The sequence below is a fragment of the Chiloscyllium punctatum genome, chromosome 12, assembly GCF_047496795.1.
Source record: "Chiloscyllium punctatum isolate Juve2018m chromosome 12, sChiPun1.3, whole genome shotgun sequence".
NCBI lineage: Eukaryota > Metazoa > Chordata > Chondrichthyes > Orectolobiformes > Hemiscylliidae > Chiloscyllium > Chiloscyllium punctatum.
In genome coordinates, this window is record NC_092750.1 from 107,626,382 (window position 1) to 107,697,342 (window position 70,961).

General features: G+C 44.6%; 1 long non-coding RNA gene across 1 annotated transcript; it reads right to left on the bottom strand.

Annotated features, from left to right (window-relative positions):
* Window positions 1–30,810: 30,810 nt before the first annotated feature.
* LOC140483507 (uncharacterized) lies at window positions 30,811–51,196 on the bottom strand. The gene is made up of 3 exons (XR_011961999.1): window positions 51,061–51,196; window positions 36,224–36,351; window positions 30,811–30,870 (listed from the first exon to the last, which is right to left on the bottom strand). It is a non-coding gene; the product is annotated as an uncharacterized lncRNA (long non-coding RNA).
* Between the last annotated feature and the right edge of the window lie 19,765 nt (window positions 51,197–70,961).

Genomic DNA, 70,961 nt, shown 5'->3' on the forward strand with positions numbered 1-70,961 from the left:
AGTTTAAACACCAACAAATAGGAGGGATTTGGGAAATAGACAGAGGGAGAGAGACTCTCAGTCAGTGTTATGGAAGGATGTGTTTGCAGGTTTCAGAATGCTGAAATGAAGACATTTCGATCATATCTCGCAACATAGGTTAGCATGTCCGGGAATGATGAATTAATACAATATTGGTGCAAGGTCAGATAGAGTCAGAGTCTCGGAGATGTACAGCACAGAATAAGAAGCTTCAGTCTAACTCGCCCATGCTGATGGGATATCCCAAATTAAACTAATTGCATTTGGCCAATGTTGATGTAAGCCCTTCCTCTTAATGTACCCATCCCAATATCATTTAGACGTTATAATTGCAAAAGCCTCCACCACCTCCTCTGGCAGCTCATTCCACACATGCAACATCCTCTGTGGGAAAAAGTTGATCCTTAAGTCATTTTTAAATCTTTTCCCTCTCATCGGAAATCCATGGCCTCTAGTTTTGGGGAAAAAAGCCCTTGGCTATGCACACTATATATGCCCCTCACGCTACAAGAATAAAATAACCCAATCATCAAAGTTTGTGAGAACGCAATCTACTCGCACTCTCCCTATCGCTCCAATCCTGGCAAAATCCTTGTAAATCTTTACTGACTCCCTTCATGTTTCACAATATATTTCCAAAAGGAAGGAGACGAGAATTGAATGCAGTACACCAAAAATAGCCAAAGTAATGTGCTGTACAGCAACAACATGACCACCCAATTCATATATTCAAAGCACTGGCCAATAAAGGCAAGCATACCAAATGCCTTCTTCACTATACTACCTAACTGTGACTCTACTTTCAAGAAACTATGAACCTGCATTCCAAGGTCTCTTTGTTCAGCAACACTCCCCAGGACGTTAGCATGAAGTGTACATGTCCTGCCCTGATTTGCATTTCCAAACTGCAGCACCTCCCATTTATCTAGATTAAAAACCACCTGCCAATTATCAGCCCATCTGCCCATCTGATCAAGATTCCATTGTACTCTGAGGTAAACCTTCTTTGCTGTCCACTCCACCATCATTTTGGGTTCCATCTATAAACGTAGCAACTATTGTTGCAATGATCACATCCGAATGATTTCTGTGAATAGTAAAAACCAGTGGAGCCAGCACCAACCGTTGCAGCACACCAATGGTCACAACCCTCCTTTTCGAAAAACAATCCTTCACCACCACCCTCTGTCTCCTGCCTTCGGGCTAATTCTGTATACATATGGCTAGTTCTCCCTGTATTCCATATGAACTAAACTTGTCAACCAATCTACCATGCAGGAAGTTGGAAACTGCCTTACTGAAGTCCATACCAACAATATACACATCTGCCTCAATGAATCCTCTTAGTCACTTCTTCAAATATACTCAGTTAATTTAGTGAGACACGACTTTCCATGCTTCGATCCATGTGGCCTATCACTTATCAGTCCTTGCTTTTCAAAATTCATGCAAACCTTGTGCCTCATAATCCTTATCAACAGCTTGCCCTCCACTGAAGTCTGGCTCACTAGATTTTCCTTACCATCCTTCTTAAGTGTTGTCAATAATCGCACCAAGTTCGCAAGCCTCCGATCTTCTGGTACCTCATCTGTGACAATTGACGATACAAATAACCTTCTACAGCCACTTATGTTCTCCAATAGTTTCTCTAATGCTTACCTTCCCCTGTTTGCATATGTTCCTCCCAATGCACTTTGCTTTTAATGTTTTCTGATAACTTACTGTGTGTGCTGATTAAACCTCCTCCTGAATATCTGACTGTACCACATTCACTGATTCACTACTCTTTACATCTACAAGAGATATCTTCTGGAGAAAAATTGCAAATTATAACTTCCCTTTCATAAATGCAGAACAACTCTCTTGACATTTGCTATTACTTGTCCAATAAGTGTCCAATAAGATCTTCCTTACAATAGGTTGCAACAGATTACCTACTGTGCATGACAACCAACTGGCCTGTAGTCCTCTACTCTCCCACTTCTTCCCTTCGTAAATCATTAGAATGCATTTAGAACCTTCCGAAGTGAATACAGAGAAATACAGTGGCCCCCTTTGGAATCAACATGTGTATTGGTGTTTTCTCTGAAATTTCAGTTTGAATTATATCCGGTCTGTCAGACTGATCAATCCTCATCCCAGTTCTGTTTCCAAATACTACCTCATAACTGTATATGATGATTTTACTCTTTAGTTACAAAGGTCCCATGGCGACTTGGTATTTCTCGGAGATTTTCTGGATCTTCCTCTTTGAAGACAGACGCAATGTCACTGTTTTGTCTCCTTGTCATTTTTATGTTCTCTACAATAAATTCTCATATCCACACATTCGCTGTGCCACATTTGATCTTGGTTTCATTTTCCTTTCAAGGATGAACAGACGCTTTTCGCTAGTATTTAGAAATAACAAAGAAAATCACAGCACAGGAACAGGCCCGTCAGACCGCTAAGACTGTCAATCTAGAGCCTCTATCTTTATCTGTTGCCTATTTTCTAAGGTTCTGTATCTCTCTGCTCCCTGCCCATTCATGTATTTGTCTTGATACGTATTAAATGACGCTTTCGTCCCCGCCTCTACCACCTCCGCTGGCAACGCATCCCAGCACCAATAACCCTCTGTGCAAAGAACTTTTGCAGCATATCCCCAGTAAGCTGTTCCCCTTTCATCGTGAATTCTTGACCCCTAGTAACTGACTCCCCCACTCTCGGAATAAGCTTCTTGCTACCCACCCTGTTTACATCTCTCATGATTTTGTAAGCCTCAATCAAGTCCTCGCTCAACCTCCGTCTTTCGAATGAAAATAATCCTAATCTATCAAATCTCTCTTTATAGATTGTTCTCTCCATCCTTGGTAACATTCTGGTGAAAATCCTCTTCCCTCTTTCCAAAGCATCCAGATCCTTTCAGTAATGTGGCAACCAGAACTGTCTGCAGTATTCTGAATGTGGCCGAACCAAAGACCTATACAACTGTAATATGGCCTGCCTACTCTTGTACGCAATGGATTCCAACCGATTCCCTCCTGTGGGTGACGAGTTAACTGGTCTGTGGTTCTCCACTTCATAAATTGTTGGAATGCAGGAAGGAAAGTATGCTGTATGCCTTCTTGATCATTCTATCGACATGCCACTTTCAGCAAACAATGAACCTGAACACCCAGATCTCTCTGTATATCAATTTTCCTTAGGGCTTTTTCCAGTTACTGTATAATTCCCTCTCGAATTGGATCTTCCAAATTCCATCACCTCACATCTGCCCTTTCTCCACCCAACTCTCCAATCTATCTACATTCAGCTGTGTTCTCTGACAGTCCCCTCAACTTTCTGCTACTCTACCAATCTTTGTGTCATCTGCAAACTTGCTAATCAGACCACCTATACCTTCCTTCAGATCATGTAAGTACATCACAACAAACATTGGTCCCAGCACGGATCCCTGTGAAACACCACAAAGAACAGTTGTCCATTTTGAGAAACTCCCTTCCATTACTACTCTCTGTCTTCTGTTGCCCAGCCAGTTCTCTAATCGACCTAGTTAGTACACCATGGAACCCTGCGACGTCGTTTTCTCCATCAGTCTATGTCATTAAACGCCTTACTGAAGTCCATGTATATGACATCTACAGCCCTTTCTCCACTATCAACTTTGTCATTCCTCAAATAATTCTATGATGTTTGCTAAGATGTGACCTTCCATGCACAAATCATGGAAGGTCTTGTGTAGAGTCGACGTGTTTTACCCTGAGTCATAACGGTTTTATTTCCAAAGCAGGAAATTATACTTCAGGGTCCTCCTCGTGTTCCTGACCACGCGATCAGCTGAGAGGGACAAACACAAGTGTTCAGTGGACAGGCACAGACCAAGTTTTAAAGGTATAAGTCAAAGATGCTGAAACTCCCTGTCCAACGTGGAGCATCACTTGGGGCACACCGGGAGGGGAACAACAACCCGAAACACAACCCCCTGTCCATGGAGCACCACATGGGATGCACCAGCAACAGTCCAATACACACACCGCTGTCCAACATGGAGCACGACGTGGGACACACTGGGAAGGGAACAACTGCCCTGCACCCACAAACACACACCGCTTCATGAAGCACGTCAAGGGATACAATAAAATGCCACAATGATTGACTGCGTACAAATTGAATGTTGTTTTGAACAAAATAAAATCTATCCACAAATATAAATCTGCAACTGCAAATTAGCCTCCCAGATTGATAGGTCTGTCTGTGCGAGAGATGGGGAGTGTGTGTGTGTGTGTGTGTGTGTGTGTGTGTGTGTGTGTGTGTATGTGTGTGTGTGTGTGTGTGAGAGTGTGCACGTGCGAGAGTGTATGTTTAAGGATGAGAGTGAGAGCCTGTGCTCACATTAAGACACAGACAGATTTGGCATATCCCTTTCCCCACACACACCCAGTCCGTGGATTCAGAGCGTCCACGCTCTGCAGCCTCTGCTCCATTTGTTGTTCATGTTACAGACACTGATGCTGTGACTGCAGTCCCCATTCTCCATCCAGAGTTGGGTCACCAAATCTTCTGGGCTCCCTGAATGGATGAGGTTGCTCACAGCACAACCTCCAGCAAACCATCCCCAGCCGCTCCACTCCACTAACTTTTCAATAACAGGGGACAATCAGACTTCACTCCACTAAAAGTGAGATATCTACTCCTTTATAATTATACTGCAGGGCCCTCCTCGTGTTTCTGACCAAGCGATCAGCTGTGAGGGACAAACACAGGTGTTCGGTGGACAGGCACAGACCAAGTTTAAAAGGCATGAGTCAAAGATGCTGAAACTCCCTGTCCAACATGGAGCACCACTTGGGACACACCGGGAAGTGAATAGCAACCCGAAACACAACCCCCTGTCCATGGACCAGCACATGGGATGCACCAGCAACAGTCCAATACACATACCGCTCTCCAACATGGAGGACGACGTGGGACACACTGGGAAGTGAACAACTGCCCTGCACAAACACACGCACACCTCTTCATGAAGCACCTCAAGGGGCACACCAAGAAGTGAACAACAGCCCATCACACACTCCCCTGTCCATGGAGTAACACATGGGACACAGCGGGAAGTGAACAATCGCCTGACACACACCATCACATTATTTCTGAACATGATAATTCCAGTATTTGATACACAACCAAAACCCAAGGCCAGAGATAGATAGAAATGGACAGAGATATTCACATTAAAGTTAGAAATGGGCAATTTATACAGAAACAGAGTATGTTGCTGAAATATGAGAAAAAAGAAACAAGGGAGTGGGTCTATCTGGAGCAGTGAGACCTTGGCAGCTCAAGTCACAAGAATGAGAACATTGAATAATGGCATTGCCAGATCAGCTGAAAAGATTTGTTCCACTAAATTCCGAATTTGCCTCACAGAACAAACGCAGAAACTATACACTGCGACAAGTAGACTACCCAGCATGGAGAGCAGCGCAGCTTATGCTAGTATATTGCTCAGTATTTAGGGCTATCTGCCCAGCATGGAGAGCTGTGAAGACTATCCCAGTGTTTTGCTCAGTTCACTGGACCATCTGGCCAGCATGGAGAGCTGTGCAGACTATGCCAGTGTATTACTCAGTAAACTGGACTCTCTGCCCAGCATGGGGATCTGAGCAGACTATCCCAGTGTTTTGCAATTACTGGGAATTGTTGTCATTTGTCTATTTCAGCTTCAGATATATGCCGGGGACGAGATGGAGTCAGAGGAAGGAAATGCAGTTTGTAACCGGAACAGAAGATAGTGACCTCAATGCTTTCAATATTTAGATAGCAAGTGCAGTGATACAAGGAATCATGGTTCACAGCTGTAACTGAGCAAGTCAACATAGCAACCCATGAGTAACACTGCCAGAAGCAAGGAGGGAGAGAGTGATTTAACAATTTAGTAGTGGTTTGTCAAGTGAATATCTGGATTCAGAGTCTTAGCAGAAACAATAACAGTGGCAAGGACGGTAGAATGAATGAAAGAACAGTATTACTGTCAAACATGATTTATAAAATTATTGACTGAACAGTGAGACTTAACAGGTACGCTAACAAAAGCCAGGATTGGTTAATAAAAATATTGAATAATGTAAAGTGCTTATTTGATCCGCCACGATAATGACCTTCGATCATAATATGTAGAAAGAAACCAAACATCACTGTTTAAACTCCTGTCCGTTCTTATAACATTCCAGTCTAATGTTCACAGATTGTGATCCATTGCTGTAACATTCCAGTCTAATGTTCTCAGATTCTGATTCATTGTTGCCGACTGATGTAACGGGTCCACAACGGATGCCAAATACCTGCCCTGCCTTCATCCATGGAACATCTGGACAACAAGGATGCCTAAACCAGACTCCTGGTCATTGACTACAGCTCTACCTTCAACATCATTATCCCCTCCAGGCTGATCTTAAAACTCCGTGACCTTGATCACGGCTCCACCCTCTGTAACAAGATCCCCGGTTTCTGACACACAGGTGACAATCTGTGAAGCTAGGTATCTGCACATTCTCCACAATAAAACACAACACTGGAACTTCTGGAGGATGTGTTCTCTACCCCCTATTGTACTCCCCGTGCACCCACAGCAGTGTCCTCAGCCCCCTACTGCACTCCATGTACACCCACGGCTGTGTCCTCAGCCCCCACTCTACTCCCTGCATACCACAGCTTTGCCTTCATCCCCAAATGTACGCCCTGTACACCCACATCTGTGCAGTCAGCTCCCTACTATACTCCTTCTACACCCACGGCTGTGCCCTCAATCCCCTACTGTACTCCCTGTACACCCACGTCTGTGTCCTCAGCCCCCTACTGTACTCCCTCTAATCCCACGGTTGTGCCCTCAGCCCTCTACTGTACTCCCTGTACTCCCATGGCTACGTCCTCAGCCCCCAACTGTGTTCCCTGTATACCCACGGCTGTGCCCTCAGCCCCATACTGTACTCCCTGTAATCCCGTGGCTATGTCCTCAGCCCCTACTGTACTCCCTGTACTCCCATGGCTGCGTCCTCAGCCCCCAACTGTATTCCCTGTACATGCACGCTGTGCCCTCAGCCCCGTACTGTAGTCCCTGTACACCCACGGCTGTGCCCTCATCCCTCTACTGTACTCCCTATACACCCACGGCTGTGTCCCTCAGCCCTCATTCTACTCCCTGTATACCACAGCCTTGCCTTCAGCATCAACTGTATGCCCTGTGCACCCATGTCTATGCACTCAGCCCGCTACTGTACTCCTTGTACTCCCACAGCTGTGTCCTCAAATCCCTACTGTACCCCCTGTACACATGCGGCTGTGCCCTCAGCCCCCTACTGTACTCCCTGTAATCCCATGGCTGTGACTTCAGCCCCCTACTGTACTCCCTATACACCCACGGCTGTGCCTTCAGCCCCCTACTGTACTCCCTGTACTCTCATGGCTGTGCCCTCAACCCCCTACTGTACTCCCTGTACACCCACGTCTGTGTCCTCAGCCCCCTATTGTACACCCTGTGCATCCATGGCTGTGTCTTCAGTCCCCTACTGTACTCCCTGTGCATCCACAGTTGTGCCCTCAATCCTCTACTGTACTCCCTATACACCCACGGCTGTGTCCTCAGACCCCTACTGTACTCCCTGTACACCCACGGTTGTGACCTCAGCCCCCTACTGTACTCCCTATACACCCACGGCTGTGTCCTCAGACCCCTACTGTACTCCCTGTACACCCACGGTTGTGTCCTCAGCCCCCTACTGTACTCCCTATACACCCACGGCTGTGTCCCTCAGACCCCTACTGTACTCCCTATACACTCACGGCTGTGTCCTCAGCCCCCTACTGTACTCCCTATACACCCACGGCTGGGTCCTCAGTCCCCTACTGTACTCCCTGTGCATCCACGGCTGTGCCCTCATCCCTCTACTGTACTCCCTATACACCAACGGCTGTGTCCTCAGTCCCCTACGGTACTCCCTGTGCATCCACGGCTGTGCCCTCAGCCCTCTACTGTACTCCCTGTACACCTACGGCTGTGCCTTCAGTCCCCTATGTACTCCCTGTACACCCACGGCTGTGCCCTCAGCCCCCAACTGTACTCCCTGTACACACACGGCTGTGTCCTCAGCCCCCTACTGTACTCCCTGTACACCCACCGCTGTGCCCTCAGCCCTCTACAGTACTCCCATGGCTGTGTCCTCAGCCTCATACTATACTCCCTGTACACTCACGGCTGCGTCCTAAGCCCCCAACTGTACTCCCTGTATTCCCACGGCTGTGAGCTCAGTCCCGCTACTGTACTCCCTGTGCATCCACGGCTGTGCCCACAGATCTCTACTGTACTCTCGGTACACCCATGGCTGTGCCCTCAGCCCCCTACTGTACTTCCTGTACACCCACGGCTGTGCCCTCAGCCCCATACTGTACTCCCTGTCTCCCACGCCTGTGCCCTCATCCCCTACTGTACTCCCTGTACTCCCATGGCTGCGTCCTCAGCCCCCAACTGTACTCCCTGTATTCCCATGGCTGTGCCCTCAGCATCATACTATACTCCCTGTACACCCACGGCTGTGCCCTCAGCCCCCTACTGTACTCCCTGTACACATGCAGCTGTGTTGCCAAATTCTAAACAACGCCAGCTACAAGTTCGCCAATGACATCACCAAATCAGGAGGGATATCAAACAACGATGAGTCCGAATACGGAAAGGAGATCGAGGACTTGGTGGCATGGTGTAATGATAATAACTCTCAAATTCGGCAATAGTAAGGAACTGATCATTGACTTCAGAAAGAATGGAGAGGAACACGCCATCATCTACAACAATGGTTGAGGAAGCGCAGAGCATCAGGTTCCTCGGAGTGATGATAACTGACAACCTACCCTGGATTTCTCACATAGGTGTGACAGTCAAGAAGGCTCAACAACGTCTCTCCTTCCTCACTTGGCTCAGGATGTTTAGCATGTACTACTTCTACAGATGCACTATTGTGAACGTACTGTCCGGGTGCGTAGTGGCCTGGTACTGTAACACTCTGCCCAGGACCATAGGAAACTACAGAAGATTGTGTTCACAGCCCAGACTATGACGGGCTCCAATCTCCCAACCATTGACTCTATTTACAAGGCTCGTTGCCATAGAAAGGCTGCTAACATCTATCCAAGATTACTGAGGAAAGGGAGAGAGGAAATAGCTGGGGCATTAACAGATATCTTTGTAGCATCCTTGAACACAACTGAGGTCCTGTAGCTTAAAAATGCTTTGCTGGAAAAGTGTAGCAGGTAAGGCAGCATCAAATGAGATGGAGAATCGATGTTTCGGACATAAGCCCTTCTTCAGGACTGGAAAGTTTTTAATCCCCTTGTTTTAAAAGGGTGGCATGAATAATCCAGTTAATTATAGACCAGTGAGCTTGTCATCAGAGATAGGGAAGTTGCTAGACAAGATACTGAGGAATAGGATTTATTCTCATTTGAATGAAAATGGTCTTATTAATGAGAGGCAACATGGTTAATGCTGGGAAGGTCATGTCTTACCAACTTAATCGAACTCTTTGAGGAAGTGACAAAGTTGATTGATGAGGGAGGGGCAGTAGATGTCATGGACATGGAATTCAGGAAGGCGTTTGATAAGTTTTCCCATGGTCGTGTTATGGAGAAAGTGAAGTCACATGGTGTCCAGGGTGTGCTGGCTACATGGATAAACAACTGGCTGGGCAATAGGGGACAGAGCATAGAAGGGGAAGGGAGTTTCTGAAAATGGAGAACTGTGACCAGTGGTGCTCCATTTAAGCTGTTTCTGGAAAGATACAAGAATGGGCAGGAGCAAAGGGACACAGACCCTTAGAAAATAGGCGATGGAATTAGATAGAGGATCTGGATCAGCGCAGGCTTGGACCGCCGAATAGCCTTTTCCTGTACTCGAATTTTCTTAGATCTAACATTACCAAAGACCCATCACATGCCTGTGAAGATCTCCCACAACCTCTTCCATCAGGCGAAAAGGTACATAAGCTTGAAAACTCAGATTAGCAGGTTCAGTAACAGCTTCTTCCCGGCTGTTATTAGACTGATGAATGGATTCTTTAATCTCAGATAATGCTGATCTTGTACATGTTGATCTCGCCTAGCGAACACCCTGTGCAGCGTAACCTGTATGCCTCCCAGACATGTTTTACAGCCATTGTTCTGTACATCATTGCTTACTATGATCTGTCTGGACATCTTGGTACAGGTCAAAATAAACCCTCACCTCCCTCTTCCCAGCTCCCACCAGTGTTCACTCCCAGATCTCTCTGGTCCTCACCCCCAGCACCTCCAATTCCCCACCCCCAGCTCCCTATGTGCTTTGTATCTCACTTCCCTGCTCCCTGCCCATGTGACTGCTTATTTCCTTGTTTTGTTTCCATTCTCTCTTTCACTGACTGTCCATCTATATCACTCCCTGCGTTCTCTCTCTCTCTCCTTCCCTTTGTTTCTGCCTCTTTCTCCTTCGTTGTGACAGTGATGGCTTCTCTATTCGTTTGAAGCAGGTGATGGCTCATTGGTTCGGTGTTGGCGATACAATTAACTCAACTAGGATTTGGTATCGTGGACAGAATTTAAATTTATTGGTTAAATTTAAATTGTTGTCAAAACAGCAACCAGAATGTGGGTATCCATTTAACAGCCAATTGTTACATCTAACTATTTTGGAACAGCCCGTCTCCCAGTGCTCTCGATACTGGCAACTCAAAGCATTATATTCGGGTGCATAATGGACTTACATGGTAACTACTCTGCCCAGGACCATACGAAACTACAGACGGTTGTGTGAACAGCCATGACCATCACAGAAGATAGCCTTCCATCCATTTATACTTGTCATTGTCGCAGAAAGGCTGGCAACATCAAAGATCTCTTCCAAAACAGTAATGATCTCCTACAACCTCTTACAACAGGGAGGAGACACAGAGGCTTGAAAACATGGACCAATATGCTCAGGAACACTTCCTTCCCTCCCAGTATTAGACTGACGAATTAACATCTCTAACTTTTCATATAATATTAATCTTGCTAAGATCGATCTTGCTTTGCCCACTTCCTGTGAAGCTGTAACCTTGTATGCCTCACTCTAAGTACCCTATGATCTCTGCTTTCTTATTTACTATCATCTGCCTGCACTCTTTGCAAAAGAACCTTTCCATTGTACATTTGATTAAATTAAATCAAATCAAATCAGATCAAACACGTGGACTGCAGTGGCTCACGGTCTTCTCAAGAGCAACTGGGAAAGTGGACTAATGCTGGCAGTCAGAGATACCCATATCCCATTAATGAATATAAGAAGATGACCACACTCAGGGAAGACAGGGGTGCCAAATCGCTTTAAACATGATCTTAGATTAATACAGGTTTCCCTCGCTATCTGTAAGTAAAGTGTTCCTACGATATGGTGTAAAGAGCAGTAGCACTAATTTGTATGGGAAAAAATTTGCCTTTCTTCGTAAAAGTGAAAATCCTCTTCGGATTTCTTTTGGTTAGCAAAACAAGGGTCTGATGGAGGTCATTCGGAAAGGGAAGTGGCGAAAAGCGAACTTTTGAAAAGCGGGGGGTATACCTGTATTTACAAGGGTATGATATTCAGGAAGATGGGATAAGCGAGAAATAAATGAGGTGAATCTCACATTTTATTTCCAGCCCAGCTGATCATCATTCTCTTTGTTTGCTCTTTTTTCTTCTATATCTCTTTCTCTATTGATTCCTTCGCCCCTTCAAAGCAGACTTCCCTGTCAATGGTATCAATCACCTTCTTTTCCAGCTGCTTTCTGTTCAGGAAAGTTTCCCATCACTTTCTGTTCATTTCTTTGCATTTCTTTCTATAATTTCAGATTTTCAGTATCTTCCTTTACTTGGTTTCACCTTCATTTTTGTTATTTCGTGGGATGTTGGCATCTCTGCCAAGGGCAGCATTTGGTGACCATCATAATTGCCCTGATTGTGAGGCCATTCCACAAGCCAATATAAAGTCAAGCACATTGTCACAGGGCCGAAGTCTCACTTAACCCACACCGGGTAATAACATTAGATTTTTTTATCGAAGGTGATCAGTAAAACAGGAAGGTTTTCAGACAAAGTGTTGGTTTTGTGGTTGTTTTCGTGAAAATCACTTTTATTCCAATTCTTATCATTTTGTATTGAAGTTCTGTCATCAGCTGTGGTCGGACGTGAAACAAATCACTTGAAACAATATCTTTCGTTTAATAGGCTTTGCTTCTGAAATGCATCCAGCGACATTCCTACATTCATACAATGTCCTAATCATGAAGTAATGTCCGAGACAAGAACAATTCTGTGACTGAAATATTTGTAATTGGAAAAGTGATCAGCAGAGAGCTTGAAACATTAAGTCTGAATTTTACCAACGTGCAGCCAATGGTTTGTTCAGCAACAGCACTGACACAGAGATGAAGATGGGGGACATTAGGAGCTGGTAGTGGACAGGCTTGGTAACAGAGATAACACGATACATAAATCAGTTCAGTGCAAAAAGGGATCTCGAGGTTGTGCACAGTCTTGTTCGCAGATGTTTGTGAGGGAGTGGTCTGCAATTCATGGGTAATGAAAGGAGACTGCAATTGAACTGAAGACAATAGTTTCTCTCACTGACAAATACAGATAACAGAATTTGTGACGAGAATAGATGGGTGACTCTAGGCAGGGAGTGCAGGAATCCCCTGTGGCTATTCTTCTCGAAAACAAGTAGACCATTTCGGATTGTTGGGGGCGATGACCGCTCAGGGGAAAGCAGCAGTAACCAGGTTGGTGGTACTACCACTGGCTATGGGGCACAGCGGGAAAGGGTAAAGGTAAACAGGAGGTTCGAGATAGGAGGGTCGATTGTTAAAGAGGGACAGATCGGAGATTATGTGGCCACAAACGGGAATCCAGGAAGGTGGGTTACCTCCCAGGTGCTAGGGTCCAGGATGTCTCCAAGTGGCTGCAGAACATTCTCAAGGGGGAGGTTGATCAGCCAGAAATCATTATGCACGTTGGCACAAATGATACCCGTAGAAATAGGGACGAGGCCCGGCAGCGTGATTGCAGAGCGCTACGAGAAACATTTTTTTAAAAACAACTTTGACAGTGGTAACCTCCTGACAGGGAGATTACCGTCTGAGACTTGCACTGAAGGGGGCACCAATATGTTGGCGGCTAGTTTTGCTGTTGTTACAAGGGATTGTTTAAAATAGATTGGCAGGAGGTGGTATGCTCAGGAGCAGGGAAGCAAGTGCGAGGCTGAAAGGAGATACAGTAATCCGAAATCAGTAAGATTAAACTGGAAAACGACAAAGAGAAAGTACAGCCTTTTGGATTAAATTGTATCTATTTCAAAGCAAAAAGGCTCCAGGTAAGGCCAATGAACTCAGGGCATGGATAAATAGGTGGGACTGGTATATTATAGCTATTACACAAACATGGCTAAGTGATGGATAGGACTGCCAGCTTAATGTGCCAGGTTACATGTGCTTTAAACAAGACAGAGATGGTGGAAGGAGGGGAGGGGAGTTGCACTTCTGATTAAGGGGAGTACAACAGCAGTAATCAGAGATAAAATAACTGATGGATCACCGAGTGAGGCTTTGTGGGTGGAGGTAAGAAATAGGAAGGGGATAGTGACGTCATTGGGGTTGTACTATCTGCCCCCAAATAGTCAACCGGAATGAGAGTAACAAATATGCAGGGAGAGAAGGGAGACCTGCAGGAGCAATAGGGTTATCCTAATTGGTAATTTCTTTTTCTAACATGGACTGGAACTGCCTGAGCGTTAAGGGATTTGATGAGATAAAATCTGTAAATGCGTCAGGAAAGTTTCCTCAAGCAGTATAAAGAGTGTCCTACTCGGGAAGGGGCAAAATTCAAAATTTTCTTAGGAAATAGGGCACGACAGGTGACTGAGTTAATAGTGGGGGAGCACTTTGGGACAGTAACCACAGTTATATTAATCTTCAAAGAGTTATGGAGAGGGACAAAACCAGTCCACAGATTCAGGTACAAGCGGCTTGGATCAAGGGAACCCCTGGATGTATATAAGAGATACAGGAATCTATGAAAGAAGGATATCAGTCGGGTGAAAAGGGGGCAATAAGGAGGCTTGGCCGAGAAGATTAGGATGAATCCAAAAACGTACTTTAAATAAATTAAAAGAAAAAGCAATAGCTCCAGAGAAAATAAAACCCCTCAAAGATCAAAGTGGACAAGTCCGTGTGAAACGATAAGAGATGGGTGAAGTCCTCAATGAATATTTCTACTCTACGGTTACCGTGGAGAAATGCATGAATACTGGGAATTTGAGGAAGTTAGCCGTGATATCTTAGGGACAATCAATATCAAAGTAGAGAAGATTTTGGACGCAATTTCTCTTTAATGCCCAATTCTTTGCAGCCCTCGACTCTCAGATGTGTCAAAATCCATTGACACCCACTCGCACCCCCCAAACATTTCAGTGATGTAGCCTCCCCTAACTGTCTGGTCCCAACCCTCACTACCATCTGAGAGAAGGAAACGCTCCCCACACATATATCTTGGCCAATTGATATGAACAAAAGATATGAACACACCATCAGTGTGATTGGCCCTGATATCATGGCAGTAATTGACTGAGCAAGGTGTCAAGGAGACTGAACAAAATTGAACTTGATGGGAATCAGTTGTAAAGTCCCCACTGGTTGGATCAGTCAGAACACAATGGGGCTGGTGGACATCAATCCTCTCAGTCCCTGGATATCTCTGTGGGCAATCGCAGGATAGCTTCTTCGGCACAAACATCATCAGATGCTTGATCAATGTCTTTCCCTCTGTCATACGATCAGAGGTGGGGATGTTCTGTGAAGATTATATAATGTTCAGAACAATGAGTAACCTCCTAAGGTACTAAAGTATCAAATCTGGACAACATTCAAGCTTGTGCTGTTAATGTATAGGTAACATTAATCAAAAGTACTGCTGGGCACTAAGCATCTCCATGGTTAAAAAGGAACCCTTACTGCAACTCTAGCTGGTTTCACAGTAATATAAGAAAGCCATTCAGCCCTTCAAAACTATTGGATAAAAACATGTGGACCGCATTTCCTCTCTCCTGCCTATTCCACAAGAAGACAATTAAAAAAATACAGCAGCTTTGAATCCAAAATAGACACGCAGGAGACTGGAAGAACAGAATAATCAAGGCAGCGTCAAGAAGTTGAGAAGTCAACGCCTAGGATATAACTCTTCATCAGGACTGGGGTTAGGAGTAAAGGGATCTATAGATAAAGGGGCGTGTGAAGGAGGAGGAGGCAGAGTGGCGAGATGGGCATAAGTGAACACAGATAAAGGGTATCAGCCGGTTGGTGATGGGGGGACTGAATCCAGTTGGTAGCTGGATCAAGTGTTGATCAGAGGAAGGCAAGGAGGGGAAGGCCTGGGAAGGCGATCATAGGATTAGAAGGAAGGTTATTTGAAATTGGAGAATTCAATGTTGAGTCCCCGGGGTGGAGGTTGCACAAGTGACATATGAGGTCTTGTTCCTCCAGTTTTTGGTTTGGTTCATTGTGGCAATGGAGGAGGCCAAGGATGGCCATGTCAGAAAGGGATTGGCGGGGGGTGGGGGGAGAGAATTGAAATACGAAGTGATTGGGAGGTCAGGTCAGCCCTTAGAAGCCTGACTGCAATACTCTCAAATCATTCACTTCATTTACATTTGGTCTTCCTGATGCAGTGAGACCACATCGGGTGCACCAGATGCAGGAAACTAGGTTTGGATCCCACCACCTGGCACATCTCCCACAAGACTGTCCCCATCGTTATCCTGCCACACTCCACACCAATCTCCCCCATAACCCCCAGGTACCTTCTCCTGCAACCGCAAAAGATGCATCACCTGCTGGCACACCATCTCCTCCACCTCCTTAAAGGGTTTCAAACAGTACTTGCAGGTTAGACAGAGGTTCACCTGCCTTTCTTCCAACTGAGCTTACTGCATCAGATGCTCCCGATGTGGTCTTTTCTACACTGGGGAGACCGAACATAAACTAAGTGCACATTTCACCGAGCATCACAGCCGGGCCTGCAGGGGCCAACCTGACCTCCCAGTCACTGCCCATTTGAATTCCCCTTCCCACTCCCTTTCCGACATTATCACCCCTGGCCTCCTCTGTTGCCTTGGTGAGGCAGACCGCAAATTTGAGGAACAACAGCTCATCTGCCTGGCAAGCCTACCACCTGGAAGATGTAACATTGAGTTCTCCAGTTTGAAATAACCCTACTACCCATCTCCTTACTCCATTTTCTGCCCATACTCCTCCCTTCCATTCCACCTAACCACTCCGCCTTCCAGCTCCCAACTGGATTCATCCCTCTCATCGCCCAACCAAGTTGCATCCATCACCTGTGTCCACGTATCCATACCTCACCATCCCGCTGCTCTCCCCATCCCATCCATTCCCTTCCCTCTTTATCTGCAGCTCCCACTACCTCCCACTCCCAGTCCTGAAGAACTGTTTTACCTTAAATTTTGACTTTCATATCTCATGATGTTGCTGTGTTCTTCCCTCCTCCTGTTTGTCTCCTATAATTCAGGAAGATAGAGTCGAGTCAGCACAACATGCTGGTAGGCAGGAACCATGGGTTGCCCATTGAAGTCCTTGAACCTCTGCCCTCAGGCCAGGAGTAAGACATTTTGTCCCTCGAGACACTGACTCATGATCAGAAGAGGCCATTCAGTCCCTCCTAACTGTTACATTGAAATACGAGGATGTCATTGATCCTGCAACACGTGAAACCAATGAGGTATAGACTGCAAAGACAGACTGCTCCATGTTTTCCCTCCTGGCTCCATTGCTATTGGTGCACATTTGTTATGTTAACGTGGTTTGCTGACCATGAGGAGGGAAAGTGATTAGTTTGTACCAAGTCCCAAGGAGGCATGTTCCATCTTCGAGATATTATGGCTAGACCACACAGAGCATTCTTAAGCAGGCATCCCAGAGCATAACTTTGAAACTTGTGTCGGTAAGTGTACAATGAAAATTACCCGGAGTACTTTAACGAGGTTGACTACAGATTTTTAAACAGACAAGAACCTTATTCAGAATATTACACAATGAAACACTGATGTGTTGTCTGTTTGCAATACTGTAACCACCTGAACCCCACATCCCTGCCCCCACCAAAAAAAAAACATAATGAAGACGTTACGATGCTGATCTCTCCTCCACTAGAACAGGTATCAACCAATAGATTTCCAGTGGGCATATTTGCACTCCATTACACAAGAAGTGTGGATTTGCCTGGGTATTTCTCTCGTTGCAATAAGGCAATTTTGTATCTTCAACACACAATGCGTTTCTGCACTGTTTTATATAAATTCACAAACACATTAATACATTTGATTGGCTTCATTCAGTAAGTCTTACATTTTTTAAACTCTGTCCAAAGCCAAATGTGACATGTTGTCACAAAGCTGGTCCCTTTACAAGGTTTTCTTGTCCTTGATTTTCTTTTCCCAGAGACGTTATAAACGACCCAAGTTTCCAACATTCCTGAATTTTGAATGTTTCACCGGGGGCCCTTTTGTTTATACCGAACAGATAATTCCTAGGGCAGAAGGCTTTCAAGTCTTTCAAGTAAAACTGACACAATGAAGGGCGCGTGGCCAGCTCTCTGGTTGTGCAGGTCAGTTCAGTTCAGGGGTTAGTTGAGTAAGGGTCACTGTTGAAACGGGACGCTATCCCTCCCCTTCTGCCCTTCCGATTTTGTAACATGTAAGCGTTTTGAGTTATTTTTACTCTTTATGCTAAGGGGTTTTTTTGGGATTGTTGCATGTACTTTGGAACAGCATCCTTTAGTGGGGATAGCCTGTTGGGTTCGGATAGGATGAGTTGTTCGGTATTCTGTTTTCGGTTCATTTTGTTTCATTCCGTAATTTCGTAAATAAATGCTGTTTGTTAAAAACTCGGCAGTGTGACCAGCTAATTCCCTCATTGAATATGCACTGTATACTTACCTTCAAATACCACAGTTACGGTCTGGGCTATGTGCTTCAAAATATTTGAGGGGTCTGGCCTTGTCCTTAACAATGTGCAACAACCTTGTTCATTAAAACCCAAGGATTAATGCATCAGGGATGGAACGAATCTGATATTGGCTAGGAGGCAGAAAGGACTGGAGCCAGTGGCTGAGCAGACATGAGGGGAGTACAGTAACATCTCCCAATCAACCCTCATTCTTTCTCACAAATGGAATGAAATGCAATGCAGAGTGATAGAACAGATGACATTTGGGCGATGGAATGCTGAACGACAATGTGAATAGAAAAGGCAATTTTAAACGTGATGGATGGAATTATAATTTACAGATAGAGTATTCAATCATAGGCTATACAGGTTGATAAGATTGTTTATCTGAACAGGATATTCAGAATTTAAAAAACAGACACATAACAACATGAGTGGGGTTACAGGGAGTTACTGCAGAATAAGAGTGGGTATATTGCTCATTCAGAACTGGTATTGAGATAATAGTCTGAGTGACCACCACCTTTGCTGTAATTAATCTGCGAAATGTATTTAAAAGCTTTCAGAGCATGTGAGGACAAGCTTATTAATAAAGGACATGAATGATGTTATCATCAATAATCTATTCCTGTTGTTTCATAAAGTGTGGAAGTGAGGACTGCAGATGCTGGAGATCAGAGCTTAAAAGTGTGTTGCTGGAAAAGGGCTTATGCCTGAAACGTCAATTCTCCTGCTCCATTGATTCTGTCTGACCTGCTGCGCTTTTCCAGCAACACATTTTTTGTTTCATAAAGTGTAGCTATCTCTAAAATGTCTTTCAAATCAAAATAAATGTGTTGAGATTCACGCATTTAAGTGGACCTTGGCAAAAAAAGTTATTTTTAGATCTTGAAGAAGAAACAGAATCCAGTTTAATACAAGTGTCACCGGCACAAGTCACGGGAACAGGAATGGAGCAAATTGTTCAAATATAACATCTAGACCCATCCAGAAAAGTAACAGATTAGAGATAATGGAAATCAGACATCCAAGCACAAAATAGTAGAGAAGTGCAACAGATAAGGCAGGATATGGAGAGAGAAACAATGTTAACGGATTGAGGTCGATACGAACCTGTTCTGAGCAAGTCATACTGGTCTCAAGATAGTTAATTTTGTTTCTCTCTGTTCCAATGCTGCCAGAACTGCTGAGTTTATCTCCAACACTTTCAATTGGCATCACAACAGGCCACAGAGAGGAATGGTGGGTGGTTGCTTTTCAGACTGAGGCATGTGACCAGCAGTGTTCCACAGAGGTTCATTCTGGGATTTCATTGTTCGGTCATTTATGTAAATGATTTGGATGACAATATAAAGAGCATGGTTAGTAAGTTTGCGGATGACACCAAAACTGGTGGCACAGTGGACAGTGAAGAAGCCTTTCTAAGATTACAAAACGATCTTGATCAAATGGGTCAATAGGCTGACAAATAGCAGAGAGAGTTCAATCTGGATGATTGTGAGGTGCAGACAATGGTGTGTGTTTGCCGCTGTCTGATGCACTGGGCATGGAATGATTGTATTCCCCATCTGCTGTGGTACAACACAAAGATGTCCTCCTTAATCTTTAAGAGGCCTTGCCCTCTCCCTGGTTACCCTCCTGCTCTTAACATATTTGTACAATATATTTAGTTTATTCTGAACTTTATCTGTCCATGCTATCTCATGTCCCCTTTTTGCTTTCCTCATTTCTCTCGAAGTAATGTCCAACACGCTTTATATAGTTTAAGAGATTCGATTGATTAAAGTTGTCTATATCTAAATTAAGATTCCCTTTTATTCTTGAGAAGAGCTTCAATACCTTTAGTCATCCATTGTTCCTTATTCTTATCAGAGTTACCCTTCACACTAACAAGAACATAATGCCTCTCAGTTCTCATCATCGTACCTTTGAATGTCTTCCACGAGTCACACGTTCTCTTCACCTGCTAACAATCTCCTTCAATCAAACTTGGAAGGTCATTGTCTCATGCCATTAAAGTTTATGGTACTCCAATTAAAAAGATAATATTAATGGAAGGCTTATCCTTTTCCATAACCATTCTGAAATGAATAGAGTTATGTTCGCAACAGCCATCATATTCCTCCACTTTTACTTTAGTCACTTGCCCTGATATTGCACAAAATAAGGTCTAATTTTGTTCCTTCTCTATTTGGAGCAACCACATATTGATAAAGAAAATTTTCTTGAAAACATTTGACAAATTCTTCATCGTCCAAACCTTTAACACGAAGGTAGTAACAGTCAAGTTTTGGAAATTTAAAATCCCCTCATTATTACAATCTTATTAAGTTTACATATATCAGAGATCTCCCTACATATTTGTTCTTAATTTCTTCCTTACTATTGGGGAGCATAGAGTACAATTCCATCAACATGTTCTTTTCTTTCTGACTTTTAATTTCTACCAATATATCTGCACTGGACGATTTGTCACAAACGAGCACTTCGCACAATCTCTTCAAAGTGTTCTTTACTTTCTTATCTTAAATTTCTACCCATATATTTTAACTGAACACATTTTTAGTAATATCTCCCCTAGTTAGAGCAATAATTTATTCCTTAATCAAAACTGACAGCCTTGCCCCCCACTGCTCCTCCACCCCATGTCTCCTTTTCTGTCCTTTCTATAGCATCTAACACCTGGAAGATTGAATTACCACTCTTAGAACAAAAAGCATAGAACACAGAACAATACAGCGCAGAATCGGCCATTAGGCCCTCTATGATGCGCCGACCTTTGAAGTATTCTCAGCTCGTTCCCTACACTATCCCAAAATCATCACTGTGCTTATCTAAGGATGGCTTAAATCCCCCTAATGTGGCTGAGTTGATTACATTAGCAGGTCAGGCATTCCAAGCCCTTACGTCGCTCTGTGAAACAAACCTGTCTCTGACATCTGTCTGAAATCTATCACCCCTCAATTTGTAGCTATGTCCCCTCATATATGCTGGCGTCAACATCCTAGCAAAAAGACTTTAACTGTCTACCCATCTCATCCTCTGATCATCTTGTATGTCTCTAACAAATTCCCTCTTAGCATTCTTTTTTCCAATGAGAACAGACCCAAGTCTCTCAGCCTTTCCTCATGCGACCTTCCCTCCAGATCTGGCAGCATCCTGGTACATCTCCTCTGCACCTTTTCCAAGACATCCACATCCTTTTTGTAATGGGGCTACCAAAACTATACACAATATTCCAATATCGCCGCACCAGCGTTCTGTATAGTTGCAGCATGATATTGCGGCTCCAGAACTCAATCCCACTACGAATGAAACCTAACAAACCGTAAGCCGCCTTCACAGCACTATCAACCTGGGTGGCAACTTTCAGGGATCTATTTACATGGACTCCAAGATCACTCTGCACATCCACACTACCAAGAATCTTTCCATTAACCCAGTACTCTGCCTTTCTGTTATTCTTCCCAAAGTGCATCACCTCACATTTAGCTGGATTGAACTCCATTTGCCACCTCTCAGACCAATTCTGCTGTTTATCCAAGTCCCCTGCAACCTGTAACATTCTTCCAAACTGCCCACAACTTCACTGACTTTAGTGTTGTCTGCAAATTTACTAATTCATTCACCTGTGCCTGCGTTTAAGTCATTTATAAAAATGACAAACATTAGTGGTCCCAAATCAGACCCTTGTGGCACACCACTAGTAAACGGACTCCAGGCTGAATATTTTCTATCAACCACCACTCGCTGCCTTCTTTCAGAAAGCTTGTTTCAAATCCAAACTGCTAAATCACCGTCGATTCCACGCCTCTGCATTTTCTCCAACAGCCTACCATGTGGAACGTTATCAAAGGCTTTACTGAAGTCCATGTATACCACGTCAACTGCCCTACCCTCACCTACATGGTTGGTCACCTTCTCAAACAAAAATCAATAAGATTTGTGAGAAATGACCTGCTTTTGATGAAACCATATTGACTATCTGAAATCAAATTGTTGCTTACTAGATGATTTAAATCTTATCACTTATAATCCTTTCCAAAACATTTCCTACAACAGAAGCAAGGCTCATTGGTCTATAATTGCTTGGGTCATCTCTACTACCCTTCGTGAACAAGGGCACAACATTTGCAATCCTCCAGTCCTCTGGTATCAAACCTGTAGGCAATGATGACTCAAATATCAAAGCCAAAGGCTCTGCTATCTCCTCCGTAGCTTCCCAGAGAATCCTTGGATAAATCCCATTCAGTCCAGGGGGTTTCTCTATTTTCACTCCTTCCAGAATTGATAACACCTGTTCGTAACTAACCTCGATTCTTTCTAGTCTAATATCTCATACTTCATTCTTCTCCTCGACAATCTTCTCCTTTTCCTGAGTGAAAACCGATAAGAAATGTCCAATTAGCAACTCTCTGATCGCCACAAGGTCCACACTCAACTTCCCGCTTCTGTCTTTGACTGGCCATATTCCCACCTTAATCATCCTTTTATTCCTCACATACCTCTAGAAAGCTTTAGGGTTCTCCTCTATTCTATTTGCTAAAGACTGCTAGTGTCCTCTCTATTCTCTTCTTAACTCTCTCTTTAAATCCTTCCGAGCTGATCTGTAACTATCCATCGCCTCATCTGAACCATCTTGCCTCATCAACACATAAGCCTCCTTCTTCTTCTTAACAAAAGATGCAATTTCTGTTGTAAACCATGGTTCCCTTACCTTATCACTTCTTCCCTGTATGACAGGGACAGACCTATCAAGGACACACAATAACTGTTCCTGAAACCAGCTCCACATTTCCACTGTCTGCATCCCCTGTATTTTGCTACCCCATTCTATGCATCCTAATTCTTGTCTAATCACATTATAATTGCCCTTACCCATCGATAACTCTTGACCTGTGGCATGTACCTATCCCTTTCCATCGCTAAACTAAACACAACTGAATTATGGTCACTCTCTCCAAAGTGTTCAACTACAACTAAATCAAACACTTGGCCTGGCTCACTGCCAAGCACCAGATCCATTGTGGCCTCCCCTCTTGTCGGCTCTTCGACATACTATGTCAGGAAACTCTCCTGTACACGTTGGTCAATAACTGATCCATCCGATGTACGAGAGTTATAGCATTTCCAGTCAATGTTAGGAAAGTTAAAGTCCCCCATAACGACCGCACTGTTTCTTTCACTCCTACTCAGAATAATTTTGATAATCCTCACTTCCACCTCCCTGGAACTCTGCAGAGGCTACAAAAAAAATCTTCAAGCAGTGTGACCTCTCCTCTCCTGTTTCTAACCTCAGCCCACACTACATCAGTAGACGAGTCCTCAGCAAAAGTTCTCAGAGCCAGCATTATACTATACTTGGCTAAAAAGACCACACCTCCTCCTCTTTTACCGTCTTGCCTGTTCTTATTGAAAGATCTTGAACATCTTTCACCCAAGTTCCTATAATAGCTTTGATATCCCAATCCCATGTTCTGAAACATGCGCTGAGGAGATTAGCCTTCTCTGTAAATCCCATTGCACTAAAGTAAATGCATTTTAGTTCTTCAGAATTACTATATAATCTGATTCTCTCATCTTTCTTTTCTAACTGGCATGTTCTCATCATATTCAGAGATTTCTCCAGCCATCCAACAATTTACACTGCTACTTAGAGTACCTCCACTTGCATCCTCTGTCAATATAAAGTCTGCCTTTATAGGATGAGCAAATCTCCCTGTGAAGATATCGGTGGCTTTCCCGTTTAGATTAGATCAATCCTTTTGGAACAGGCCTTTTCTATTCCAAAAGACTTTCCAATCTCCCAAAAATCTGAATCGGTCAACAACACAGCAGCTCTTCATGCATTGATTTTTCTCCTTTAACCTTTATTTTCCCTTCCCCGCTTGAATTTATCATTGGGAGCAAACCAGAAATTGCTATTTTAAGGTTTTCTTTTTAATCCTCTACATCACCTCTGTAATTCCCTCCGGACTGTTTTAATCTTTTCCCTAAAAATGTCAATCATACCAATATATACAATAATTTCTGGCTTCTAAATCACACCTTTAACAATATGCTTGAGACCTTCGGAGACGTTCTTAATCCTAGTACCGCGAAACCAATAAACTATCCTAAATTTTCACTCACTGCCACAGAATCTCCTGTTTATGCCCTTGAAAGGAGAGATCCCTGTCCCAATAAATATACAAAATCTTCTCAATCGCTGCCTAGGCATAAGAATTTTTCCAACATTCCAATAACCGATGGCTCTTCCATTTTCCTCAGAGAGACTAACCCCTTCATCAATTCCAAAAGCTGGACATCTGTTTGATAAAGGAATAGCCACCGGAGATTGTTGAACTACCTTCTTACTTGTCCTGACAGTCACCCAGCTATCTGACTGATTTTGTTGCATAACAACTTCCAGATATCTCCCTCTCTAACTTATATATCTGGCCTTAATATTATTATGCCTATAAACAGAATTTTTCATGACATTAAAATAGAAAATACATCCGTATACTTATCAAACATATAAAAAATAAATAATATCAACCATTTGGAAAACTAACCCAACAAAAAATATTCCTCTTCAATAAATTTCTCGAAGAAAAAGGTCTTCTCCAGAGCTGAACGCGTGTTGGACTCTCCAGAATAAAGGCACATCTTCCTATTTAAAAATAGTTTTTGAAACAAAAAAAAACTTTCGCATTTAAAACTAAAGACGATGACTTTTGAAACATATATAGACTTTTCTAGTTTGTTTTGTAAATCCCCCCCTCCCCTTGAAAAGCTCGTTAAAACAATGTTCGTTCGAGAAAAAAATTATTTTGCTTGTTTTTTTGGTTTGTTTTTGAATTTTAATAAAACAAATTGGAAAAATAATCTTATATTAATAAACTATATGAACTATATTAAATTGAATAAAAAACTATAATTAATCTTTAGCTATGCATGCAATCCCACGAGCAGCTGTAAAATCCATACTGCTGTAAGAACACGTATTAAAACTTTTTTTTACAATTTAAAGAAGAGTGGGCATATGTTCTAATAATTTGTTTCAAATGCAGGGTAGACTTGGCGATATGATTTGATCTACTACCGTGTGTATATGTGCAGCATTTAATTTAATCTTTAGCCTCATCTCTCCAGCTCTTTCAAGCAATCATATGAGCCCATCCTGCAGATGAAAAATTCCTTCAGCTCTGAGTATTGCAGGGAATATTACAAAGAAAATTATCCAGGTCCACGTAAAATACAAATGTTGCAAATGAAGTAAGCCCGACCTAGTCCAATATTAAACACATGCAAGCATTATGAATGAAACATACAGAGAATAATAGGATAAAAGGAGAATTCAGCTGCATGTCCAAAACAAATCTGTGGCTCTCTCATAAAAGGACCTCCACTGCTGTAAATTCACCAAAAATAGGAAGAACAAGAGACTGAAATTCTTAATTCTTCTCGTTTGAACAACATCTGAAGAACAGAAGACATAAGACAAGTCTTATCTGTGAGCTTCATAAGTGATGATGATGAGAATGTGAGGGATGGATTTTGGGGGGAATGATAAATAATGTTATGGATGACACAAAGGTTAGGTGGGTGGTTCACAGTGAGGAGGAACATGTTAGTTTAAAGATGATATAAATGGTTTGTTCAGGTGGCTAGTTCAATGGCTGATGAGATTTGACTGATAAATGTGAGGTGATACATTTCAGAAGTAACAAGACGAGAGAATACTCAAACTATGATGAGGGGTTAGATGTTTTTGAAGCAGAGGAGGTTGAAGGGGTTCCTGATTGAGGTATTTAAGAGCATGAGGTTTATGGACAGTTTGAACAGAGAGCAGCTCTTCCCCTTACTCGAGTGCTCAATACAAAGGAGAGATAATTTTGAAGTGAAAGTGATCTCACCATTAATCTGTAAAGCTTAATTGCAGATTGATGTTGAATTTAGATTCCAGCATTTGCAATGGTGGCATTTGAATCTGAGTTCCTAGAATATGATCTTGATCGCTGAATCAGCAGTTGGCGATAATACCACCAGGACATCACTTTCATCTTATCATAATCTTCTTTGTTAAGGTGTGAATGACGTATTATCTTTTCTCACAATTCCTCTTCCACTCAGGAATAAACTTTAAATGATGTGTTTGTACTATCTTCCTAAGTATTTGCCATTGTTCTTCAAATGTTCTGCCCTTCAATGTTATTTTTTCGAGTCCACTCAGGCCAATCCTTCCACATAATTATCACTGCCTGATACTAAAACCCTTGTATCTTTGAATCTGAATGTGAAACTCCAGCATGTTACGGTCACTCTTTCTAGAGGATCCTCGACTATAAGATGATTTATCACTCCTTCCTTATTATTCACACCAAATCTAAAAGCCAGTTTTCTGGTTTGTTGTTCTAAGTAATAATCCCTCATACATTCTGCGCATCCTTATTTGAGGCTACCCTTGCCAAATTGAGTAATTAAGCCAATATGCATACACAGATTGCTCACTCTTGTGCCCTTCTCACAAGCCATTGGTATTCCCTGGTTTTTGAAAGTATGTTTGGAGGATGGGAGTATTGTGGCATGAAATTACTCCTAGAAGCAGGTTTGCTTCCATGTGCTTTATTTGGATCCAAACTGATTTGTCATTTTGGTCCCTCGCGCTAATGTCATTTCAATGCAGCCTTGATATCATTCTTAATCAATGCAGCAACTCAACCTGCTGTACGTTCTTGTCTGAGTAATGAGTACACTTGGACATTTCACTTCCCAACACTGACCTTCCTGTAACAACCTTTCTGTAAGCCCCATCTAATTTAAGACCAAGTTATGCTTTAGAGTGAAAATGATAGGAGATCTCAGAGCCATGTTATGCTCCATTTGCTCATTGTGGGAGCTCAGGGACACAGCTGCTGTCCCTGTTCACGTGCAGGATGTGTGTCCATATCCCTGCACTCTCCTTGCAGGATCTTGTCACGTTTCCTGCCAATGTCATTGGTACCAATGTGTACCACAGCCACTGGCTGTTCAGCCTCCCCTTCAGTATGCCCCGAGCATGCTCGGAGACATCCCTGATCCTCGCACCAAAGACACTTCTTATGAAGAACGCATAGACGCGATGATGGCTCTGGAGCGGCGATGGACTCACCTTGGAGCGCATACAATGCGGAGGAGGTTGTAGATAGCACATTCAGTGAACTGATCACATCAGAGATTAGGATTGCTGAAGGAGAAAGGGAATTGGTGACCAAAAGCAGAGAAAGAGCAGGAAGGCACTGCAGGTGTCCCCTGCGGACACCTCTCTCCTTAGCAGGTATACTGCTTTGGATACTGTTTGGAGAGATGGCTCACCAGGAGAAGACAGCAGTAGCCCCGTTAAATGCACCGTGGTTGGACCTGCTGTTCAGAAGGGGGGGAAAAATACTGGAAGGGCTAAGTCAAAGGGGATTCAATTGTAAAAGGAGTAGATAAGCATTTTTCTGTTCGAAGTCAAGACTCCAGAATGGTATGTTGCCTTCCAGGTGCAAGGGACAGTAATGCCTTGGATCGACTGCAGAACATTCTGAAGGGGAAGGGTGAATATCCAGTTTTCATGGTGCATGTAGGCACCAATGATATAGATTTTAAAAATCAGGATGAGGTCCTACAAACAGAATTTAGGCAGTTAGGAGTCAAGTTAAGAAGTAGGACCTCAGAGGTTGTAAGCTCAGGATGGCTACTAATGCCACGTGCTAGTCAGAGTAGGAATGAGAGATGGTGCAGGAGGGAGGAGTTCTAATTTTTGGGACATTGGGACTGGTTATCTGGGAGGAGGGACTATTACAAATTGGACAGCCTACACCTGAGCTGGAATGGAAATAATGTCGTTCGGGGTACTTTCACTAATGCTGCTTCAGAGGGTTCAAACTAATGTTGTTGAGGGATGGGAACCAAATGAGGAGCTGAGTCGATATTAAGGAAATAACAACTGCAGCCTGTAAGGAAATAGATAATGAAGACAGCGTGAGTAAGTGGAAGAGTCGGCAGGGAGTAGATGATGAACACAAAGGGACAGGTTATCTGAGGTGCATTTGTTTTAATGCAAGAAGTGTAGTATGTGCAGATAAACACAGGGCTTGGATTAGTACCTTGGAGTTGATATTATTGCTATTAATGATACTTGGTTGAGGGAAGGGCATGATTGGCAAGTAAATATCCCAAGATATCAATGCTTCAGGTGGGATAAACAAGGGGGTAAAAGGGGTATAGGAGTTGCATTACTGGTCAAAGAGGATACCACAGCTGTGCTGAAGGAGGTCACTATGGAGGACTCAAACAGTGAGGCAATAAGGGTAGAGCTCAGAAATAGGAAGGATGCAGAAACAATATTGGGGCCTCCCAACAGTGAGCGTGAGATGAAAGTACAAATATGGAAACAATCATGGAAAGATGTGGGAGCAACATGGTGGTGGTGAAAGGCGATTTTATTTTCGCAACATTGACTGGGGTTCACTTAATATTAGAGGACTGGATGGAGCAGAATTTGTAAGGAGCAGCCAGGAGGGATTTTTGAGCAGTATGTAAACAGTCCAACTCAGGAAAGAGCCATTTTTGTCCTGATGCTGGGGAATGAGCCTGGCCAGGTGGTTGAAGTTTCAGTTGGGGATAACTTTGGGACTATTGATCACTAGTCCATACGTTATAGAATACGCAAGGACAAAGACAACAGTTGTCCTAAAGGAAGAGTGCTAAATTGGGGGAAGGCCAACTATACCAAAATTCAGCAGAAGTTGAGGAATATAGATTGGGAGCAGTTGTTTGAAGGTAAATCCACATTTGATACGTGGGAAGCTTTTAAAGAGAGGTTGATTAGAGTTGAGGTCAGATATGCTTCTGTGGAAATGAGGGGTAGGAATGGCAAGTTTAGGGAACCATGGATAACAGGTGAAACTGTGAGACTAGCTTAGTGGAAAAAGGAAGTGTACATAAGGTCTAGACGACTGAAGACAGACAAAGCTTGGGCAGAAAATCGGGAATGTAGGACCAATATGAAACAAGGAATTAAGAGGGCTAAAAGGGGTCATGAGATATATTTAGCAAACATGATTTTGGAAAATCCCAAAGACTTTAATTCATATATCAATAGTAAGAGGGTAACTAGAGGAAGGGTTGGACCACTCAAGGACAAAGGAGGAAAGTTATGCATGGAGTCAGAAGAAATGGGTGAGATTATTAATGAGCACGTGATATCACTATTCACCAAGAAGAAATGTTGAGATTAGGTATGGATGCTTGATTCCTCTAGGTCAAGCTGAAATAAGGAAGTGTTGGTTATTCTAAAAGACATTAAGGTACCAGGTTCCCAGGTCCGGATGGGATCTTGGATGAGAGAGGAAACAGGTGGGACCATAGCAGATATCTTTGCAGCATCTTTGAACACGGGTGAAATCCCGTAGTACTGGGAAATTGCTAATGGTGTTCCCTTGTTTAAGAATGGCGACCCTGACGTTAGTGGTATGGAAGCTGCTGGAGAAATACTGAGGGATAGGATGTATTCCCAGTTGGAAGAAAATGTGCTCATCAGTGATGGGCAACATAGTTTTGAGCAGGGAATGTCATGTCTTGCCAACTTAACAGAATTCTTTGAGGAAGTGACAAAGTTTCTTGTTGAGTGATGGTCATTAGATGTCATATACATGGACTTTAGTAAGGCGTTTGATAGGGTTCCCCACGGTACGCTGATTGAGAAAGTGAAGTCACATACGGTCCAGGCTGTACTAGTTAGATGGATAGTCTAGTCCCCTATTCCCTTTCTTCTTCTTGGCTGTCATGTCTGCAGGGTGATCTGCTCTCTGTGTGAGCTATCCACCTAACTCTCAGTATCACAGATGCCCCATAGAGTCTCTAGTTACTATCTGAGTTCCATGACCCAGTGTTCATCTAGGACACGAGCAGGGGCTATGACTTCCCAACGTAACAGAACAGATTTTCCATCGAACAAACATGTCTTGTCATGTCTTAAAATGAAACATGTCGAGAGTAACTTAATTAATTACTTAGAATTAAATTAACATCAGGGAAAAAATAACAATCTGGTTAACTCCCTTATACAACTGTGGCTTACTGAGGGTAATATATAATATATTGGCTCAGAATTTCACTTCTCCCTCTTATTTCTGAATTCAATCCTTATTTCAGAAGTTGAAAAAACAAATTTGCTAACTTCTACCAATTCACTGACAGGCGCTAATAACGGTGTATTATCTGCCAATGAATTTACAGCCTTTTCTGTGAAGGCTCTTGTACTTCTTCCAAACTCAGTGCAGGCCCGTCCCAGCAGCAGAAGGTTATCTCTCTGACTCCCAGGTACATGTAATCCTCCAGCTCCCACTCCACTCTGCTCCCTCACAGGGTCACCGTCTCTGTGACTCCCAGGGACGTGTAATCCTCCAGCTCCCACTCCACTCTGCTCCCTCACAGGGTCACTGTCTCTGTGACTCCCAGGCACAATTAGGCCATGATCCTCAATGCTGATTTATATCCTCCCACTTTGCTGCCTCTGTAACTCCCAGGTGTGAGTGAGGCTCATGCTCCTGCTCCAAGTTGCTCCCTCACATGGTCACTCCCTCTGTGACTCGGTGCTGATTTTGAGCCTCCTGCTCTGCTGCTTCTCCAACTCCGAGTCCTAGTCGGCCTCGATCCTCGCTACTGATTAATGTTCTCCCGCTCTGTGCTGCACTCTCTCAGGTTCTCTCCCTTTGTGACTCGCAGGTAATGGTAGGCCTCAAGCCTCAGCTAAGATTTATAACATCCCATTCCGCACTGCTGCCTTACAGAATCGCTGATGTGCCTGGAAGACAGTGGGGAAGAGGAGGATTAGACAGAGCAGAGGGTGTTACAGTGATTGAGTGAGCTATATGGGCTGGAACAGGTTATCTGTGGAGCATGGCAGACCTGCAGTGTCGAAAGCAGGTTATTGGAAGATACAGTGAGAGTTGCAGACACTGAAGAAGGCGAAGGAAATAGAGATAGTAGTTTGTTCATGACGGAGCTATGCAGAGTCAAAAGTACTTTTTCTGTGCTGCTTACAGAGATGTGTAGACTTCAACAAATACAAATTGAGAGCCAGCAAGTGTTGTATGGTACTGGAGGCTGTTGGATATTACAGAGTTAGAAGACTTGCAGTAACTGGGGGGAGTATAAACTTTTGGAGCACTGGTGGTGTTCAAGGACCCTCAGGACATGAGGATTTGCAGAAAATGGGAGCATTCCAAATAGTGGGATTGTGGGGGCTGGAAGTCCCGAGATAGATAAGGAGGATGAAAAGTTCCGATTTACCACACGCAACCATTGTAATTATCGAGATTTAAGGAAGGGAACCTGTGCTGTCATTGATTACAGTTATATGGAGAGTTACAGAAGCTGAAGGGGTTACAAATTTAAAAAGGGAGAGATTTTAGGTGATCAGAAATTTAAACAAGAATAAAGAAATTTTAGAGATCTCAGGCACAGATGGGAATGGAAGAGGTGAGATAGTGTGAGGAACTATAAGAGTTATAAATCGGGGAGGATGCCAGATATAAAAGGGAGAGCTGCATTGTCTGTGTGCAGTTAGAGACATGAGGAGTGTTGTAGTGCCTGCTGGAGGCTACACGGATAACAACAGTTCTATCGGCTGGTGCAGTGGTTCAGGAAGGCAGCTCACCACCACCTTCTCAGGGACAACTCCAAATCAATAATAAATGCTGGCCCAGCCAACAAAGCACATGTGCATGAATGAATGGAGGAATAAAAGATCTACAAGTAGCACTGAGGTCACTCAGGAAGGCCCTTTCAACGGCACTTTACAAACCCGGAACCACTATACCCTGGAAGGACAGGAGCTCCAGGTGCACGGGAACACCAGCATTTCCAAGGTGCCCTCCAAGCCATGCTCCATCCTCCCAGCACTGTGTCTGTCCCTACACCCAAAGGACTGCAGTGGGTCAGGAAGGCAGCTCACCACCACCTTCTCCAGGGAATTACAGATGGGAAGGTAATGGGGAAACTCTGCTGTTTACAGCCAGACAGAAAAATAAATCCAGCAGTGGGTGTGAAATGACATTTCCGTTTCACAACAACATGTTGAACATGGATAGAGGATTTGTCTGATTGGCACAAGGCAGAGAGTGTGAAGAAAGGAGTCTTTTTCACCATGGGAACTGGTGATGGGGGAGCTCCGCAGGGGTCAGTGTTGGGACTACACTCAACACTTTATTCATTAAGAGTCTAAACAAAAGATGTGAAGGGGTACGAGAAATGGGTTTCCAAGAAAGATTTCAGGGATGACATTCGTGTCATAGGAGGAGCAGGTAAAGTCTCTGGGTCTGCACTTGATGAAGTTTCAGAGGCGGCGGCAGAATCTCATTCAAACTTACAGAATACTGAGGGGCCTGGATGGAGTGGACGTGGGCAAGATGTTTCCACTAGCAGGAGAGACGAGGGGCCAAGGGCACAGCTTCAGAGTAAAGGAGGAGCCTTTAGAATAGAGATGTGGAGGAATTTATTCAGCCAGAGGGTGATGGATCTGTGGAACTCACTGCCTCATGGGACTGTGGATGCGAAGTGATTCAGTGTATCTTACTCAGAGATAAGCAGGTTCTAGATGAATAAGGAGATCAAGGGTTACAGGGAGTGAGAGAGTGGGGTTAAGAAACAATTCATACACAATCGAATAGTGGAATAGACCTGATGGATTGCATGGTCTAATTGTACCCCTTTACATGATGGTCTTACGGACTGCGCTTATTCCATAGGTTTCTAAGTGTGCAGTTAGTATTTCTGGCATATCGTTTAACATACATTCCAGTACTTTCGTGATTATTGCTGTCAGCTCTTGGTTTCAGATCAACTGCAGAAAGCTACGCTATGGCCTAACCTGGGAATCCTGGTGTATAAATCTCAGAAAGGTAGCATACAGGGACAGAAGGACATAGAGAATGTAAATGGAATTGATTTCAAAGGGAATGGAGAATAAAAATAGGGAAGGCTTGTAATAAATATAGAGGACTCCAGTCGGTCCACACTGAGAATACGGTGAACAGGTTTGGTCCCCTATCTGGAGGGAAAATATCCTTGCATTGGAGGCAGCCCAGAGAAGGTTCACCAGGCTGATCTTCAAAATGGAGGAATATTGAGAAGAAGAGGTGAAGAAGGTTGAACTTGCAGTCGTTAAAATTTAGAAAATGAGACAAATATATTGATACACCAAAGATTCTTGTGTTCTTACAGATTTGGTACTGAGACATTGTTTCACTGAGCAAGGATCTGTAACCGGAGATGAAGGGGAATACAGTTACCAGAGAAGCCAATAGAGAAAAGCTGGGCTGTAGAGACTGGAGGATGTTTCAGAGTTCGGTGGTTTGAGATCAGTGTTCGTGGTTAGAGATCAGATGGTTGGCTGGCTGAAAGATGTCAAGGATTATCAGTTCTGAAGGATTTACAGAGATTGGGAGGAATATAGGGATTTGAGATTGCACACAGTAGTAGTTGGAGCTACAGAAGTTTTTCGAGAAAGGGAGTGTTAAAGGCACTGGAGAGTAGACAGATGGGGTAGTATTGGAGCTACAGGAGTTGATAGAGAAAGGGAGGATTGGAGGGACTGGAGAGTACACAGGTAGGGGTTGTAGTTGGAGCTGCAGGAGTTTATAGAGACTGGGAGGATTGTTGGTGCTCGAATTACAGTGACATGGACAAAGGTTGGAGCTGCAGGAGTGAGTGAGATAGGGAGGTTTGAAGGGGCTGGATCAGTTCACACAGCCAGGGAGAAGCATAGGGATTGGAGGAGCCAGAGATGCTGAGGGTTGTAGGGCTGCAGAAGTTCAGAGAGTTACTGAGGACTGAAGGCAGGTTTACAGCATTCCCATCAGTTACACAGAGATGTAGAGTGCTGTTCTGGAGTGGGTTACAAAAATCGAGAGGGTTGCAGATACTGGAAGATATTACAAAGACAGTGAGCTGTAGAATTTGAGGAGGTTACAGCAACAGGATGCGTTGATTAGTTGGAGGCTGCTCCAGGTGATAAACATGCTGCAGAGGATCAAAACCTTACATTGATCAGGGGGATTGGAAGCTCTGGAGATAAAGAATGAGAATTGCAGTAACTGAAGAATATCACAGAGATGGGGAGTAATATATGAGTTAGAGGAGTTATAACATGGGATAGGCTGTATTCAATGGAGTCAGAGAAGATACAGGGAGATCTGAAGGGACTACAGGTGATCGAAAGGACAGGGAGGCTTCTCACTGTTGGATTGGGTCAGTTTACGCAGGCATGGGGTATTTTATGGAATTGTGCTACTTACAGAGAATAAGAGAGTTGTATAGGATTGAGGAAAGAACAGAGATATGGAAGGCTGTAGTTAATGAAGACTTTTGTTGATGTCAGATGCTGAGATTCTGGAAAGAATATGGACTGGCAAGCTGTACAATCTGTCAGAGCTTACAGAGACAGGAACAGCAATAGATCCTGGAGACACAAACACAGATAGGGAGTATTACAGACACTGGAGGAGGTTTTTGCTTTCGGGATGGTTGTAGGGGAGTGTAACGTTTACACAGATAGGGGTGTAAGAGCTGGAGAAGGTTATGGAGATGATTAGATTGATGGGGGGACCGAAGGAGTTTACATTGACAGGGCGGGTGATAGCGATGAGAGAAGGTTACATTGATAGTAAGTCTTATAAAAACTGATCGGGAGAGTCACAAGCATTGGAGCTGGTTTCACAGATCGGTAGTTTTACAGTGTCCTGGGAGGATTACGCAGATAGTGAGGTTTGTAGGATGTTCACATTTTCAGAGTGTTTCAGGAATGGAAAAGGTTACACAGTTAAGGAGGGATGTTGGAGTGTGGGAGTTCACAGAGACTCGGAGGTTTGAAGGGGTTGGGGCTGATTATGGATAGATGGATATATTTGGGGCAGTAATATGGAATGCAGAGGGAGAGTTTGGATTAGATTCCCTACAGCATGAGAACAGGTACTTCGGCCTAACAAGTCCACACCAACTCACCAAAGAGTAACCCACCCAGACCCACTTCTCTCCGACAATGCACCTAACACTATGGACAATTTAGCATGGCCGATTCACCTGACCTGCACATCTTTGGACTGTGGGAGGAAACTGGAGCACGCGGAGGAAACCCACGCAGACACAGGGAGAAGGTGAAAACTCTACATAGACAGACAGTCACCTAACGCTGGAATCAAACCTGGGTCCCTGGCAGTGTGAGGCACCATCGCTCACCACTGAGCCACCGTGCTGCCTAAATTGCAGAATTACACAAAGAGAGAGAGTGTTTGAGGTGCTGGGAGGACTGTAGGGAGTGGACGAGCAAACAGAGATGTGGAGTGCTGCTGTGGCTTGAATAGGGTCTGGAGGTGTTCATATCGGTAAGGAGGTCGGTAGGGTTGGGAGAAGGTTACTGTGGTCATGTGGTGCTATAGGCCAGGAGACAGGAGTGTGATCGGACCTGCAGAAGGTTACAGTGATATCATGTTTTCTTGGGGCTTGAGGAAAGTACACAGGTGGGTATTTTGCTCCAGGCTGGAGGATTTTACAGAGACGGCGTTACTGGAAGTATTGTGAAAAACTACAGAAATGGGAATTATTGCACTGAGCGCAGGATGAGATCATTGAGATTGGGCATGTTATTGACATTGGAGCAATTTACATACAGGGAGAGTTGTCAGCATTGGAGGAGATTTCAAATATACAGCGGGAATTTGGGAGGGGTGGAGGTTACAGAAATAGGAAAATTTCTGGGAATTACAAGCATTCAAGACATTGGCACATACAAGTTAGACCGAAAGGCATGTTTCCTTGCTGTCTGACTCTATCACATGAGAAGAGAGAGTGTGAGAGGGAGAATATAGAACAGAGAGATCCCAGGTTTCAATACCATCTCCTTGAGGGAGGCCTGCTTTCCCCTCTGTTGTACTGATCCTCACTAAGACAGCATAGGCCTGAATTGATAACGGTCAACTTACTGTATTGACATAGGAAGGCTCAGTACAGCAGAGATGAAAATTAACAAGAGGTGGGGTTTGAGCCTGGGACCATCATGCTCTGTGTTTAGCCTTCAACACTGTATCTGTGTCACGTCTTCCAGACCAAAGTTCAATCCCTTAAATACACTCTGCTCTGTTCACTGTGAGTGATCTTACCTCACTGCAGGATTTACTGCAGGCTCCAGATCTCACTCTCCATCTCTCGGGCTGACCAACTGTCTTCAGTGTGGTGATGGACGAGACAGGAATTGGGAATTCTATTGAGTCAAGAGCATCCTGAGTATCTACAGGAGATAGAGAAACAGACAGAATGGGAAATTAAACTGATGCAGTGAGGGTTACACATGGAGAATGGCACCAAGTCCCACTGAGATCTGGAAAATCCCAGTCTCCATCCCTGGTCTGTGTTGCCTCATCTCCCTGGAGTGGAGAATTCTGTTGGCTCAGGATTTGGAGTAGCTGCAAAAGGTGCAGTCACCGGCATCAATTAGACCCTCACAGTGACAGATACCACATGGAGAGAGACTGTGTGATATCACCAGAGAGCAGGAAGGTATCAGGATCAAATCACGGTCAGGAAGAAGGTGAACTGGGATCAGTACTCAGGGATGAGGGAGCTATCAGTGGACCAGGCAATGGCCTCGTAGTACTCTCACTAGACCGTTCATCCAGAATTTAATGCCAGAGTCAGGGATACACATCGAACCGCTTAATAATACCCTTTCAGTAAGCAAATCTGTTTTCGGCTGCCAGTCTGGCCTACACATGAATCCAGACCCAGGGCAATGGGATTGACGCTCAAATGCCCACTGTCATGATCTGGCAAGTCACTCAGCTCTAAGGCTGGTCAGGGTGGGCATGCGATGCTGACCAGCCAGAGACAGCAACATCCCATGAGTGATTTAAAATCAACACTGCTGGGAGCAGTGTCCTGGCCAATCATGACGGTAGGTTTATGGACAGGGCTTTAAACTGACAGAGAGGATGCAGGGACAGGGTTCAGGTGAAAGGAGCTTTCCAAATCCAGAGAGAAAAGGTGAAGCCTCAGAACAGTATGGGAATGTGGCTGAAGACAAGCAGAAAGGAACAGGAAGGGACAGAGTTTAACTAAAACTGTACATCAATGAATTGGTTTGTGACAGGACATTGTGGGGAAGAGGAAATTATAATGTTGTTTTGATTTGGAATGGACAAAGTATCTACAATAAGGTAATAGACTTGGGACACAGAGATAAATGAGACTTAGTCACCAGACAGACGTGATTACAGGGTGAATAAAAGGTGGAACATAAGTATTCAACAGTAAACCACCTTACAGGATCTCTGGAGAATGGAAAAGCAAGATGGGAACCCTGACACTAATGGATAACAAAGGCATTACAGAGAAAGCATTTGGCTTCAGATTATGCAGCTGAATCAGCCTGAATGCAAATTCTGGGTGCTATGTGTCAACAACACAAGCAGGAGAACAGTTTTTATGCTGGTAAAAACAATGACTGCAGATGCTGGAAACCAAATTCTGGATTAGTGGTGCTGGAAGAGCACAGCAATTCAGGCAGCATCCAATGAGCAGAGAAATCGACGTTTCGGGCAAAAGCCCTTCATCAGGAATAAAGGCAGTGAGCCTGACGCGTGGAGAGATAAGCTAGAGGAGGGTAGGGGTGGGGAGAGAGTAGCATAGAGCACAATGGGTGAGTGGGGGAGGGGATGAAGGTCAGGGAGGAGAGGGTGGAGTGGATAGGTGGAAAAGGAGCTAGGCAGGTCGGACAAGTCCGGACAAGTCAAGGGGACAGTGTTGAGCTGGAAGTTTGAAACTAGGATGAGGTGGGGAAACGGAAAATGAGGAAGCTGTTGAAGTCCACATTGATGTCCTGGGGTTAAAGTGTTCCGAGGCGGAAGATGAGGCGTTCTTCTTCCAGGCGTCTGGTGGTGAGGGAGCGGCGGTGAAGGAGGCCCAGGACCTCCATGTCCTCGGCAGAGTGGGAGGGGGAGTTGAAAGGTTGGGCCACGGGGCGGTTTGGTTGATTGATGCGGGTGTCTCGGAGATGCTGCCTTGCAGTATTTCATTGCTCATCCCTGCATTAAACAGGAATTCATTAGAAATTGTATCAAAGGTGGTGTGATAATTTTTGAAGACTTAAGTCTTTGTATAATCAGGGACAGACACATTGGCAAGAGTGATATTATCCGAGATCCTCCTTGAATGTTTTTGTCAGTGTTTCTTTGAATAACATATTGTGCAAATAGCTAGGGATGTAACTATCTCAGATCGACCATTGGGTGATGAAGCTGAGTGAATGAGTAATATCACACCGAGATCCTCCAAGAAATTATACCGGAATTCAAAGAGATTATGACATTTTAAAGTGACCATAAATCACACCCGAGCATCAGTAACAAAGTCCATTATATGATATTGAGAGAGAACTGACCAAGGTAAACAGGGGAAACAGACTGAAATGTCAGGCTGTAAATGAACAGTGGAAAACATTTAGAGCCAGAGAGACCTAGAGACGTACAGCACATAAACGGACCCTTCGGTCCAACTCGGCCACGCCGACCAGATATCCTTTCCTAATCTCGTCCCATCTGCCAGCACTTGGCCCATATCCCAATAAACCCTTTTTGTTCATATACCAATTCAGATGCCTTTTGAATGCTGGAATTGTACCAGACTCCACCACTTCCTCTGGCAGTACATTCCCTACATAACCACACTCTGCGTGAAAAGGTTGCCGCTTAGGTCCCTTTTAAATCTTTCATCTCTCACCCTAAACCTACGCCCTCCATTTCTGGTCTCCACTTCCCCAGGGAAAAGACCTTGTCTGTTTATCCTATCCATGCCCTTCATGATTTTATAAACCTCAGGAATGTGACCCCTTAGCCTCTGACGCTCCAGAGAAAACAGTCTCAGTCGTTTCAGCCTCTCCCGATATCTCAAATCCTCCAATCCTGGCAACATCCTTGTAAAGCTTTTCTAAACACTTTCAAGTTTCACAACATCGTTCCAATAGGAAAAAGATCAGAACTGCTTGAAATATTCCAAAAGTGCCCAAACCAGTGTGCTGTACAGCTGCAACATGACCTCCAAACTCCTATAATCAATGCTCTAACCAATAAAGGAAAGCATACCAAACACCTTCTTCACTATCCACTTACCGAGGTAACACTTACGGGGGCATGGGCGTGGACATGGATTGGACGATGGATGTGATGGGCGGTGGGGCGGTGTTGAACGGATTTGGGGACGGGCTGAGGGTGATGTAGGATGTGTCTGGGAGGTGGGAGCAGGTGGCGGGTGGAGGGTGGGATCAGATGGTTTTGGGGGCAGGATTTGCTGTTGGGTCGGTGACGTTGAGAGTCGGGTGGGGGCGGTGTTGGATGGGTTTGGAGGTGAGCGGGGTGTGTTTTGGGGGTCTGTCAGGGTGTGGGGGCTCACTCATGGCTTGCTGCTGCCTAGTCACCTGAACAGGGAGCAGACTGGACTGAAAACTCCGAGCCCCAGAGGAAAGGTATTGAATCGATTAACTGAATAATCAATTAACCAAACGAAATAGTGCCCGCCCATCTCGTTCAGATAATCGAGGTTCCTCTGTAAACCATCTGGAATATACCCTAGTGTTGTGTGAGTTTTACCTTCACCCAATCAACCCCTGCTCGATCCTGCTGAATGGCCCCAATATTGGCCCAGTTCCAGTTTAAGACCTAAATCTGTCAACCTGCCTGATCTTTTCCCACAACTATGTTAAAACAAAGACAGTTGTGGTGACTGGACGCAATGTGCTCTCCGACTGGTACTTCAGTCACTTGCCTGACCTGGTTTTCTGAGGAGGGGTCCAGTGTTGCACCCGCCTGAGTACCATAGAGCCCTCTACGTCTTGATTGAGGAAACTTTCTTGAACACATTTACAAATTCCACCCAGTGCGGGCCTTTTACACTCTGGGTGACCCAGTCAATCCAGGGGAAGTTAAAATCTCCATCCAATACTACTCTATTATTTGTATAGGTACCTGCAAACTCACGACACATTTGCTCCTCTCGGACCCGCTGGCTATTTGAGGGTCTAGAACACGATCCCAGCAGACTGACCATCCCCTCTTTGTTTCTAACTATTCAATTTATGGCCTCATTTGATGACTGCTTATCAGAATTGTCTTGATGAACAGTTGTTATTTCCTTCCGAATCAAAAGGACAACTCCCCCTCCTCACTTACTTGTCCTTCAGTCACGCCTGTAGTTTCTGTATCCTGGAACACTGAGCTGCCAGTCCTGCCCTTCTCTCAGCCATGTTTCGGCTATGGCTACAATATCCCAGTCCCCAGAGCTAATCCATGCTCTGAGCTCGTCTGCCTTACCAGTCAGGCCTCGTGTGTTGAAATAAATGCCCTTTAAACCAGATATCTTTCCGTCCCTCGACTGTGCCCCTGGATATCCTGAATAGGTAACTTGCTCTTGATGGCTGATGTATTTCCCCTGACTTTTCGATGGTCCCTCTCTCACTCAGAGTCTCAACTCCCTGCCAAACTAGTTTAAATCCACCTGGGTAACACTAGCTAATCTCCTCCCTGGGATACTTGTGCCCCTTTGCTTCAAGTGCAAACTATCCCCTTTGTACCGGTCCCCTCTACCCCAGAAGAGATCCCAATGACCCAAGAACTGAAAACCTTGCCCAATTTACCAGCTCCTCAGCCACACATCCATCCATCCTACCTTTCTATTTCTATCCTCACTGGCACTTGGCACTGGGAGTAATCTGGAGATCATTAAGGTCAATATCCTGCTTTTTTAACTTCCCACCTGACTCCCTGTACTCATTTCACAGGACCCCATCCATCTGTCTACCTCTGTCATGTGGACCAATGTTCACAATGACCTCTGGATGTTCACCCTCCCCTTTCATAATGTTCAATAACGACTCAGAGACATCCTTGACCCTGGTACCTGGGAGGCAGCACACCATTCTGGGGTCTCTTCTGGAGTCACACAGTCTCCTGTCTGTCCCCCTCACAACTGTGCCTCCTATCAGTATCACGATCATTACAGAGGATCTGGCAAACATAGACTGGGAGGAACTCCCTGCAGTTGGGTCCATGTTAGGAAAGTGGAGTATTTTAAAGTGATGCATTGAGAACGCAGGGGCAGTGTGCTCCTTGAAGAGTGAATAGTAAAGGCAGCAAGTCCAGGGAATACTAATCAAGTGATGTCGTGAGTTTGATAAAGGAAATACAGTGCAATAAAATCAGGTGAAGCCCTTCACAAGTATAAAGAGTGCAAGCAGATTGTGGAAAATGAGGGACAAACAATGGTCATGAAATATATTTGGCAGATACGATTGCGGAAAAGCCACAAGTATTTTATCAGCATCGTGAGAGTAAAAGGATTCCCAACGAAAGAGGGAGGCCTGTGAGAAAGCAAAGGGACAATCTGTGCATGGAGCCAGAGGAAGCAGGTGAGGTCTTCAATGAATACTTCCCATCTGTGTTCACACAGGTGAAAGACACTGTCGCCGGGGATTTCAGTTGGGATGCTGAGGTTCCAGAATATGTTAAGATCAATAAGGAGGAGGTATTAAATGTTTTCACAGGCATAAAGGTGGAGAAATCCCCAGTGCCCAGGGAAATGTATCCCAGGCTGCTATGTCATTCAGAAAAGGACATCTGTCTACCATCACGTTTTCTGCACGACTTGGCCACAGCAAAGTATTTGCCTCCCAATTACCCTCTTCAAAGGCCAAGCAAGTTACTCAGTTCAAGGGCAGCTAGGACTGGGCAAGAAAGGCTGGTCAGCCAGAGACACCCACATCCCATACCTGATTTAATAAATAACCCATTTGGATGGTCCCACTGGAACCGTGCTGGGAGCAGTGTCCTGGCCAATCATGTCAGTAGGTTTATGGACAGGGCTTTAAACTGACAGAGAGGATGCTGGGACATGGTTCAGGTGAAAGGAGCTTTCCAAATCCTAAGAGAAAAGGCGAAACAATGGAACAGCATGGGAATGTGGCTGAAGGCAATCAGAAAGGAACAGGATGGGACAGAGTTTAACTAAAATTGTACATCAGCGAATAGATTTGTGACAGAAAATTGTGGGAAAGAGTAAGTTATTTTTTTTTAAATGGACAACGTCACTGTAATAAGGTAGATGGATTTGTGACACAGAGATAAAAGATTTAGACACCAGGGAGACATGGATATAGGGTGAACAAAAATATTCAATGGTTCACAATCTTGCGGAAACTCAGGAAAAATTGGGTAACACTAAAAATAATGGATACCAAAGGCATTACAGAGAAAGCATTTGGCTGCAGATCATGAAGTAGAGTCAGTCTGAATGTAAATTACTACTTGCCAAGGACACAAGCAGCAGAACAGTTTTAGCCACTGAACAGTATACCATTGGTCATCATTGCATTACACAGGGACTCGTTGGAATTTTTTAAAAAAGGCATTGTGATAATTTTGGAAAACTTCAATATTCGTATAATCTGGGACAACACACGGTCAACATTGATATTGGAATAGGACTTCGGTTATATTTTCTTTCAGTGTTTCTTTGAAAAACGAATTGTGCAACTGTTCAGGGACATAACCATCGCAGAGCGACCGTGTAATGAAACTTAGTGAATGAGTCATGTCACCTGCAGAGATCCTTCAGGAAATTGTGATAAAGTGCAGTTTAAAGAAATATAAAGTTTTAAAGGGATTCACAGAGGACAAGTTACAACTAGAAACAAAAAAGCCAATTACATGTGTGTGAGAGGAGAATTGACCAAGGTAAACAGGCTAAACAGACTGAGACATGTGTCTGTAAATCGACAGCAGAAAACATTTGAAGGAACAGTGTAAAACACTCAACAGAAGGACATTCCATTGAAACAGTATAAACCTCAGCAAGAAATCCCCACCGGTCCCGCACACAGGACAAAAGGGATCATACTAGATTATGAGGCTGAGAGGATCACCAAAAAGTACGTAAAATCCTGAAGTGAGAGAGTGTTTTAGGAGTAAATTTTAAATAGATTGCAAAGGGTATACTAGCAGGAGGAGGGCAGTGGGAAGGGGAACCATGGTCAGGGTTTATTGACACGATAGGAACAGGGAGAGGTGAAGGTGCTGGAGGTGGTGAGAGTGTTACAGAGAGTGGTCAGGGTCTGAACGGTGTTACAAATCCAGGACAGATTGCTGTAGCTGGAGGGGTTTGCAGAGGTAGGGAGGGACATATGGATTTTTATTTATTCATTCCTGGGATGTGGTTGTCACTAACTGGACTAACATTCTTTGACCCAACTGCTAATTACCCAGAGGGTAGCTCAGAGTCAGCCATATTGCTGTGGGTCTGGTGTCACGTGCAGGCCAGACCAGGTTAGAATGTCAGATGGTCTTCTCTAAAGGACGTAAGTGAACCAGAGGAGTTCTTCCGACTGATCAACAATGTTTTAATGATGGTCCCACCAATGTCTTATACAGATACAACATGACATCCCAACTCTTACTCTTAATGCTCTCCCCAATGAAGGTAACCGTCCCAAACGCCTGCTTCACCAGCCTGTCTACCTGGGACACCACATTCAAAGAACTGTCTACCTGCATCCCTGGGTCACTGACAGACAACACTACCCAGGGCCCGAACATTAACTATACAGGTCCCACCCTGGTTTGTTTCACCAAAATAGAACACCTCACCTTTATCTAATTGAATTCCATCTGCTATTCTTCAGCCCACTATCCCAGCAGTACTGTTCATCCTGTTGTATCATAGATAACCTTCTCCACTGTCCACTTTCCCACCAATTTCAGTGTCACGCAAAATAATTACTTACCAGGAAACCAATATTTCCATCCAAACCATTTATCCAAATGACAAACAACAGGGGAGCCACTCCACCGCTGGTCACATGCCTCCTGTCAGAAAAACAACATGTCTCCCATCACCCTCTGTCTACAACCATCAAGCAAATTTTTGTATCCAGTTCATTAGCTCCTCCTGAATGCCATATCCTTTTACACTGATCTGAGCTTATTACCCAGTATACCAGACAGAACACACAACACAGAACAGTTCAGCCCAAGACCCTTCGGCCATGCTGCTCTGCTAACATTTTATCCGACTGTAAAATCAAACTAGCCTACATACCCTTCATATTACTCTATCCATGTATCTGTCCAAGAGTCTATTAGATGTCCCGAATGTGTCTAATTTTACTACCACCATTGGCAGTCCATCCGACCACCTGCCATCTCTATCCTTTTATCCATCCTCCAATGACCTTAAAATTATGCCGCCATGTAACAGCCATTTATGCCATAGGAGAAAAAGTCTCTGACTATTCACTCTCTCTGTGCCTCTCATCATCTTGTTCACCTCTACCAAGTCACCCCACCCCCTTCTTCACTCCAATGAGAAAAGCCTTAGCTCCCTCAAATTTTCTTCATAAGAACTGTCCTCCATTCCAGGCAGCATCCCAGTAAATCTCCTGTGTACGCTCTCTAAAACTTGCACATCCTTCCTGTAAAGATGGGATGAGAACTGAACACAATATTCCAAGTGTGGTCTCACCAGGTCGCTAGAAAGATGCAGGAAAACCTCACGACTCTTGAAATCGATCCCCTTGCTAAGAAAAGCCCACACAACATATGCCTTTTTAATCAACCCTATCAATGTACGTGGCAACTTTGAGGGACCTATGGACATGGACGCCATGATCTCTCTGTTCCTCCACAATGCCAAGTATTTTGCCTTTCACCCGGTATTCTATATTCTGGTTCAACCTTCCAGAATGAATCACTTCACACTTTCCCAGATTGGACTCCATCTGCCACTTCCAGCCCAGCTCTGTGTCCTGTCAATGTCCCATTGCAACCGACAACAGCCCTCCACATTCCCCACCACTCCACCAACCTTCATGTTATTGGCAAACTTACTAACCCACTCTCCAACATCCACATCCAACTCATTTATAAAAATCACAGAGAGCAGAGTCCCAGAGCTGATTGTTACAGAACCCCACTGGTCACTGAGCTCCAGGCTCAATATTGTCCATCAGCTGCTACCCTCTGTCTTCTCTGGGCCATCCAATCCTGTATCCAGACAGACAAATTTCCCTGTATCCCAATTTTCCTTCTTTTCTGAATGAGCTATCAAAATATTCTGTCATATCCTCAAAGAATTCAATAAGGTTTGTGAGGCATGACCTGCCCCTCACAAACTCATGCTGTCTCTAATTTAACTATGGCTTTCCAAGTAGTCATAAATCCTTTCTTTAGAGTCCTCGCCAATAATCTGCACACCACATACATTAGACCAAATCTGTAATTTCCAGAATTCTACCACTGTAATATGGTCCAGACGCTACAAATCTTCTCTACTCTGCCTTGTTCCCCAGAAGGGCACTGGAGGGTGGTGGGGATTACAGCGTCAGGGAGGGATATCAGGACAGGAGGATTTTGCAGACATTAGGAGGGTTTCAATGCCAAAAGGAGGCTTCAGTAATTGTGAGGTTTCATGGTGATGAAGGCATTTGAGGACGGAGGGAGGATTGTAGGGAAATGAGAGGTTTCACAGTTTAGGTGCTTTGTTCGGACTGCAAGTGGTTACTGAGTCGGGGAGGTTTAAGCACTAGTGGATATTACATAAACATGTGGTTTTGGTTGCGATGCAGGAAGCTTGAGAGTATGGGGTCTGAAGGAGGTTACACAAATGGGAAGAGTTGTCAGGAGTGCAGGTGTTTACAGAGACAGCAATGGTCTGATCTGGAGCAGAGGACCCAGATTGGGAGGGATGTGGGGACTGGAGGTGGTTTCACAGGGAGGGAGGACCATAGACCCACAGGATGTTACAGAAATGTGGAGCACTGTAGGGCTGACAGGTTCATGGAGTTGGGAATATTGGGAGGGATAGAGAAGTTTACAGGGATAAGGATGTTTGTAGGACAGGGCTGGATTACACAGACAGGGACTGTTTTAGGGAGCTGAGCAGATTACAGAGATAAAGAGGTTTGTATCGACTGGAAGAACAAACAGAGATATGGAGGGTCATCGTGACTGAATGATCAACTCGGTTTAGTCATCACGCATTTGGCAGAGGAAGATACTGTCTGAGGAATTCAGTTCAGTTTTTTTGAAATGGTGCTTAAGTATATTGATGAGGCAGTGCAGATGATGTGGTTTACATGGACTTGAATAAGTCCTTAAACAAGATCCAACACGGAAGGCTGGTCCAAAAGGACTGGGTTCTAAGGCAAGTTGGCAAATTGGATGCAAAATTGGTGGATCGAATATTTTCACCACCGGGTGTACCACAGGGAACTGTGCAGGAACCATTGAACATTAATAACTCGGATGTGAAAGCAAAAGGTATCATTAGTCGGTTTGCAGATGACATGAAAGGGGAGGGTGTTGTTCACAGTGAGGAGGGTGGTCTCCGTCTGCAGTCCGATGTCGATCGGATGATAATCTAAGCAGAGTTTAGTTCTGATCGAAGTGAGGTAATACTCTGTGGGAGGTACGATAAGAGAAGTACAGACATAATAAACGGTAGGTCCTTGCGGAGAACTGAGGAATACAGGGACCTTGGTGGACAAGTCCATAGATCCCTGAAGGTGTCAGCACAGGGAGACAGGGTGGGAAAGGCACCTCAACTGGGAGTGGGAGAGGGACCCATATCCTGGTGGGGTGAATTGCGAGAGATGCTTGAGAGGATATAACCTGGTCTGGCAGGGTGTTGGACCTTAAATAAACGTAAGGCCAGAAAGAAGATTGAGGCTGGTATACGAGTTAAAGACAGCAATTTCAGCAGACAAGGCAGGCAAGAACATAGCAGGGAATGGGGGAAAACTGATGAGTAAACTGCATTTATTTCAATGCAAGGGGCCAGACAGCTAAGGAAGATGAACTCAGGGCATGGATTGGAACATGGGACTGGGATATTATAGTTATTACAGAAACGCAGCTGAGGCAGGGGCAGGACTGGCAGCTCATTGTTTCAAGGTAGAGATGCTACAGGAAGGGGAGGCAAGAGAGGACGTGTGGTAGTGGGTTCTGATTGCATGAATCATCACAGCAGTACTTAGGGAGGATATTCCTGTGGGATCACCCAGTGAAACTGTGTTCGGGGAACAGAGAAATAAGAATGGGTCATCACTTTGATACGATCGGACTGCTGACCCCGAAAATCTGTGGCAGACTGAGGAACAAATATGTCGGGACATCTTAAATAACAAGCATAATAATAGGGCTGTTATGGTTGGGGTTTTGCAACTTTCCAAACCGAGACTGGGACTGCCAGTGTTCAGTGTTTGCAAGGGAGGAATTTGGTAATTGTGTTCCAGAAAACTCCCAATCAATATGTAAATGGACTGAAAAGAGAAAGGGGCAAAACCTGACCTCCACTTGGGAATTAAGGTAGGGAAAGGGACTGAGATGTGAGTGGGAAAGCATTTTGCCAAAGTGACCACAGTTCTTGTAGTTTGAAAATAGCTTTGGATAAGGACAGGCCTGGTCCACAAGTGCAAGTTATAAAATGGAGCCTGACCAAACTTGATTGATTTCGCCAGGAACTTACAAAATGTGATTTGGGAACGGAATTATTTACAGGGAAAGTGAAGTTTGGCAAGTGAGAATATTTTGAAAGTGAGATAAATTAAGTGATCAGCGCCAGCATTTTCCTGTTTGTGTGCAGGTCAATGCTGACAGCATTCGGAAACACTGGCTGTCTATTGAGGATCTGGTCAAGGAAAAGGGGGGACATGTCAGGTATAGCCAGCTGGATCAAGGGAATCCCTGAGGATATACAGGGACTTTAGGAATACACTTTGAGTAGAAAACAGGAATGGAGAAAGGCTAAATGAAATAGCCTCAGCAGAGAAGGAAAGGGGAATCCAAAAGTGATTGGATCAGTATATTAAGAGTGCATAAGTAACTCAGGACAAAATAGTGTCCTTTCGTGATCAATGAGGCCATCGATGTGTGGAACTGCAGGATATTTGCTAAGATCCTAAACAATTTTTTCACTTCAGAAATTACTGTGGACAAAGACTGGGGAACTCGGGGACAAGAGTAAAACATTAGACCACAAATGGAGTTCTCTGCAATTCCAGTCTCTCTGCTACAGGAAGGATGTTGTGAAACTTGAAAGGGCTCAGAAAAAATTAACAAGATATTGCCCGGGTTGTTGCTGAATAAGCTGGGGTTACTGTCACTGGAGAATCGGAGACTGAGGGATGATCTTACAGAGGTCCTGATATGAACATGAGCGGCATGGATAGGGTAAGCATACAAGGCCTTTTCCCAGAAGTTGGGGAGTCCAAAAATAGAGGGCATAGGTTTAAGGTTAGAGGTGAATGGTTTACAGAGGGACTGAAGGGACAGCTTCTTCACACACATGGTGATGGGTGTATGGAATGAACTGAGAGAGAAAATAATGGAGACTGATACAATTACAACATTTAAAAGGTATCTGGATGGGCATCTGAATAGTAAGGGTGTAGACGTATGTGGGCCAAATGCTGGAAAAGGGAATGGATTTATTTAGATCTTCTGGTAAGCCTGGACGAGTTGGGGACCAAAGGGGTCTGTTTCTATGCTGTAGATCTCTATGACTTGAAAAGAGTGCATGTTATAGAAGAGGTGGTGCTGGAGGTTTTAAAACACAAAGGTATGGCAATTTCCAGAACCTGATTAAGTGTATCACAGGACACTGTGGGATGCTGGGGTAGAAATTGTGGAGCCCCCTAGCAAAGGTATGTGTACTACTGACAGCCACGTGTGATGGGCTGGCAGGCTGGAGGGTGGCATCATGGACAGTGAAGGATGTTTTCTGAGATTACAAAGGGATCTTGATGAAGGGAGTGAATGGGCTGAAAAACTAGAGATGGAATTCAATCTGAATAAATACGAAGGAATGCATTTTGTAAAACAAACAAGGGTAGAGCTTATACAATTAATGTTAGGGCCTCGGTTCATGTTTTAGAGCAGAGGGACCTTTGGGTTCAAGTACATAATCCTTGAAGTTTGCATCACAGGATGGATAAAACAGTGCTTGGCATGCCTGACTATTGCTCAGTCCATTGAGTGGAGGATTTGGGACGTCATGTTGAGATTGTACAGACATTTCCGAGGCCTGTTCTGCAATACTCTGTCCAGTTCTGGTCGCCCAGTTAACAGGGAGGATAATAATAAGCTGCGGGGGGTTCAGAAGAGATTTACCAGGAGATTGCTGGGTATGGAAGGCTTGAGTTCGGAAAAATGGCTGGATAAGCTGTGTCTTTTTTCATTGGAGCCTGGAGGTTGAGACATGATGCTAGAAAGGTTTATGAAATAAAATGAGGTATATAGATCAATTTAATGGTAGTTGCCTTTTCCTCAGGATGGGGGAGTCTCAAGAGGAGGGGGCACATTTTTAAGGTTAGAGGAGAGAGATGTTCAAAAAAAGATATGGGGCAATTTGCTACACAGAGGGTGGTTTGAGTGTGGAATGAACATCCTGAGAAAGGGGTTGATGTGGGTACAATGACAACATTTAAAAGATATTTGAATAAACAGGTGAATAGGGAAGTGTTGGAGTGATACGGGCCAGCAACAGGCAGCTGGGAAGAGTTTAGTTTTAGATGATGGTGGGTATCAACTGAAGGGTCAGTTTCCATGCTGTATGACTCTATGACAAGAATATGGTTTGATTCCATTATTGAAGAAAGGATCAGGGCTGGGTCCACTCATGTGCATCATCGACATAAACGATTTGGTTGAAAATAGAGGAGTGATTGTGTGAAAGTTTGTTGATGATCAAATGAATGGTGTAGTGGGCAGTAAATACGGTTATCAAAGGGGATACTGACCAACTGGGCCAGTGGACCAAGGAAGGAAAGATGGAGTTTAATTCAGGATTTTGTTAAGACAAACCAGGGAGGACGAACACAGTTAATGGAAGGGCTCTGGCCAGGGTTTTTGAACAGAGAGAGAGAGACCAGGGAGTGCAAGTTACATTGTTCCTCGGAAATGGCATCACAGGTGGACAGGGTGGGGAAAGCGACATTTGACACATTTGCCGACATTGGCCAGCACTTTGTTACATACATTGGAGATATTTGTAACATTGTCCTAAATATTTCCCTTGGGCAGAGGAGGCCACGGGGTGACCCTAAGAATGTTGAATAACCAAGGGTAGGTGAGTCCAAAACTAGAGAGTATAAACGGGAGGTGAGAGTGCAAGGATTTAAAGAGGGAGCTGAGGGGGAACATTATCCACAGAGGATGGTGCAGAGACGGAACAGACTGCCTCAGGCACATGGGAGAAACAAGAACAATTGTACAGCATGGAAAAGACATCTGGGCAGGTACATGGAGAGGAGAAGGTTTGAAGAGATAAGGGCCAAAGGCAGGCAAATGAGACTCATTCAGTTTAGGTAAAATGGGCAGCATTGAGGAGTTGGACCACAGGTTCTGTTTCCGTGCTGTATCACTCTGTATCCAGCTAAAGAGGATTAGTGTAACAAAATAAGGCATGTTGTAGACACTGAAGCAAGTTACAGTGATGGGTATGGTAGTCTGGAATGCAGTACATTTCAAATATGTGGAGGGACTATCGGGAAGAGAGGAGGATCCAGGGACAGGGACTATTGTAGGAGTTAAAAATGACTGAAGACACTTGTGCACAAGCCATGCCACAGATACAGTGTTGCAGAGTAGTGAGTCTTAGTACAGTGTTGGAGGGAGAACACAGAACAGAAAGATCCCAGGCAGCATTCCCAACCTCTTGTCGGAGGCCTACTCTCCCCTCAGTTGTACTGATGCTCACTCAGACAGCACAGGACTGGATTGATAACTATGAACTCCGGATGCTGTCTCAGTGCAACATAAGTTAAAGTAGACGTGGTGATTGAGCATGGGGTGTGTCTATACTGTGCTCCCCATCCAGCACTGTATCTATATCATGTCTTGTTAGCGATGTTTGGAGCCCTCTCATTGCTCTCTGCTCTGTGCACTGGGAGTGATCATACCTCACGGCAGGAGTTATTGAAGGCTCCAGATCTCCCTTCCCTTTGAAGATGGTTGGTCAGCCAGAGAGACAATGAGGTGATGGATGAGACACACAGCAGTTGGGAAGTCTATTGAGTCAGCAACTTCCTGACTACCTACAGGAGACATAGCGGTAGACAGAATGGGAAATTAGACTGATGCAGTGAGGGTTACACAAGGAGAATGGAAATGAGCCCCACAGATATCTGGAAAATCCCAAACTCCATCCTTGGCCTGTGCTGTTGCGTCTCTCTGGAGTGGAGAATTCTGTTAGCTCAGGATGTAGAGTAGCTGCAAGAGCGGGAGGCACTGACAGAGGCAGCAATTAGACCCAGACAGTGATGGATACCACATGGAGAGAGACTGAGTGATATCACCAGAGTGCTGGAAGACTTCAGGATCACACAATCATGTTGGAAGAATGGGTTTGGCTTCACGTATCAGTGCTCAGGGATGAGCAACCAGTGAGCAGGTGAAGTGATGGCCTAGTAACATTATTGTTAGGGCATTTATCCAAAACCTCAGCTAATGTTCAGTGGAGACAGTTTTGAATCCCATCATAAGATATGGTGGAATTTAAAAATCAATAATTTTAAAAATAGCAATGAACAATCGATAAACAAATATGAAACCATTGCTGATGTACAAAAATCACAATCCCTGAGATTAGATTCCCTACAGTGTGGAAACAGGCCTTTCGACCCAACTAGTCCACACCATCCCTCCAAAGAGTAACCCACTCAGACCCATCACCCTCGACCTAATACACCTAACACTGTGGGCAATGTAGCATGGCCAATTCGCCGACCTGCGCGTCTTTGGACTGTGGGAGGAAACCCGAGCATCCGGGGGCAATTCACGCAGACACAGGGAGAATGTGCAAACTCCACACAGTCGCCCATTGCTGGAATCGAACCTGGGACCCTGCTGTTGTGAGGCAGGAGTGCTAATCACTGAGCCACCGAGCCGCCCACTTGCCCTTTCGACAACGAGACCTGATCATCTTCACGTGGTCTGCACGACATCCCCACAGCAAAGTGTTTGCCTCTCAATTGCCCACCAAAATGGCCGAGCAAGCTACTCAGCTCATGGGCAGATAGGGCTGGGCAATAAAGGCTGGTCTGCCAGAGACACCCACATCCCATACCTGATTTATGAAAAAATCCAATAGGATGGTCCCACTGGAACCATGCTGGGACCAGTGTCCTGGCCAATCATGTCAGTAGGTTTAGGGACAGGGCTTTAAACTGACAGAGAGGATGTAGGGACAGGGTTCAGGTGAAAGGAGCTTTCCAAATCCAGAGAGAAAAGGTGAAGTATGGGAGCAACATGAGAATGTGTCTGAAGGCAATCAGAAAGGAACACGATGGGACAGAGTATAACTAAAACTGTACATCAGTGAATAGATTTGTGACAGGAAATTGTGGGAAAGAGTAAATTATGATTTTTTTTGAATGGACGAAGTCTTATCAATGAGGTAGATGGATGCCTGACACTGAGATAAAAAAGATTTAGACACCAGAGAGACGTGTTTACAGGGTGAACAAAAGTTGGACATAACTATTCAATGGATCACAACCTTGCAGAAACTCAGGCAAAATGGGTAACAAAAACAATAATGGGTAAAAAAGGCATCACAGAAAAAGCATTTGGCCTCAGATCATGAAGTAGAGTCAGTCTGAATGTAAATCCTGGCTACTACTTGCCAAGGTCACAAGCAGCAGAACAGTTTTAGCCACCGAACAGCATTCCGTTGCTCATCACTGCATTAACCAGAAACTCATTGGAATTTTTTAACAAACACATTGTGATAATTTTGGGAAACTTCAATATTCACATAATCTGGGACAGTCACACTGACAACAATGACATTGGAAGAGTTCAGAGATTTTTTTTTCCAGTGTTTCTTTGAATAACAAATTGTGCAACTGCCTAGGGAGGTAACTATCTCAGAGCGACCGTTGTGTGATGAAACTTAGTGAATGAGTAATGTCACCTGGAGAGATCCTCATGGAAATTGTGAAGAAGTGCAGTTTAAAGAAATATAAAGTTTTAAAGTGAATCACAGAAAGGACAAGCTACAACTAGAAACAAAAATAGCCAATGACATGAGTTTGAGAGGAGAACTGACTAAGGTAAACAGGCTAAACAGACTGAAATATGTGCCTCCAAATGAACAGTGGAAAACTTTTGAAGGAGCAATTTAAAACATCAACAAAAGGACATTCCATTGAAACGGACAAATCCTCAGCAAGAAATCCCCATCGGTCCCTCACTCAAGTAAAAAGGATCATATTAGATTATCGGGCTTGGAGGATCACCAAAAAGTACTTAAAATCCTGAAGTGGGAGAATGTTTTAGGAGTAAGTTTAAAAGGGATTGCAAAGGATCTGCTCGCAGGAGGAGGTCAGATGGAAGAGGGAATAATTGTCAAGGCTTTATGTCACAAAAGGAACTGGGAGAGCTGAAGGTGCTGGAGGTGGTGAGAGTGTTACAGAGAGGGGTCAGGGTCTGAACGGTATTACAAAGCCAGTACGGATTGCTGCAGCTGGAGGGGTTTGCAGAGGTAGGAAGGGACATATGTATTTTTTATTTATTCATTCATGGGATGAGGGTGTCACTGATTGGACCAATATTCTTTGCCCCACTGCTAATTTCCCAGAGTATAGCACAGAGTCAGCCATATTGCTGTGGGTCTGGTCTGATGTGCAGGTCAGACCAGGTTAGAATGTCAGATGGTCTTCTCTAAAGGACGTAAGTGAACCAGATGAGTACTTCCTACTGGTCAACAATGCTTTTATGGTGGCCTCATTAATGTCCTGTACAGCCACAACGTGACATCCCAACTTCTACTTTCAATGCTCTGCCCAAAGAAGATAACCATCCCAAACGTCTGCTTCAACAGCCTATCTACCTGTGACACCACTTACAAAGAACTGTCTACCTGCATCCCTGGGTCTCTGACTGACAAGACTACCCAGGGCCCGAACATTAACTGTACAAGTCCCACCCTGGTTTGTTTCACCAAAATGGAACACTTCACATTTATCTAATTAAACTCCATCTGCTATTCTTCAGCCCACTATCCCAGCAGTACTGTACATCCTGTTGTATCATAGATAACTTTCTTCACTGTCCACTTTCCCACCAATTCCAGTGTCACTCAAAAAACTCACTTAACACAAAACCAATGTTCCCATCCAAACTATTTATCCAAATGACAAACAACAGTGGACCCACTCCACCGCTGGTCACAAGTCTCCAGTCAGAAAGCCAACATGTCTCCCACCACCCTCTGTCTCCTACCATCAAGCCCAATTTTGTATCCAGTTGACTAGCTCCTCCTGAATGCCATATCCTTTTACATTGATCTGAGCTTATTACCCAGTTTACCATACAGAACGTAGAACACAGAACAGTACAGCACAAGACCCATCGGCCATGGTGCCATGCCCAACTTTTACACGACTGTAAGTTCAAACTAATTTAGATAACCTTCATTTTGCCTATCCAGGAGTCTGTTAAAGTGTCCCGTTCCACCCACCCACCACTCTCTGTGTAAAGAACCTCCATCTGAGATCTCCCCTTACCCATCCTCCAATCACCTTACAATTATGCCCCCTTGTACCATGTATGCCATGGGATAAAGAGGTCTCTCACTGCTCACTCTATCTTTGCCTCACACCATCTTGTTCACCTCTACCAAGTCATACCACACTCTTCTTCACTCCAATGAGAAAAGCCTTAGCTCCCTCAACCTTTCTTCATCAGACATGCTCTCCAGTCCAGGCAGAATCCTGGTAAATCTCCTCTTTACCCTCTCTAAAGCTTCCACATCCTTCCTGTAATGAAGGGATCAAAACTGAACACAATATTCTAATTGGGATCGAAACAGGGCTGTATAGAGCTGCAGCATAACCTCATGGCTTTAAAACTCAATCCCCCCAGCTAATGAAAGCCAATACAACATATTCTTTCTTAACAACACTATCAGCTTGGTGGCAAATTTGATGGATCTCTGGTCATGAAATCCAAGATCCATCTGTTCCTCCACACTATTCAGTATTCTGCCTTTACCCCTGTATTCTGCATTCAAGTCTCACCTTCCAGAATGCATCACTTCACACTTTTCCCGATTTGACTTCATCTGCCACTTCTCAGCCCAGCTCTACATCCTGTCAATGTCTCATTGCAACCTCAAGCAGACATCCACACTATTCACCACTCCACCAACCTTCGTGTCATTATCAAATCATTATCAAACTTTCTTACCCACTCTTCCACTCACACATCCAAGTCGTACATGAAATCACAAAGAGCAGAGAGTTTTTGACCTCTCCCTGCAGAAAACCACTGGTCACTGAGTTCCAGGCTGAATGCTTTCCATCTGTCATCACCCTCTGTCTTCTATGGGCCAGGAATTCTGTATCCAGACAGGCAGGTTTCCCTGTATCCCATGCTCTCTACTTTCTCAATGAGCCATAAATGTGTTTTGTCACATTCTCAAAGGATTCAATAAGATTTGTGAGGCATGACCTGTCCCTTACAAAATCATGATGACTTCCTCTAATCAAACTATGGTTTTCCAAGGAATCATAAATCCTGTATCTCAGAGTCATCTCCAATAATCTGCACATCACAGACAGAAGACTGACAGGTCTGTGATTCCCAGGATTACCTCTATTCCCTTTCTTGAACAACGCATGGCTGATTCACCTAACCTGCCCATCTTTGGGCTGTGGGTGGAAACCGGCGCACCTGTCGGAAACTCACGCAGACATGGGGAGAATGTGCAAACTCCACACAGACAGTTGCATGGGGCTGGAATTGAAATCGCATCCCGAGTGCTGTGAGGCAGCAGTGCTAACCATTGAGCCAACGTGCTGCCCCATATAACTCTCTAGAGCTTCTGATCCTTGGTTCCTCAAACTTAAGTTAGCTTCCTTCTTCCTCTTGATGTTCGACATCCCTTGGAACCTTGTCAAATGCTTTGCTGAAGTTCATGTAGACAACGCTGACTGCTCTGCCTTCATCTATTGCTTGGTCAACTCATCAAAGAGTCAATCCGGTTTGTGAAACACGGTTTCCCACTCAGAAAGCCATGCTGACTATCTCTAATCAGCCCTTGCCTTTCCAAATATATGTAGCTCCTTTCTCTCAGAATCTCCTCCAACAACTTACCCAGCATTGGCTCACTGGGTTATGATTTCCTAGCTTTTCCCTGCAGACCTTAAGTGATGGTACAGCATTAGCCACCCTCCAGTCTTCTGGTAACTCATTGTGTCTGTTGATAATATAAATATCTCTGTTGGGGTCACTGCAATCTCTTCCCTAACTTCCCATGAATATTCAAGGATAGACCTAATGAGCTACTGAGGATTGATCTACCTTTATTTGTTTTAAGATTCCAGCACTTTTTCTTCTCTGTTGAGGATCTTTTTCTAGACATCACTATTTATTTCCCCAAGTTCCCGAGCTTCCCTGTCTTTCTCCACAGTAAATGCTAACAACACTATTTTGTCTAATATATCACGCACCTCCTGACAGTTAAGGTGCCCTATTCTCTACCAAGTTACTCTTTAGCCTTTAGTGAAACTTGTGTAAAGGTTTCTGAAAATTCAAATAAACCATATCCTCGGTACAGCCGCTCCTACACCCGTATCTATTCTGCCATTTATATTCACACCAATAAAAATAAAATCCAACAGGTTAAAAAACACATTCTCTTTTTATTAAAAGTGTTTCTAAGGGTCCAGTTATTGTTCACTGAGATATACTTTCAAACATATTTCAGCTCACGACCTACTGTCAGGTTAACACGATTTGGTTTCAGACTGGCAGCAGAAAGGGTTATGGGAGTTCATGTTTATCAATCTGACAAAGGTAGCTTACAAGTTCAACAGGTAATAGATGTTTTGGAAATAGGAGGGTCGTGGGGACTGAAGGACATTATGGAGATAGGGAGTGCTGTGGGGCCTGAAAGGGGCCAAAGAGATCTGCAGGGCTGTTGGGCCTGAAGGAGGTTGCACAGATCAGGAGGATCATGGGGATTGAAGGAGGTTACTCTGAACGGGAGGGTCGTTGGGTCAGGATAAGATTATGGAGATAGGGAGGGTCGTGGGGCCTTTTGGAGGTTATGGAGTTAGAGAGGTTTGTGGGGAATGATTCAGGTTACATAGATAGGAAGAGTCGTGGGGACTGAAGGAGTTTATGGAGATAGGGAGGGCTGTGGGGACTGAAGGAGGTTATATAGATAGTAAGTTTATAGAGAAGCACAGGAAAGAAGACCAGGTATCGGCCATTTGACCAGAGTGGGTCCCACCATTCAATATGATCACGACTGATCATTTAACCCAGTACAGTATTCCTGCTTTCACACCTTACTCTGATATTATAGTGACTACTGGCATTTAGTGATACAGCGGGCTGCAGTAACTGGGACGGGGGTGGGTGGGGGGGGGTGTCTTACAGAGATAGGGAGGGTTGTGGAAGCTGGGACAGGTGACATATACAGGGCGGGTTTTAGGAATGGGAGGACTTTACAGGGATTTGGAGGAATGCAGGGATGGGACGTGATAACAATCACAGGGAGGATTTGGGAGTTTGATCTGAGACGGGTACAGCTGAGAACAGAAGTGAGTCAAACATTCAGGACAGGTAGGGACAAGGTAGGACTAATAAATCAAGCTGCATTTATTTCAATGCAAGGAGCCTAACAGGGAAGGCAGATTAACTCAGGGCATGGTTTGGCACATGGGACTGGGATCTCATAGCAATTACAAAAACATGGCTCAGGGATGGGCAGAACTGGCAGTTTAATGTTCCACGTTACAAATGCTACAGGAAGGATAGAAAGGGAGGCAAGAGAGGAGGGGAGTGGCATTTTTGATAAGGGATAGCATTACAGCTGTGTTGAGGAAGGATATTCCCAGAAATACAACCAGGGAAGTTATTTGGGTGGAACTGAGAAATAAGAAAGGGATGATCAGTTTATTAGGATTGGATTACAGACCCCCCAAAAGTCAAAAGGAAATTGTCAAACAAAATTGTAAGGAGATCTCAGCTATCTGTAAGAATAATAGGGTAGGTACGGTTGGGGTATTTCACTTTCCAAACATCGACTGGGACTGCCATAGTGTTAAAGGTTTAGATGAAGAGGAATTTCTTAAGTGTGTACAAAACAATTTTCTGATTCAGTTTGTGGATGCACCGACTAGAGAAGGTGCAAAACTTGACCTACTCTTGGGAAATAAGGCAGGGCAGGTGACTGAGGTGTCAGTGGGGGAGCACTTTGGGGACAGCGACCATAATTCTATTTGTTTTAAAATCATGATGGAAAAGGATAGACCAGATCTAAAAGTTGATGTTCTAAATTGGAGAAAGGCCAATTTTGACGGTATTAGGCAAGGTCTTTTGAAAGCTGATTGGAGGCAGATGTTCGCAGCGAAAGGGACAGCTGAAAAATGAGAAGCCTTCAGAAATGAGATAATGAGAATCCAGAGAACGTATATTCCTGTCAGGATGAAAGGGAAGGCTGGTAAATATTGGGAATTCTGGATGACTAAAGAAATTGATTGTTTGGTTCAGAAAAAGCAGGAAGCATATGTCAGGTATAGACAGGATAGATCGAGTGAATCCTTAGAAGAGTATAAAGGAAGTAGGAATATACTTAAGAGGGAAATCAGGAGGGCAAAACGTGGACATGAGATAGGTCTGACAAATAGAATTAAGAAGAATGCAAAGGGATTTTACAAATACATTAAGGATAAAAGGGTAACTAGGGAGAGAATAGGGCCCCACAAAGATCAGTAAGGCGGCCTTTGTGTGGAGCCGCAGAAAATGGGGGATATACTAAATGAATATTTTGCATCAGTATTTACTGTGGAAATGCATATGGAAGATATAGACTGTAGGGAAATCGATGGTGACATCTTGCAAAACATCCAGATATACAGAGAAGGAAGTGCTGGATGTCTTGAAATGGTAAAAGGTGAATAAACCCCCAGGAACTGATCAGGTGTAGCCGAGAACTCTGTAGGAAGCTAGAGAACTGATTACTGGGCCTCTTGCTGAGATATTTGTATCATCAATAATCACAGGTGAGGTGCCAGAAGACTGGAGGTTGGCAAACGTGGTGCCACTGTTTAAGAAGGGTGGTAAGGTCAAGCCAGGGAACTATAGACCAGTGAGCCTGAACTCAGTGGTGGGCAAGTTGTTGGAGGGAATCCTGAGGGTCAAAATGCACATGTATTTGGAAAGGCAAGGACTGATTAGGGATAGTCGACATGGCTTTGTGCGTGGGAAATCATGTCTCATAAACTTGATTGAGTTTTTTGAAGAAGTAACAAAGAATATTGAGGAGAGCAGATGATAGATGTGATCTATATGGACTTCAGTGAGGCATTCGACAAGGTTCCCCATGGGAGGCTGATTAGCAAGGTTAGAACTCATGGAATACAGGGAAAAGTAGCCATTTGGATACAGAACTGGCTCAAAGGTAGAAGACAGAGCGTGGTGGTGGAGGGTTGTTTTTCAGACTGGAGGCCTGTGACCAGTGGAATGCCACAAGAATCAGTGCTGGGCCCTCTACTTTTTTCATTTACATTAATGATTTGGATGCGAGCATAAGAGGTACAGTTAGTAAGTTTACAGATGACACCAAAATTGGAGGTGTAGTGGACAGTGAAGAGGGTGACAACAAGATCTGGACCAGATGGGCCAATGTGCTAACTGGCAGATGGAGTTTATTTGAGATAAATGCGATGTGCGGCATTTTGGGAAAGCAAGTCTTAGCAGGACTTTACCACGTAATGGTAAGGTCCTAGGGAGTATAGCTGACCAAAGAGACCTTGGAGTGCAAGTCCATAGCTCCTTGAAAGTAGAGTCGCAGGTAGATAGGATAGTGAAGGCGGCATTTGGTATGCTTTCCTTTATTGGTAGGAGTATTAAGTACAGGAGATGGGAGGTCATGTTGTGGCTGTACAGTACATTGGTTTGGCCACTGTTGGAATATTGTATGCAATTCTGGTCTCCTTCCTATCGGAAAGATGTTGTAAAACTTGAAAGGGTTCAGAAAAGATTTACAAGGATGTTGCCAGGGTTGGAGGTTTTGAGCTACAGGGAGAGGCTGAACAGGCTGGGGTGGTTTTCCCTGGAGCATCGGAGGCTGAGGGGTGACCTTACAAAGGTTTACAAAATTATGAGGGGCATGGATAGGATAGGATAAATAGACAAAGTCTTTTCTCTTGTGTCAGGGAGTCCAGAACTAGAGGGCATAGGTTTAGGGTGAGAGGGGAAAGATATAAAAGAGACCTAAGGAGCAACTTTTTCACGCAGAGGGTGGTACGTGTATGGAACGAGCTGCCAGAGGATGTGGTGGAGGATGGTACAATTGCAACATTTAAGAAGCATTTGGATGGGTGTATGAATGGGAAGGGTTTGGAGGAATATGGGCCGGGTGCTGGCAGGTGGGACGAGATTGGGTTGGGATATCTGGTCGGCATGGACGGGTTGGACCGTAGGGTCTGTTTCTGTGCTGTACATCTCTACGACTCTATCACTCATAGAGGTTATAAAAATAAACTGTGTGGTCGCGTCTGGAAGAGACGAAAGCTATAAACGTTTGTAGTTACCGAAGGAAATTACATCAATCGGGACCAGCAGAGTTTACAGAGACTGAGTGCATTTTAGAGACAGGAAGAGTTCATAGTCATCATTAGAAATGCAGAAACTAATTTATGAGAGAAGCAGGGTCACTCTGCTTTGTGCCCAGAGACAAGGAGGAGTCTAACAGCTGGAGGAGGTTACTAAGGTACAGAGCTTTTTTGTTGTTGTGACGGGAAGGTCACAGAGATCATGAAGGTAGTAGGAGTTCAAAAAAGTCACAAAGACAGGGAGGTGTTTCAGGTCTGGAAAGGACTACACTGACCAGGATGGCTTAAGGAACTGAAGAGTTGTTTTTCTTCAGTTAAGGAGAGATGTGACAGAACCCGGGATTAAAGGCAAAGGCAGAAACTTGGAGAGTTTTACTGATATGAGGAGCTTACAGGGATAAGCAGGATTGTAGGGGCTGATAGAGATAGGGGAAGTGGTATCGATGAAACAGACAATGGAGAAACTGACAGACATAGGGAGGGTTCTGTGGAACAGATGAATTTACAGACAAGATGGTGATAATGAAGTCTGAGAATTTTCTCATGTTCCTTGCCCAGCATTGTTCCAACATCATCCCCTCAGTATCTGAATTAAAGTCCACTAACTCCACCCTGTGCTGTTTACTGTGAGTGATCTTACCGGCTGCAGGATTTACTGAAGGCTCCAGATCTCACTCTCCATCTCTCTCTGGCTGAACAACTGTCTTCAATGTGGTGATGGACGAGACAGGAATTGGGAATTCTGCTGAGTCAGGGACATCAGGAATACCTACAGGAGACAGAGAAGTGGACAGAATGGGAAATTAGACTAATGCAATGAAGGTTACACATGGAGAATGGCACTGAGTCCCACAGAGATCTGGAAATTCCCAGTCTCCATGCATGGCCTGTGCAGTTGCTTCCCTCTGGAGTGGAGAATGCTGTTGGCTCAGGATCTGGAGTAGCTGCAAGAGTGAGAGACACTGACAGAGGCAGCAATTAGACCCACACAGTGAGGGATACCATATGGAGAGAGACAGTGATATCAGCAGAGTGCAGGAATGTATCAGGATCATACAATGGTATCATCAGAAGTGGTCCTGACCAGTGAGCACTACTACCAGTACTCAGGGAGGACTGAGCTATTTTATTGGGATAGGCTCCTCTGTTACGAGATTATGCAGTGTGCTATAAATGGACACAGATGAGGAGGGGGACAGGGTCTGAGGTGAATGGAAATTCCCAAGTCCAAAGAGAAAGGTTGAAATATTGGAACACCGTGGAGATGTGAATGAAGACCAAAAGAAACAGTCAGGGACTGAGTTTATTTAAAATACGATATTGTCAAACAGATTTGTGACAGGAAATTATTGGTTAAAATAAAGTAAATGCCAGTTCCGCCCCTCACAATTCCTTATACACCACAAGTGGCATCACTTCCGCCCCTCACATCATCACTGATGTCACACACTCAGTGACTTCCTCGCCCACCCACTGCCGTGTTTGCCACCACTTCCGCCCCAACCAACGCCACTCATCTGCATTCTGCTCACAGCACCCCCAAGTCCCACCGTCACAATCCCTGCCCCCAGTACCCTGAGGGGAACACCACCCCTGCTCATGACTCCATCCCCATCCCCCCTAACACCACACCCACTCCAGTTACAGGCTCCGTCGCCTCCCCCAGCTCCACACCTACGCCTGGTCCCAGCTCGCAGTCCTGCCGAGTTTTCACCATTTCCCTGACCTCCCCCTCACTGAGGACGAATGATCAGTCCTCAGCAAAGGCCTCACCTCTATCCCCCTCCGTCCACACATCAATGAATTTAATACACACCGTGACATCGAACACTTCTTCCATCACCTCCACCTCGGAGCTTACTTTTACAATGAAGACTCCCGCCTATTTTCTGAGGGCCCCTTTGCTGCCCTCCAATACACTCTATTCACCTGGACACCCCGCGCTGGCCTATTACCTGCCTTCGATTTCTTCATTTCCAACTTCCACCGAGACATTAACCGCCTCAACCTATCTCCCCCCTCCCCCACTCCAACCTCTCACCCTCACAATGTGCAGCCCTCCACTTCCTCTGCTCCAATACCGACCTCACCATCAAACCAGCAGGGGGTGCTGTGCTAGTCTGGTGCACTGACCTCCATACTGCTGAAGCCATGATGTCAACTTGAAGACACCTCCTCCTACCACCCCCTCTACCATGACCCACCTCTAATCACCAAACCGTCATCTCCCAGAGCATAAAGAACCTCATCACCTCAGGAGGAGATCTCCCAGCCACAGCTTCCAAACTCATTGTCCGGGATCCCCCACTGCCCGGTTCTACCTCCTTCCCAAGATCCACAAGCCAGGCCACCCTGGCCGACCCATTCTCTCAGCATTCTCCTACCCCACCGAACTCATGTCTGCCTACCTCAACATTGTCCTATCCCACAATCCAAGAACTACCCACATTCGTTCGAGACACCACTCACAACCTCCACTCCTCCAAGACTTCCGTTTCCCCAGCCCCCAATGCCTCATCTTCACAATGGATATCCAATCCCTCTACATCTCCATCCACCATAACCAGGACCTCCAAGCCACAACAGTACCCTTCCACCGACACTCTCATTCGTTTAGCTGAACTTGTCCTCACCCTTAACAATTTTTCCTTCAAATCCTCCCACTTCCTCCAGACCAAAGGGGTAGCCATGGGCACCGTAAGTGTCCCAGCTATGCCTGTCTCTTTGTTGGCTATGTAGAACAGACCATCTTCTGTAGTTACACCAGGACCACTCCCCACGTCTTCCTCTGCAACATTGATGACTGCATTGGCACCACCTCGTGCTCCCTCGAGGAGTTTGAACAATTCATCAACTTCACAAACACTTTCCACCCTGACCTTAAATTTACCTGGACCATCTCTGATATTTCCCTCCCCTTCCTGGACCTCTCCATCCCCATTAATGACAATTGACTTGATACTGACATTTTTTACAAACCTACTGACTCCCACAGCTACCGAGATTACTTATCTTCCCACCCTACCGCCTACAAAATTCCTAACCACTATTCCCAAATCCTCTGCCGTACCTGCTCCCAGGAGGGCGAGTTCCACCACAGAACACACCAGATGGCCTCCTTCTTTAGAGATCGGAATTTCCCTTCCCACATGGTAAAAGATGCCCTCCAAAGCATCTCGTCCACATCCCGCAATTCTGCCTTCAAACCCCACCCCTCCAACCGAAACAAGGACAGAACGCCCCTGGTGCTCACCTTCCACCCTACCAACCTTTGCATAAACCAAATTATCCGCCGCCATTTCCACCACCTCCAAAAAGACCCCACTACCAGGGATATATTTCCCTCCCCACCCCTCTCCACTTTCCGCAAAGACCATTCCCTGCATGACTGCCTGGTCAGTTCCATGCCCCCCAACAACCCACCCTCCCTTTCTGGCACCTTCTCCTGCCATGCAGGAATTGCAAAACCTGCGCCCACACCTCTCCCCTCACGACCATCCAAGGCCCCAAAGGAGCCTTCCACATCCAAAGTTTTACCTGCACATCCACCAATATCATTTATTGTATCTGTTGCTCCAGATGCGGTCTCCTCTACATTGGGGTGACTGGACGCTTCCTAGCAGAGCACTTTAGGGAACATCTCTGGTACACCCGCACCAATCAACCCCACCGCCCTGTGACCCAACATTTCAACTCCCCCTTCCACTCTGCCAAGGACATGCAGGTCCTGGGCTTCCTCCACCGCCACTTCCTCACCACCCGACGCCTGGAGGAAGAACGCCTCACCTTCCGCCTCAGAATACTTCAACCCCAGGGCATCAATGTGGACTTCACCAGTTTCCTCATTTCCCCTTCCCCCATCTCACCCCACCTCCAGCCTTCCAGCTCAGCACCGCCCTCATGACCTGTCCTAATGGCCTATCTCCCTTCCCACCGATCCACTCCACCCTCCTCTCTGACCTATCACCCCCATCCCCACCCCCATTCACCCAATGTACTCATTGCTACCTTCCCCCATCCTCCACTCTGACCTATCACCTTCTTCCCCACCCCATTCACCTATTGTACTCTATGCTACTTTCTCCCCATCCCCACCCCTCTCTCATTTATCTCCCCACTCTGCAGGCTCATGGCCTCTGTTCCTGATGAAGGGCTTTTGTCCGAAACACCGATTTTCCTGCTCCTCAGATGCTGCCTGACCTGCCGTGCTTTTCCAGCACCACTCTAATCTAGACTCTGGTTTCCAGCATCTGCAGTCCTTGTTTTTATCTTGTTGGAGGAGGAGACTACCGAGATAAGGCATGTTGTAGACACTGAACCAAGTTACAGGGATAGGGATGGTAGTCTGGAATGCAGTACATTTCAAATATGTGGAGGGACGATCGGAAAGGGGAGAGGTTACAGCGATAGGATCTGTTATAGGAATTAAAAAATATTGAAGGCACTGGACCACAAGACATGCCACAGATACACTGTTGCAGAGTAGTGAGTTTTAATATAACAGAACTTACATTGGGGTGGGGATTGAGCCTGGGGGGTGTGTGTGTACTGTACTCCCCTCCAGCACTGTATCTATGTCATGTTGTGTTCACAGATGTTTGGAGCCCTCTCATTGTTCTTTGCTCTGTGCACTGTGGGTGACCTTACCTCACTACAGAATTTATTGAAGGCTCCAGATCTCCTTTCCCTTTGTCTCTCTCTGGCAGACCAACTGTGTTCAATGAGGTGATGGACGACCCACCCAGCAGCTGGGAAGGCTATTGAGTCAGGACTTTCCTGAATACCCACAGGAGACAGAGAAATAGACAGAATGGGAAATTAAACAGATGCAGTGAGGGTTACACATGGAGAATGGCACTGAGTTCCACAGAGATCTGGAAAATGGAGCGAAATTAAGTAATAGTCCCAGATTGCTGGAAGATGTCAGGATCACACAATTGTGTTGGAAGAATGGGTTTAGCTTCATGATGCCCTGGTATCAGTGCTCAGGGATGAGCACCCAGTGAGCAGGTGAAGTAATGACCTAGTGGTATTATTGCGAGAGAATGTATCCAAAACCTCAGCTAATGTTCAGGAGAGGCAGGATTGAATCCCGCCATCTGAAAAGGAGACATTTGAAATCAATAATTTTAAAAAGAATAATTAACAATCCACAAATAAGTATGAAACCATTACTGATGTACAACAAATCCAAACACTTGTCCTTTCGAGAAGGACATCTGCCCATCCTCACGTGGTCTGCACGACATCCCCACAGCAAAGTGTTTGCTTCTCAATTACCCTCTGAAATGGCCGAGCAAGTTACTCAGTTCAAGGGCTTCTGGGAGTGGGCAAGAAAGGCTGGTCAGCCAGAGATTCACACATCCCATACCTGGTTTAAAAAAAAAATCTATTAGGATGGTCCCACTGGAACCGCGCTGGGACCAGTGTCCTGACCAATCATGTCGGTAGGTTTATGGACAGGGCATTAAACTGACAGAGAGGATGCAGAGACAGGGTTCAGGTGAAAGGAGCTTTCCAAATCCAAAGGGAAAAGGTGAAGCAATGGAACAGCATGGGAATGTGTCTGAAGAAAAGCAGAAAGGAACAGGTTGGGACAGAGTTTAACTAAAACTGTACATCAGTGAATAGATTTGTGACATATAATTGTGGAAGAGAGTATATTGTGGTTTTTTTGAATAGACAACGTTGCTGCAATAAGGTCGATGGATTTGTGACTCAGAGATAAAAGAGATTTCGACACCAGGGAGACATGGATATAGGGTGAATAAAATATTCAGTGGTTCGTAATCTTGTGCAAACTCAGGCAAAATGGGCAACGCTTACAATAATGGATAACAAAGGGATTACAGAGAAAGTATTTGGCCTCAGATCATGAAGTAGAGTCAGTCTGAATGTACATTCTGGCTACTACTTGGCAAGGACACAAGCAGCAGAACAGATTTAGTCACCGAACAGCATTCCATTGCTCATCACTGTATTACACAGGAACTCATTGGAATTTTTTAACAAAGGCATTGTGATAATTTTGGAAAACGTCAATATTTGTGTAATCTGGGACATTCACACGGACAACATTGATATTGGAAGGAGTTCGGTTATTTTTTTTCCCAGTGTTTCTTTGAAAAACACATTGTGCAACTGGCTAGGGACATAACTATCACAGAGCGACCGTGTAATGAAACTTAGTGAATGAGTAATGTCACCTGGAGAGATCCTTCGGGAAATTGTGATACAGTGCAGTTTAAATAAATATAAAGTTTTAAAGTGAATCACAGAAAGGACAAGCTACTTTAGAAACAATAATAGCCAATGACATGAGTTTGAGAGAACTGACCAAGGTAAACAGGCTAAACAGACTGAAATATGTGCCTGTCAATGAACAGTGGAAAACATTTGAAGGGACAATGCAAAATACTCAACAAAAGGACATTCGATTGAAACAGTAAAAACCTCACCAAGGAATTCCCACTGATCGCTCACTTGGGACAAAAGGAATCATACTAGATTATGAGAAGATCACCAAAAAGTACTTAAAATCCTGAAGTGTGTGTGTGTGTTAGGAGTAAATGTTAATGGATTGCAATGAGTCTGCTCGAAAGAAGAGGTCTGTGGGAAGGGGAGCCACGATCAGGGTTCATTGACACGATAGGAACAGGGAGAGGTGAAGGTGATGGAGTTGGTGAGAGTGTTACAGAGAGTGGTCAGGGTGTTACAAAGCCAGGACGGATTGCTGCAGCTGGAGGGATTTGCAGAGGTACGGAGGGACATAGGTATTTTTATATATTCATTCATGGAATGTGGGTGTCGCTGCCTGGAACAACGTTCTTTGACCCCACTGCTAATTACTGAGAGGGCAGCTCAGAGTCAGCCATATTGCTGTGGGTCTGGAGTCACATGTCGGCCAGACCAGGTAAGAATATTTAATGTCCTTCCCTAAAGGAGGTTAGTGAACTAGATGAGTTCTTCCTACTGATCAACAATGTTTTTATGGTGGCCCCATCAATGTCTTTTACAGATACAACATGACATCCCAACTCTTACTCTTAATGCTCTCTCCAATGAAGGTAACCATCCCAAATGCCTGCTTCACCAGCCTGTCTACCTGTGGCACCACTTACTGTGTACCTGGGTCACTGGATCTCTGACTGAAAACACTACCCAGGGCCCGAACATTAACTGTACAGGTTCCACCCTGGTTTGTTTCACCAAAATGGAACACCTCACCTTTATCTAATTAAACTCCATCTGCTATTCTTCAGCACACTATCCCAGCAGTACTGTTCATCTTGTTGTATCATAGATAACCTTCTTCACTGTCCACTTTCCCACCAATTTCAGTGTCACTGAAAACAATTACTTACCAGGAAACCAATATTCCCATCCAAACCATTTATCCAAATGACAAACAACAGTGGACCCACTTCACCGCTGGTCACATGTCTCCAGTCAGAAAAACAACATGTCTCCCACCACCCTCTGTCTCCTACCATCAAGCTAATTTTGTATGTAGTTCACTAGCTCCTCCTGAATGCCATATCCTTTTTACACTGATCTGAGCTTATTACCCAGTTTACCAGACAGAACACAGAACACAGAACAGTTCAGCCCAAGACCCTTCAGCCATGATTTCATGCCAACCTTTTATCCAACTGTAAGATCAAACTAACCTACATACCCTTCATTTTACTATTATCCATGTTTCTGTCCAAGAATCTATTAAATGTCCCAGATGTGTCTAATTTTACTACCACCATTGGCAGTCCATCCAACCACCTACCATTCTCTATCCTCTTATCCATCCTCCATTCACCTTAAAATTATGCCACCCTGTAATAACCATTTATGCCACAGGAGGAAAATGCTCTGACTATTCACTCACTCTGTGCCTCTCATCATCTTGTTCACCTCCACAAAGTCACCCCGCCTCCTTCTCCAATGAAAAAAGCCTTAGCTCCCTCAACCTTTCTCCGTAAGAACTGCCCTCCATTACAGGCAGCATCCTGGTATATCTCCTATGTACACTCTCTAAAACTTGCACATCCTTCCTGTAAACAGGGTACCAGAACTGAACACAATATTCCAAGTGTGGACTCACCAGGACGCTATAAAGATGCAGTAAAACCTCACGGCTCTTACAGTCAATCCGCTTCTCAGGGGAGCCAACACAACATATGCATTTTTAACAACCCTACCAACGTGCGTGGTGATTTTGAGAGATCTATGGACACAGACACCATGATCTCTGTTCCTCCACACTGCCACGTATTCTGCCTTTCACCCTGTATTCTGTATTCAAATTCGACCTTCCAGAATGAATCACTTCACACTTTTCCAGAGTGGACTCCATCTGCCACTTCCAGCCCAGCTCTGCGTCCTGTCAATGTCCCATCGCAACCTACAACAGCTCTCCACATTCCCCACCACTCCACCAACCTTCACGTTATTGGCAAACCTACTAACCCACTCTCCAACATCCACATCCAAGTCATTTATAAAAATCACAGAGAGCAGAGTTCCAGAGCTGATTGTTAAAAAAACCCACAGGTCACTGAGCTCCAGGCTCAATACTGTCCATTTGCTGCCACCCTCTGTCGTCTCTAGGCCATCCGATACTGTATCCAGACAGACAGATTTCCCTATATCCCAATTTTCCTTCTTTTCTGAATGGGCCGTCAACATATTCTGTCATATCCTCAAAGAATTCAGTCAGGTTTGTGAGGCATGACCTGCCCAACACAAACCCATACTGACTGTAGATAATTTAACTATGGTTTTCCAAGTAGTCATAAATCCTGTCTTTAGAGTCCTCGCCAATAATCTGCAGACCACTGACATAAGACTAAATCTGTAATTCCCAGAATTCTACCTCCATAACATGGTCCAGACGCTACAAACCTTCTCTCCTCTGCCATGTTCCCCAAAATGACACTGGAGGGTGGAGGGAGTTACAGAGATAGGGAGGGATATCAGGACAGGAGGATTTTGCAGACATTAGGAGGGTTGCAGTGCCAAAAGGAGGTTTCAGAAATTGTGAGGTTTCATGGTGATGAAGGCATTTGAAGAGGGAGGATTGTAGGGAAATGAGAGGTTTCATAGTTTAGGTGCTTTGTTAAGACTGCAATAGGTTACTGAGTTGGGGAGGGTGTAAGCACTGGAGGATTTAACAACAACATGTGGTTTTGGTTGCAATGCAGGAAGAGGATTCAGGAAGCTGGAGAGTATGGGGTCTGAACGAGGTTACACAAATGGGAAGAGTTGTCAGGAGTGCAGGTGTTTACAGAGACAGCAATGGTCTGATCTGGAGCAGAGGACCCAGATTGGGAGGGATGTGGGGACTGGAGGTGGTTTCACAGGGAGGGAGGACCATAGACCCACAGGAGGTTACAGATATGTGGAGAGCTGTAGGGCTGACAGGGGTTCATGGAGATGGGAATGTTGGGAGGGATGGAGAAGTTTACAGGGATAAGGATGATTGTAGGCCAGGGCTGGATCACAGACAGGGACTGTTTTAGGGAGCTGAGCAGATTACAGAGATAAAGATATTTGTATTGACTGGAAGAACAAACTGAGATATGCAGGGGAGTCGTGACTGAAGATGTTTATAGACATAGGAAGGCTTAGGTTCTGGGGGTTATGGAGTCTGTGGAATCTGGATTTCATTTCAGAGACTGGGATAACAATTTTGGTCAGAAACAGTTTCACAGATAAGGGAGCATAGCACAAACAGGAGGAAGTTGTAGAGGAGGGTGACGTTTAAACAGATAGTGGTGTAAGAGCTGGACAAGGTTATGGAGATGGGTAGATGGTGGAGACACAGGAGGAGCTTACATTGACATGGGGGTGATAGTGACAGGAGGGTGTTAAATAGATAGTGGGTTTTGTAGGGACTGGATTGGGAGAGGCACAGGAATGGAGTGAGTTTGACAGATCAGGAATACTGCAGAGATCTGTGAGGATTACACTGATCGGGATGGTGGTCGGGTCTCCACAGACTGTTGGTGTTTAGGGACTGGAAGAGATTTGGTAGATCGGGAGGGATGTAAGAGCTGCAGGAGCTTACGGAGACTTGAAGAGTTTGAGCAATTTGCAGAGGTAGGTTTCTCAGACAGGAGTAGGTTATAGATAGTGAGGGTTGTGTGGTCTGAGTAAGTCAAAAAGAGGAGAGTTTTCGCGTCTGGAAGAGGTTACACTGACAGGGAGAGTTGAAGAGACTGAAGCAAAAATGC